This window comes from Hoplias malabaricus, chromosome 5, assembly GCF_029633855.1.
Source record: "Hoplias malabaricus isolate fHopMal1 chromosome 5, fHopMal1.hap1, whole genome shotgun sequence".
NCBI lineage: Eukaryota > Metazoa > Chordata > Actinopteri > Characiformes > Erythrinidae > Hoplias > Hoplias malabaricus.
The window spans coordinates 4027886-4099974 of record NC_089804.1 but is presented as its reverse complement, the minus strand read 5'-3'; the positions used below and the strand labels follow the sequence as shown (position 1 = coordinate 4099974).

Sequence of the window (72089 nt, the reverse complement as noted above, 5' to 3'; positions counted from 1 at the left end):
GTTTGGTGATCTCAGGATTCCATGTCTGCTTTTTGCAGATGATGTGGTCTTGTTGGCTTCATCGAGCCGTGACCTCCAGTTTGCAGCCGAGTGTGAAGCGGTAGGAATGAGGATCAGCATGTCCGAGTCCATGGTACTCAGTCAGAAAAGGGTGGAGTGCTCTCTCCAGGTTGGAAGTGAGATCCTGCCTCAAGTGGAGGAGTTTAAATACCTCGGGATCTTGTTCACAATTGAGGGAAAGATGGAGCGTGAGATTGACAGGCGGATCGGTGCAGCGTCAGCAGTAATGCGGGCTCTGTACCGGTCTGTTGTGGTGAAGAGAGAGCTGAGCAGAAAAGCAAAGCTCTCGATTTACCGTTCAATCTACGTCCCAACCCTCACCTATGGTCACGAGCTTTGGGTAGTGACCGAAAGAACGAGATCGCGGGTACAAGAGGCTGAAATGAGTTTTCTCTGCAGGATGTCTGGACTCCCTCTTAGAGACAGGGTTAGGAGCTCGGACATCCAGGAGAGACTCGGAGTGGAGCCGCTGCTCCTCCACATCAAGAGGAGCCAGTTGAGGTGGTTCAGGCATCTGGTTCGGATGCCTCCTGGACGCCTTCCTGGTGAGGTGTTCCGGGCATGTCCAACGGGGAGGAGGCCCCGGGGCAGACCAAGAACACGCTGGAGAGACTACATGTCTCGACGGGCCTGGGAATGCCTCGGTATACCCCCGGAGGAGCTGGAGGCGGTGGCTGGGGAGAGGGAGGTCTGGGTTTCTTTGCTCCGACTGCTTCCCCCGCGATCCAGACCCGGATAAGCGGTGGATAATGGATGGATGGATGGACATTGAGCATATGACCACCTCCACTTTCTCTGCAGAGAGTCATCTGATCGTTGACTTCACAGGGCTCACTTTCACACTGTCTTGCACTACTGCAATATTTTGTTGCGTTCAAACATTATGGTTTCGACCAGGCGATTTTCTGGTTGCAACTGACCCAGATTCTTAGAATTTCTGTACCAACCTCGAAACTGTTGTCACGGTAGGGGCATTGACACTTCCAAAAATCGTGCGAAGTTTATGGACAGTCTCTGCATAGCACTCCCTGTTTTTGTAATGAGTTTTCACAATAAGAATGTGTTGCTTGATATTGAACCGCTCCATGGCTACAAAATGGAAAAACGACAAATGATCTTCTAATCTGAGTGATAATAGATGACGAAAATGGTGGGAACACTGTTGACAAACTTCAAACAAAAAAAAATACTGCATACTTTATGAAACACCCTTTACAAACAGGACAATAAGAAAAAACTAGGTGAACGTAAGCATACACAAGAACATGATCCACAGAATAATAAATACAGAAAACAAGATAAGAGGAAAAAAAATATTATAAACAAAAGTCCAAAAGCTAAATTTGTAGTCCGTGTAGTTGTGGTGAGAACCTGACATAGATACTGACCAAGTGGCCATACAGGGGAACAATCAGGAAATCTCACTAAAATCGTCTGCTGCAACGTCCTCAACAGTTCATGATAAAGTGTGAGAAGCTGACCATGGGAAGTAGACCCAGTTGAAGCTTGAGCACAGAATTCTGGGACAGGTGCTGCAGATGCATGGGGTATTAGCACTGACGGAGAAGAAGCTTGGCACTGGTAGCTCGGGTACATGGGGTGCTGGCACTGGCAGAACAGAGTCTCTGGGCACTGACACTGGTGACTGGGGTGCAAGAGGCACTGGCATAGCAGGGCCCTGAAGCACACAGAACTGACTTCTACAAAGGCACAGGGAGCTCCATTGACAGGAATGGACACTGACTTTCATGATAGAAGCTTGGGGCACTGGCACTGCTAGTTCAGGTGGGATGTGGTGCTGACACTGGCAGACCAGAGGCTCTGAGCACTGGCACTGGTGGACCGGGTGCACTAAGCGTTGCCACTCACAAAAGCTTGGAACATTGACCCAGACAGAGCAGATGTGCTGACCTCTATGAAGAGAAAGAGGGCACTGCATTGATGTCCACAGGAACAGGTGCTGACTTTCTGGTGCTCTTTGGAACACTGGTAGATGATCTGGGGCCAGGTGTGGACAGAGGTGCCATCTTGTGCAGTGGATGATGTTCTTTGACTCTGTACTGGGCTTTGAGTCTTACAGAGGTGAGACTCAATGCATGTGTATAGAAGATACAAGACAGGAGACAAAGTCATGATTAGACTAGGGTAGAAACCGAGAACAAAACAAAAGACAACACAGGGGACAACACTGGTCATGGGAATTGCCCTTGTTTAGGCTTTGCCTTCCCCTTTTGTCTTGATTTTTAACAGGAACCAGGAGTCGACTCCAAGGAACAATCAGAAAATGATTTACAGTTGTGTTCTCTTCTAGCTCCTGTGCACAGAATCTCCACAGCTCTCTGTCAGCTCAGGCATTGCTTCTTGTTGACTGCCTGTAGTCTGTAGTGAAAGTAACCCTAACCTAATAGACAAGGTCAAAAAAGAAAAGAAAAAAACATGAAGGCAAGGAAGAAAATGAAGGCAAGGAAGAAAGAAACACTTGTGATTTCTGAAAATACTTTTTTTGCAAAACAGAAATACAAAAGTAGTAAATGAAGAATAAGTTGTAATACTCTATAATACAACGGACTGTGCAAACATACTCTACAGAACAAAGTAAACAGGATTGTGGTAGCTGTGTTTAATATGTGTTTAAAACTCTTACTTCAGTACAGGGCTGGGGGTCAGTGTAGTTTGTATAGGCCATGTGTCTGTTGCACTTGTATATTCTGTAGCCATCCAATTGAAGGCAGTCTGGAACAGCAGAACCAGTCAGATGAGTCTCAGTTAAGCAAAAAACATCAGATAGGAGAAGTTCATGGTGACTTTTTATATCTTCAGTGTGACTTAGAAGGCCTTCTGTATTGTGATGTATGATCTTTAGAGCTGAGCTCAGATTTACTTGTCTTACTGTGTGAAGAAGCATCTGGTGAATATGCAGGTCAGCTTTGGGCATATTCTGTAATGCAGCACTGATCTCAGGGTCACAGAAAATCTTCTTTTCATTAAAGTCAATGATGTGTAATCCACTGAGCGAGGAGGTTCTGCTAAGTGCAACATAAGCCATACCCGGTTCAAAGATCTTTAGTGACACTACAGCACAGTGCATGGTCATTGCCTGTACTTTATGTGCAGTACATGCAAAGGCTAGCTTTAAAGGAAATTGCCTTCGAACTGCTCCCTTTTTTCTCAGACTTTCCTCTTTTCTCTCAGTGTAAACAATATTGTCTGATCCTCCAGACCCTTTGTTGTGGTATTTCTTTCCAGCATTAGCAGTATCCAACTCAAGCCCAATCATCTGAACCACAGGAACACTGTTACGGGTCTGTGTGATTATTTTAGCCACTTTACCAAAAGAGCCATTGACCAGTCCATCCTCCACATCAATGTTTCGGGTGAGCATCACTCGAGCACCAACTGCCACCTGTTGTGTGTCAATAAGATCACCTTTCTCTCCTTTAAATGGAACACCTTGTCTCTGCATCTGTTCTGATCTGGGGTCTTTCTTATAATCCTCTGCGTCTATATTAGTGATGTCTGAAATACGTGAGGTTATGGCTGCTGAGTTATAATCATCAACTTCTTTATTAGTAGGAAATATGCATAATGCATCAGGAGGACAGTCTTCAGGTGATTTAATGACCTTTTCAAGCATAGACTGGTCAGCCTCAGAGAGAACTTCATGTTTATGTTTCACTCTCAGTCTGTTCAGCAGTTCAGCAAAGGCAAGGTCATCTTTCTGACGCATGATTTCAGTCAATGTGATCATCTTAAAATGATCTCTCCAAAGGTCCAGCACATGATCCTCATACACACAAAGTGGCTTTGCTTTTCCAAGTGGAGGTAATTGCTGAAAGTCACCAAGGGCCATAATAGAAATGTTACCAAAGGGTTTATTGTTACCTTTAATTTGCTGCAGTCTCCACTTTACATAGGCAAACAAAGGTTTTGACACCATGGAAATCTCATCAATAATCATAATCTGTACATTACAAAAGTTTGCTCTCATCTAGTCTAAAGTGTTTCCCAGTCCCTGATATGGAGGCTTCAGGCTTCCTGGGAGTTTCAGAAGTGCATGAAGTGTTTTACCATTAATGTTGTGACTGGCACAGCCGGTAAATGCAGTGAGAAGCACTGTGGGTTTAGAAATATCAGCTTCCTCTCGTACACATGGCAGTTTCTGTAAGATTTTTGTAGCCTCTGCATAAACAGGTTTAATAAGGTGACTCTGTCCTGTCCCTGCTGTTCCTGCTATATAGTAAAGAAACGGTTCTGGATTTATATTCAGTGTTTTTTTCTTACACCAATCCCATGTCATGTAAAACACAGCAGCTTGTGTTTCATTCAGCCTCTGATACATTTTTCTCATCTCTGCAGAACTCAGCTGTGGAGCCTCCATCAGAGGCATGGCCGTTCTGTTTTCAGAAGGAGATGTTATGAAATCTGGCACATCATCTTGTTCCTTTAAATCATTGGGATCTGTGGGTTCTCTCTCTATAATACTTTCCAAACGGATCAGTTCATTTGTTGGAGCCAACTTAGTCCAGGCATCTTCAATGGGACCATTTTGTTCAAAGTTTTCAATGGCTTGTTCAATAGCTTCACTGTGCTTTTCATACTTTTGTCTGTTTTCATTCACAATGGTGTAAACATGCTGAAGTGTGTCCTTTCCTGGAAGTTTAACTGAGGCAAAGGCAAAGAAAGATCCATAAGTGTTACACTGGGCAGTTTTAAGTTGTGCGCTGCTTCTGTGTGGCAGGTACAGTTTCAACAGGGTTCCATAGAATTTTTCTGGATGTTTTAGCTGTGAGAAACGAGGAAAACGATTACAGGGTTACAGCAGGTTTCCCTCTGGTGCGCTTCTTTATGTGTCCCATGTTATTTTGCAATAGATAAATATTTTTACCCTCTCTTTGCTCTGCATAAACAACCCAATATTCACTGGCAAATTCAGCCATGCACATGTTCTCAAATTCTGGTGTGTTTGGGCTGGGCATGTATTTTTCTGTTAATCCAGTCTTCCACACATTCTCATCATTAGGGTCTTTGTCCTGTAAGCAGCTCAAAGGCAGACTCATCCGTACAGCATTGTCATCTGTGGGTATGAAAATCACAGCACAGATTTCAGTTTTAAACTGCAGGTACAGGCTACAACTTCCTGAGCACTGACCTCTCTGTTTTTGGAATATGACCTGTTTCATGGTTTCAGCTTCAGAAGAGTTGGGACATGTGTCTTTCATCACTTGTTTCAGGTAGTCACTCATTTCATGCTCATCTTTTGAAATGTATGACAAAATGTACATGATACAGCTGTATGGATTCAGGATGAACTGTATATCCATGTTGGCGTTCCAGGCTCTTAGAAGCAGTGGATTGTAGCCATTCACCCAGCAGTCTTTTGGCTCACGTTCCATTAAAATCAGACTCGATGTGGTCGAGTTTATAATACTGGTATGTCATACCCACTGTTTCAAGCAGTTGTGTGATGCTTTCAAAGTTCTGCATCCTATCATTCAACAGATCCCACAGGGCTTGAAGTTTTGATTTTGCTTGTGTCACAGTTTCATCATTTTCTGCACCTTCCTCATCTGAGTCAGGGGGTGGTCTGGGTCGTGTGATTATTGTTTTTGCCATGGGGGGTTTAGGAAATCCAAACCTACAGTGTTTATTGTTCTTTCTACATGATTTAGAGTGGTTCCTGCTGTGTGTTTGCACTTCTGTCACTATTGTGTGCAGTTCAGGGTCTGTGTTTGGGTTTGGCAGTTTGCATGAGATATATCTGTCAATAAAATCACATACATCTTGGTCTAGGTCATTTTCAAATTCTGGAGCATTTTTCACCCAGAATAAACAGTGAATGTGTGGAGAGCCTCGTTGTTGGAATTCCACACGGTAGAAGTAGTCGATGATCTCACCAATGGGCTGTGCAGGAGACTGAATGAAGTTCATGAGAGCTTCTACACGTTTCTCAAACATGCGCATAGCTGTCACAGGATTATTTCGCAGTATCTCACCTTTCTCTCACCAGTCCAGGGCTGAGAAGTCCACAGTTTCACCTTGCTATGCTTTAATTGCTGTGATTACTTCAGGCCATCTCATCTCAGCAGCACTGAATGTACAGAAGAAGGTGGGGGTACCCAGCCGTCTGAGCATGGCAAACAGATCTCTCAGAGTTTTTTCCCAGTAAGCAGGAGTTCCTCTCAGGGGCTGCATGAATCTGGTGCCCTCGTTATTACGAATGATTCACTTTGTCCTGTAACAGTGCACTGTTGATTCTGCGTCCATCACGTGTCATGGATTTTGATTTTTGCAGCTGAATGGACATACTTGAAGAGGCTAAATGCATTTCAGTCACAAACTGGGCAAAGAAAATGTAGTTTGTGTCCTTTGCAAAGCAATAATCAGCAGAAAAGAGTCTAGCGTTGAAATATCTGCTGGGTGAGAGAACTGTGTGTCTGTCAGGTTCATCAAATGTATTTTCACCAGTAGGAAACTGGACAGGAAAAGCCATTGCTTCCAGTTTAGGAACTTTGAATATGCTCACTGGAATATTTCTCTCAGCAGGAGCGATACAAAACACCCCATCGTTAAATGACAACAAATGCTGACCGAGATCTGGTGGCTGAAGACATGTATCTAAGACGAGGCCTGTCTGCTGTTCAGAGTTTACATAATCATTATCTGAATCATGTTGATCACATTCAGGATTCTGCTGTGGCATGTCTTCACTACCTGTGTTGTGTTCAACATCCATTGGAACGCTTTCATTATTATCATCATTTATAGGGTCTGGGAAATCATCAAATAGTTCATTGGACTCCACATTGTTTACCTCAATGTCTTTGTATTCTGAATGGATTTCTTTTAGTTTATTTAAAGCAGAAAGGACTTTGTGCATGGATACTGTCTGGAACTGATAATGGCCTTTGTAGCATACTCTGTAACATACTGTCTCTGTTTCTCTCTGTAATGAGGGTTATTTTTGTAGCTGACTGTAACGTACTGTCTCTGTTTCTCTCTGTAATGAGGGTCATTTTTGTAGCTGTCTGTAACATACTGTCTCTGTTTCTCTCTGTAAGGAGGGTTATTTTTGTAGCTGTTTGTAATGTACTGTCTCTGTTTCTCTCTGTAATGAGGGTTATTTTTGTAGCTGTCTGTAACGTACTGTCTCTGTTTCTCTCTGTAATGAGGGTCATTTTTGTAACTGTTTGTAACGTACTGTTTCTTCTTCTCTCTGTTGTCCAAGTTATTTTTGTAAATGTTGGTAACATACTGTCTCTTCTTCTCTCTGTATTCTGGGTTATTTTTGTAGGAATTGGTAGCACGCTGTCTGTGTTTCTCTCTGTAACGAGGGTTATTTTTGTAGCTGTTTGTAACGTAGTTTCTTCTTCTTTCTGTAGTCCAAGTTATTTTTGCAAATATTGGTTACATACTGTCTCTTATTCTCTCTGTATTCTGGGTTATTTTTGTAGGAATTGGTAGCGCAATGTGTATGTTACTCTCTGTAATGAGGGTTATTTTTGTAGTTGCCGATAACATATTGTCTTTGCTTAATTCTGTAGTGTGCATTATTTTTGTAGCTGTTGTTAACATACAATTTTTGCTTCACTCTATATGATGTGTTAACCATGTAATTATGTTTTAAGCAGCAGCGCGCAATATATTGTTATCCAATTTTTTTTTTTTTTTAATTATTCCATGTTTCCTTGTCTGCTTAACTAGTCCCGCAGTTTTCGAGCTATCGTCTCGTTCCACCTGGAAATCGTGTAATCCTATAGTGAAGATGTGGGCTTGTATACAGCTTTCCGATACCCGCACTCGTTCGTCCGCTACACTCGTTTTTTGCTCCGTTTTTCCCCAGTCATTTCAATATAATTAATTTTCAAAGCGCTCTAACTCTGTCATTTTTCAAGCTACGGACACGGGATTTCAGACCGTCGGACCTGGGCGTACCGGGTCCCATCACGTCCATTTTCGGAACTCTTGCACTCATCCTTCTCTTTCTATCCCTCCTTCAAAATTAAATGGTAGAGAAACTTGTCCTTTCTAGCACCTGTAAATTTGAACATTATTGAAAATACGGTTTTTGAGTTATGATTTTTTTTTCGGCACTAGGGACGGTTTCGGCTCCCATAGAGTTCAATGTATTTTTAGAGCGGCTCAGAGTGTGGATTCTAAATTTTCTCCTGTTTTTAACTCGTCATAACATGTTCAATTCTCACTTAATCTGCATATTTTTATACCACATCGATCCTCCCACTCTCCTTGTCGCAACGGTATATACGGTTAAGCGGTGTGGGGAAGTCTTTCCGACCTATAAGCATTTGTTCGGAGGGTGGGTACGCTCCCATTGAAATTATTTTTTTTCTTTTTCAATTTTCTGCCGAACATTTCACCATAACTTCCTTATAGTTTCACCTACAGACTTCATTTAAATTTTAAATGCTAGAGTAATTTCCCCTTACTTACTCAGACTTGTAAATTTCAGACCGTTTGAGAATACCGTTTTTGAGTTATGAATTTCTTTTTTGACACTTGGGAGGGTTTTCCTCCCCTAGAGCTCAATGTATTTTAAGAGCGGGTCGGCACGCAGATTTTCAAAACTTTGCCTGTTTTTAACTCGTCATTACACCATAAATTCTCGCTCAAAGTGCAAAATTTTTTACACCATCTCGAGCGCCAGACTCTCCTTGTCGCTACGGTATGTTTCGTTAATTTTTGGACCAGGAAAAGTTTTTGAGATATTTGAGGTTTTTTGGAGGGTCCCCCCTGGGTCGAAATTCATTGAATGCAGAGACTGAGGGGGAGAGGTGTGAGGGACACAGAAATACACACGCAGTCTCTAACACTTTAAAGGTCTTTTTTAAAGTTGACGTCTTAATTATCCAGGGTTTTTTAAGGTGGAATTTTTTAGAATACGCCTTCAAAATATACTGGCTGTCCTTTCTACATTTTAACCTTTATTTCGAGTGGTCATTTTTAAAGGTAGATGTCTCAATACAATTGTGGCTTTCTTAAGGTGAAATTTTTCTTAAGGTGGTATTTAAAATTTATGGGCCCTCTTTTTTTGCTTTTAAGACTCTTTTGGCCTACGATGTGGACATCTCAATACAATTCTGGGTTTCTTAAGGTGGAATTGTTTTTAACCCTTGTGCGATCTTAACATTCTGTTTACTCCCCTTGTCCTATGGGTCAAAAATGACCCGCCCTACCAAAGCTTATTACACAATACAAGAAGATCACCAGTGAAAAAGATTACACTGTCACAACAGTTTTCTTTTACACAGTAGAGGTTTATTATTGCTATAATATAAATGTGAAGTTATTACTTCTGAATTAATTATATTGAAAGGGAAAAGACAGTCAACAATCTGGAACTTTTTTGTCAACAGTTTTTATTTTATATTTTTTAGGAAGTGAATTATAAAAATATTTCTCTCATAACACTAACAAAACAGCAAAATGTTGCTTGATTTTGTGAACAATATTCAACATAAACTCTATTTAGCACATGTAGGACAGTATGTGCGAACATGAGAATGGGCTTTGCAGATGTATTTCTCACATGTGCAGCATACAGCTTTTGTCTTGCAGTCCTTCTTCCAGGGGCAGAACTGGCACCTTTTTCTTTGAGTGACCCAGCTGCAGACTCAGGTGGATCAGGACAAGATGCTACTCCCTGAACAGCTTCCACAATGGCTGCAGAGGCTTCTGTGCGGGGCAGGCGCTCCCTTCTCTCAATACACGGGGTGACAAGAGCATTTCCCAACTGCTCAAGGAACATCCTTCTCTTGTTTTTCTTCCCTGACATCCAGGTTGGGTTGATCTCCTGCCATCAAAAGCCCTTTTTAGCCCTGCAGGTCAATCTCATCCATTTTTTTCCAGTTTTCTCCATATTTCCGGAAACCCTCCAAATTTGTGTTTTCCAGGATGATTTTTTCGATGGCTGGTGTGATGAACAGGAGAAAGGTGGATAAAATGTCCTGGACATGGGCAGCCGAATACCTTGTTGGCCCTGGAGTCATCCTTATGATGTTTGATGCTGCTGTTCTTCCCTGGTTGCTGTCTGAATTTCATGAGGACCATGCAATTTTGCCGTCCTTTGACAAAAAAGTCTCTCTGTCAGCGTGAGGGATTTCCTCTTCATCTGAAGATGCATCATCCTCTGGGTTGCATTCCTCCCCATCTTCCTCTTCAGATACATCTTCATCCTCTTGTTCCTCCAGAGCTCCTGAAAATATCTCATCCAGGACCTGCTGGGCACTGAAATGTCTATTCATGGCTTCAGCAAGCAACCAACTGGGGTACTTTGATTCAGGGTCCCATCAAAGAAACTCCGACCTAAGAACTGATCACGTGTTATTAGGCCGGAGTTTATTTTATGTGTGTGTGTGTGTGTGTATTAGAGAGAGTTTGTGTGGGGCCTTTGAACTTTTTTCTGGTGTTTAAATGCTTTTATAATTCACGGGTCAAAAATGACCCATAAGACAATCTTTGAACCCTAGTGGTGTACAGCTCACATGGAAACATAAACAAAAACAAAGTATCATTTTTTCTAATGAAGGGGTCTCTTTAGGAAAAGTCATAAAATTTCAAGTTGGAAAAAGATAGTTTAAGATATTTTTTCAACAGCTAAACATGGTAGTGGGTCACTTTTGACCTGCAAGACAACACAAGGGTTAAAGGTGGAATTCAAAATGTGTCGTTTTCCATTCATGGCCTACGGAGCTCCATAGAGTCCAATGTAAACTGCTGTGGGACGCGGATCGGGGGACGGGGGTTTCGGCGGTGCAACATCTCGCGTTTCCTCCTGGAAATGCAGACCTCTAGTTTTATTGTTTGTGTGCTTTTACCCTGCCATAACATCAACAATTCTTGCTCAGTCTACACAGTTCCTGCACCAATTCCATTGCTAAATGGTTATTTCATACAGTGCGATTAGTTTTTCAATGTGGGGTACGGTACAGTGCTTGTTCAAATAGGACATGGTTCTCTCCTAGGACACCTATGGCAGAACTTTCCGGAACACTGACCTTTAACTGCCACTCTCACACAGACACTCATACACAATATACACAGAGCCTAATACATAGGAATAACAGCATATACCACTGACTTAAGGAAGTCACGGATAAATGTGGCTGGATTCTTAAGGTGGAATTTAAAATTCCAGCAGCAGTTTATTGAACAAAGTAGTCTAATGAAAGTCTTTTTTAAAATGGTAGGGTCTTTATAAGGTGACCATTTATTTGCCAAAGTCATCTACTTAATGTGGAAGCCTAAATATAATGGCTGTTTTTTTAAGGTGGAATTTTTCAAGGTGTTCTGCAAAATATAAGGTCTTTTTAATGTGGTATTTATTCTTATGTGACAGTTTCTATACATTTTAACATCATAGCCATTAAGCAGCATATAAGCTAATGTGGCAATGAAACTAGTAATACATGACAAGCCAAATTAAAAGTTCATTCATGAACTTTCCCCCTCTACTTTTATTCTAATGATATGTCTAAAGCTCAATAGGAATAACTGGAATTAAAAATTGATATTGTATAAAAACCCATTTTAATTTCCCTTACAGAGATTTAACTGTGATGTTAGTTGTAAAATATCAAATAAAATATTTTGTTAGTTTTCTTTATTATTAACTTGTAATCGTAGGTTTCACTTGTTTTTTGCCTCTTTATTATTATATTCCATTAAACCGCTGGTGGTTTCAGACTGTAACTTTCACATTCTCCACTTCACAACATTCATACTGTATACGATATAAACCAGATGAAGGTGCCATGTGAAAGTTGGAGCTGTCCTCTTTCCACTGGAGTGGTGTAATTATTAATGTAAATATTAAGACACACAATGAGGAATCTGCCTCAAGCAAAACATGTGCCCAAAATAAATAAAATTAAAGTAATATGAATATTGTTCATTTCTGAAAATATAATGAATTAATGATGTATCTAATGAAGGGGCTGGTTCTCAGGATTATTATGAATTAGTGAAGTGTTAAAGAGTTGAGTTTTCAGATTTCTATTTATTACATGGAATTTTTATTTCAAAATCAAAATATATATTTTTACTTGTACTAAAATATCTCTGTGTTTATATAAGACCTTATTGTTTGCCTACAAGCATCCTATCAAATATAATTCAAAATATTTATCAGTGCCCTGTGAAGGACTGGTGCCCCCTCCAGGGTGTCTCTCCAGGTGCCCAATGATTCTGGGTAGACTCTGGACCCACCGTGACCTTGAACTGGATAAGGGTTACAGACAATGAATGAATGAATGAATATTTATCAGTAATAAAATAAACCTGTAAATGGGGACACTGTATTTACAGAGGCTTTAACCCAGATAAATGACATAATCATGCGAAACTGACATCAGCCACAAGAGGGAACTATAAGCTTTCATTTAAGTATTGGTGCAGTTTGACACAATTTTCTGACACTTTAGGGATTTATTACTCCAATGTTTCAAAAAGGACATATAGTTACACACCTAATGAGTCCATTATTGCTTTTCTGAACCAAATATTGCCAAATACGGCTTGCATTAACACAGGTTTACATAGATATCCACATTGGAGCCACAGACTGGATCCCAGGTGATGTCTGGACTGTAGTCTGTACAGTGATATGAAGTGTAAAAAATTACTTGAAGGAAAAAGAAAAAGTGTGTCTAAATTTTGTGGCGTTCAGGGGTAAATTGTAAGCATATGGAAACATTCTTATGGCCAAAACCCACATACCTTTCTACTTTAAAAATATACAAATTATCTTCATTTATTCCAAGCAGTTAGAAAGTAATACACATTCAAAATAGGCCACATCATTTGAGTTGATAAGGAATTAAGAATATTACTCTATTACTCTAACTGATAAATTGGTTCCTGAATATGATCAAATACAGTGTCAACACTTTTACAAGACACAGCTGTGTTCATCATTTCAGTTCTAACCTGAATCTAGCAAAAGAAAGGGAACTAAACTAAATAACACACCCATTTTCATCCTGTTAATGTCCCTCCAGTCTGAGTTGAGAGAATAAGAATACATTATTACTAACTAGACGCTAATAAACAAAGCATGCAGAATAACTGTTAAATATCTGGGAGTCAATATTCTGATAAATATCTCCCAAGGTAAAGTCTTCTCCAGTGTGAAGTCCTGTGTGAATCATAATTTAAGCTCTTTATAGCTTCTTCCTTTGTAATTCTCCTCCAGTCATAAGGAATATGCCCTTCTCCCTGGAATGTTCCACCATAGTGTTTCTCCAAGTCTTTCTGAAACCTACACACAACCCATTTCCAGTAGGGCTGTTTTGACTCATCAGGGGTGATGCTCCAACGAGCGTATTCTGGGCCAGCTTCTCTGTAGTTCTTGTAAGGCACATGTTTTTCATCTGGTAAGACAAAGGAGCAGTTACTGGCCACTAAACTGGTGCAGAACTCTATACAGAAATGATCTGCTTTATACCACCAACCCCCATCGACTCCTCGAGGTCTGTGGAAAGGAACACTGTGATCTCCATCATGATTCTCCATTGTATTGGTGCAGATAGCTGCACAGAAGGGGCACTGCACCCAACATCCACACAACTGTTCCTTCAGAATGTCTTCTGGGCTTTTCTTAAACAGGTCCATCCTGACTGACTGAACACTGTTAAAGTCGTTAGTTAGATCATTAACAATAGTCTGAAGACCTTCATTTATCAATTTACCAAAAAACTCTGTGTCCATGTTTTCTTCTGAATTAGTTGCTGAAAGATCCTTCACAGTAAATGTCATATTTTCTGTGAGTTCCTCTTCAAACCTCTTCAGCCACTCATTCACATCTCCTTTCTTCTCTTTAGTCTCCTCTGTGGCTTTATGAATGGCAGCAACCACACATTTCTCCTTCATGTTCACAGCATTCTTCAGTATCTGCAGTATTCTGGGGTTCTGTCCCCTAAACATTTCCTCTCTACATTTGTTTTCTATAAAATGTAAAAAGTGCTCCTTTGGACGTCTGATGTATGTAATGAACTGTTGAAAGTCTTCAGTTTCTGCCAGATCCTGCAGGATGTGTTTCTCCAGGTTTGACCTGTTCCCACTGAATGCTGGGTAATTTGCCTTCATTTCTCCAGCTGCATCAATGACAGTTTGATCATAGACAGCCTGAAGGATTGATGCTTTGAGTTTGTTACACACTGAGTCCGCAAACACACTGGTGGCTGAGGCACCTCCATAGAGCTTCTTGAAGACAGAGAAAAACTCTTCTTTCTTGTTTTCCAGATAAATCACAGGGTCATTAGTCTCTCTGAAGAGTCTGTGAAGCTTAGTGAACTCTCTAACTGCAGTGTCACACACAAACAGAGACAGATCTACTGTGAATTCATTCTTTAATAGAAATCCCTCAGCTTTAAACTCTGACACTCGCTTCTTTACACAGTCCACAATCTCCTGTGTGTATGCGTCACTGTAGCCTGTTCTGGACATTGGTTTAGACCTGATGATCTCAGTAACATTTCTCACCGTCTGCTGCACTAGATCTCTGACTGAATCATGGGGTTTGGAATAAAAAATATAATTCCAAACACCTTTAAAACTTTTCTTCACTGTAACATATTCAGAAAAGTCTTCCTTTCTGCAAATCTCTCTGTAATTACCACTATCCTTTCTGGAATTAAGAAGTCCAGGCTCATAAGATGAATTTAGTAACCTCATCACTTCCTGCTCTATGTTCAGATCTTTAACTGGTGGAACACCTGCAGTCAGATCTGAAATCCATTTCTTCCACATTTTATTAAACTCTTGTTCAAGGTCCAGTTTCTCAGTCTTGTTTTTCAGTTCAGTCGCCAGAGCTTTACTCCTGTTAAACAACTCATTCATGTACTGAGCTTTCCTTTCATCTAGCATTTTACATGCTGCCTTCAGTTTAATAAGTTCATTCATTTCTCTTTCAGTCGTTTGAGTGAGTCTGTCAAGTACATCGTTAATGTTAATTTCTGTTTTTGTTTTCCACTGGGATAGAATCACAGCTTCTTTATCTTCAGTAAAGAATTTTTCCATCTCTTTCTTCACTGTGCAGTACATGCTCTCAATTTCTTCATGAATCAGTTCTCGATCGACAGATTTTAGAGCTCCGTTTTCAATCCTGTTCTGCAGTTTGTCCTGAATGATGAGCATATCTTTCCGAAGGGTCCAGGTCCAAATCCAGTACTCAGTCTCCAACTTCCTGTATGCAGCGATCTCCAGAGAGTTCTTGAAGCTGAACACAAACTTCTCATTCACCACTGCATCCCACAGGTCTTTAATGCGGACTTTAAGCTCTGAGAATCGTAGAGGTTCCTTCTGTGCTGCAGCTGTAAGAATGGCCTGTTTCAGAGTCTCTATATTTTCACTGTAACGTGGGTTGGGGGGAGCCATGGGGGTGTTACCTTCCCACAGCTGAGGCATGTAATACACATCTTTCTCAATGTCAAATCTGATGACATCAGTAAAACACTCAGCATTGCACCGTTCTTCTTCTGCTGCCAACTCAGTCATTTTGTCCAACAATTCCTGCAGTCGCCTTCTTCCTTCCACATTCTTCTCTGCAGCAGAGATATCTGTAACATTCTGATGGACAAACTTACAGCTGGGAGTCAGATTTACTTTCTTCATTCTGAGAAAAGCCTGAACTACAACTTGAATGATGTCCTTCATTTCTGCAAGACTTTCCCCAAAAATGTTTATCAGAGTCAGATCTGCAAGCCCAGTGACGAATGTGGCCAGTTCATTGTCATGAGAGCGATCAGAGTGTTTACTCACCAGCTCTAAAGCCTGAAGTCCTTCTGTGTCCAGAAGAAGGATGTAGTCAAACTTCAGCTCTTCTTTAACCTCTTCTTTGACTCTGACCAGCTGCATAAACGCTCCTTTAGTGCACCGTCCAGCACTCACAGCAAACTGCACCCCAAACATGGTGTTCAGCATTGTAGACTTTCCTGAACTCTGCAGACCCAGAACAGACAGCACAAAGACTCTCTGGTCTCCCAGTTTCTCAGTGACCTTGTCCAGAACAGACTCTATCCAGGTCAGAGGAACATGAGCAGCATCTCCATCCATCAGCTCCAGTGAATGTCCAGAGTTCAGGAGATCTGCAGCCAGAGCAGGGAGAGTCTGGATCTCTGCCATCATTTCTGTAGGACATTCAGCCCAGGCCTCGTAGATCTGGCCCATTTCTCTGACTATGTGCTCCAGGCCAAGTGTCAGTGCATCCACATTCTCTGATAATCTCATAAGATCTTCCATCTCATCTTTCAACAGACTTTCATCTCTTTCATGTTTTTGTTTTATAGAATGCACAAGTGACAACAGACTGGAATATTGGTGAGTGACTTCTGAAAGTTTCTCTGAAAAGATTGTGTCAAGGTTGACTCCAAGCCATTTCACAAAGTACACTTTCACCATAGTTTCAGAGTTAAAATTTTTAAACACAGCTTTTATAAAGTTATTAAATGAAGAGTTCCTTTGTTGTTTCCGTATTTCCCTCATTTCCTCCTTTGTCTTGCTTTTGTTCTGTTCAACATTTTCATAAAAGCGATAAAGCTGTTTGTTTTTCCTTGTCCAGTCGTGCCACAGTGTCCCCTGACAGGGCAGGAACTTGGTTTTCATTTGACACAGGTCTTCTCCCTTCAGCAGGTTTATGACCTCCAGAGCTCCAGTTTTTCCTTTCTGACAGTCCTCTCTGTCTTCATCGACTCTGAACCCAGATTGTTTTGCTGCTTCTGAGATTTCCTCAAGACTGAAAGTGTGATCTGGACATTTTTTCAAACACACTTCAGTCACCTGTCTTAGGTTTTGTTGTAGTTCTGCCGGTCTTATACCGCTGACTCCTATTTTTATGTTGTTTCCACTTCCCATTTTAACACCATTCTGCAGATCACTGACAACACAGATCAAGGGCTTTGGAGATTTTTGGAGCTCCAGTAACAGCTCTTTGTCTTTGTCATTGAGATCCATGTTCTGCATCAGGACAACATTGACTGCAGATTGTTGAGTCAAAAACTCAGTTTGCTCCCTGTGCTCTACAGCATCACCGTGGAGGTTGCAGAAGGCTGTAATGTCACTGAAAAGATCATCATTGTTTCCTGAAGGACAGTACCAGGCGATCTCCACCAGCCCCTCCTTAAAGAAGGAAGTTCTGCTGCTGCTGGGACTGTCTCTGTGGAAGAAGATGTCATGGCTCGGGTTAATCACAGAGTTCAGCAGCTGGGATTTGGAAGTTGATACAGAGCCCAGTCTGCAGAAGAACACCATTGGAGCTCTGACCTGACAGACTGGCTCAGTCCTGCTGTAACCATCAGCTGTCCTCCAAGTCTTTCTCACCTGTCTGAACGTCCAGAGAGGGAGCTCAGTTTCTGCAGATGTAGGGTTAGGTACCAGCAGTGGGAGAGCGTACTGACAGGAGGAGAGTTTAGTAACTATGTACTGCTTTAGGAAACTGTCCGCACAGTGGAACACTGCCATCTGGACGTCCATTGGGTGAATGTGTGTATTTCCATCATTATTAATATCACTACAATCATCAACATCACTCCAAAAAAAATCATTTTTACCAGGTGTTGTATTTTCTTCACAGATGGTTACTTCTTTATGTACGGACACAAATCTCGCTCTGTAATCCAGTGTCAGCAATTTATGAAGGTACAAAAAGGCCAGGTTTTCCTCTTTCAGAGACTCGTTTTCTGACCCATTTCTCAGAATTGAAGTCATACTGATACTTAATATTTCCTCCGCTGTCAGTTTATGGGGATAGAAGTTGTTCAGATTAAGTCGACAGATGAGGCTTTGAATACTGATACTTGAATCTTTTTTCTTTTTCCAGTCTTCTGTCTTCTTATTTTTACCATCCTGATAAAGAAATATAAACACCTTTTTGAAACATTAAATAAAAAAAAGTGTTTTAACATTTAATTATTATTAAACTTATATTTCACCTTTTCAGATTCATGAAATCTACAGATAAATATGCATTTCTGGTTTATTGCAGTGAACAAAAATCAGACATAACAGGTACATTCCTTCACATGTTGCTTCACAGATACAAGTACGCTGCTTCAATATGCTTCAAAATTACATTGCTATAAATGTACACAGAGGCTTCCTGCCATATGCTACACAAACTGAACTGACTACAGCATATAAAGGTTTAAATTAAAAAAAAAGTTTAAATAAACATTTTAAAATATTATTATTGATTTGTTTGTATGTTTATCATTAGGGATGATCCATATTTTTAAGAAATAATTTCAGATTTTAAAACTTAATTAAATTCAAACTTCTCAGTCTCAAATTTCAAATATCAGACTCTGTGTCAGTTTTGACAAATTGACCCAAGTGTCCTAGGAAAATGTGAACACTGCTAAAAAAAAGTGCAAACTCAGCAATTTGCAGTGTGTTACGTCCATCAACAACTCTTAAAATATGCTACGTTTATTAACTTATCATTGCGATTCATGTCCTATATTTTCTTTCACAAATTTCACTCAACTACACTTCGTGGTCACAGAACTTTCTGAGATGTCTTTGGAATTGGAAGTTGTGGTGAGACTCTGATTGGTGGTTGTGAATTCAGATACATATCCTTAAATCATGTTATAAGCTCCATACATTAAACAGTATTCTGTAAAATTATTATTATCTCAGTGTTGGCAACACACTATGATATAATTCTCATAACAGCATGTTTTACCTTTATGAATATATTCTACTTTAAGAACATGAATAAACTGCACTGATTATTACAGTCTGATGTAGATTTGTTAGAGAACTTATAATTCACTGGCTGTAGTTTATATCAGTATAAACCCCATAGTAAGTGTCAAGATTATGTACTATATCATGTAAAATGTATGTATTTTATCTTTGCCTGTTCTTAAACATGAATCCCAGCTAGCCACCAATGTCACCTGATTTTGGTACTTGACTGAATGTATGTCAGCTCCACTGTGCACAAAGTAGTTCTATAAGTGTAGAGCATTTGCTGCTCTGCATATTTTTTGCCCCCTTTGTCCCTGTTTTTCAATGGTAAGGACCTCCACTTAGCATGTACAATTTGGGTGGTGGATTCTCAGTGCTGCAGTGACACTCATGTGGTGGTGGTGTGTTAGTGTGTGTTTCGCTGATGTGAGTGGACCAACAATGTCCTGTGGGCTGTGTCCTCTGCTGAAGGACAAAAGGATGACCAACGCAAACTGTGCAGCACAAATGAGCTACTCTCTCTGATTTACATGTACAAGGGGAACAGAATGGATGTTTTTGGTTGGTCGGGATTGGTGATCCTATGTGTAACTCAGTTCCTAAACATTTAGCAGATGTTGTTAAAAGAAGAGGTGATGTAACACACTGGTATATATGCCCCTGTCCCAAATGTTTTGGAAACGTTGTTGCCATGAAAATAAAATTGGGAAAATATGTATTAAAAAAATAAATGGTCTGCTATAACATTCATAGTGATGTATCTGTACTATCAGCACAGGGTTTAAATTATATGCACATCATTGCATTTTGTTTTTATTTGAATTTTGCACAGTACTTCCAGCTGTTTTGCTCACGTTACAGTGATGTGTGTAAATGTATGTTTTAAATTGTGCCATATATAGGTTGGGGCGGCACGGTGGCGCAGCAGGTAGTGTCGCAGTCACACAGCTCCAGGGGCCTGGAGGTTGTGGGTTCGATTCCAGCTCCGGGTGACTGTCTGTGAGGAGTTGGTGTGTTCTCCCTGTGTCCGCGTGGGTTTCCTCCGGGTGCTCCGGTTTCCTCCCACGGTCCAAAAACACACGTTGCAGGTGGATTGGCGACTCAAAAGTGTCCATAGGTGTGAATGTGTGTGTCTGTGTTGCCCTGTGAAGGACTGGCGTCCCCTCCAGGGTGTATTCCCGCCTTGCGCCCGATGATTCCAGGTAGGCTCTGGACCCCCCCGCGACCCTAAAATTGGATAAGCGGTTACAGATAATGGATGGATATATAGGTTGCCAATTAATCATCTAGGAGTTTATATAATGAGTAATAATGTTGCCTCTGTCTTACATATCTATTGAGGTTGGGACTGATAGATGGCTGTCGAATTTGCCAAACACTATATGGAGAAATTATTTCTAATATGGAAAATTATGTATGGAATTTGTATGGAGAAATAACCTTAGATCTGGATGGAATTTGGACAGAAGAATAATCTTAGATTCTGTAAGGAACAAAGGACTCAGATCTGTAAATGTCCCATACAGTAGTATGATCTCATATCTGGAGAGATAAACAGAACTATGTCCTCAGAACTGGAGAGAATCTGTACAGTACAACAATCTCAGATCTCAGGAGATTCTGTACGGAAAAATCGTCTCTGATCTAAAGACATTCCGTAGAGAAGATTGGTCTAAGGTCAGAAGAGATTTCATAGAGAAGACCGATCTAAGATCAGGAGAGATTTCATAGAGAAGACCGGTCTAAGATCAGGAGAGGTGTCATAGAGAAGACCAGTCTAAGATCAGGAGAGATTTCATAGAGAAGACCAGTCTAAGATCAGGAGAGATTTCATAGAGAAGACCGGTCTAAGATCAGGAGAGATTTAAAAGAGAAGACGGGTCTAAGATCAGGCGAGGTATCATAGAGAAGACCAGTCTAAGATCAGGAGAGATTTCATAGAGAAGACCAGTCTAAGATCAGGAGAGATTTCATAGAGAAGACCGGTCTAAGATCAGGAGAGATTTCATAGAGAAGACCAGTCTAAGATCAGGAGAGATTTCATAGAGAAGACCAGTCTAAGATCAGGAGAGATTTCAAAGAGAAGACCGGTCTAAGATCACGAGAGATTTCATAGAGAAGACCGGTCTAAGATCACGAGAGATTTCATAGAGAAGACCGGTCTAAGATCAGGAGAGATTTAAAAGAGAAGACTGGTCTAAGATCAGGAGAGATTTCATAGAGAAGACTGATCTAAGATCAGGAGAGATTTAAAAGTGAAGACCAGTCTAAGATCAGGAGAGGTGTCATAGAGAAGACCAGTCTAAGATCAGGAGAGATTTCAAAGAGAAGACCGGTCTAAGATCAGGAGAGATTTAAAAGAGAAGACCGGTCTAAGATCAGGAGAGATTTCAAAGAGAAGACCGGTCTAAGATCAGGAGAGATTTCATAGAGAAGACCGATCTAAGATCAGGAGAGATTTAAAAGAGAAGACCAGTCTAAGATCAGGAGAGGTATCATAGAGAAGACCAGTCTAAGATCAGGAGAGATTTCATAGAGAAGACCGGTCTAAGATCAGGAGAGATTTCAAAGAGAAGACCAGTCTAAGATCAGGAGAGATTTCATAGAGAAGACCGATCTAAGATCACGAGAGATTTCATAGAGAAGACCAGTCTAAGATCAGGAGAGGTGTCATAGAGAAGACTGGTCTAAGATCAGGAGAGATTTTATAGAGGAGACCAGTCTAAAATGAGGAGAGATTCTGAACATTACAACAGTCTAAGATCTGGAGAGATTCTGTGTAGAGAAGATGGTCTAACCTCTACTGTAGCATCTGTACTTCCGTTTCCTGAATCATCAGCTGCTGCAAAAGAAAAACAATACAAATAGCAGTTTTGTTTTGTTATTTAATCAAAATGTATAATAATGCACCAATGTCAGGCAACACATCACTATAAAATAAGCAAACTTGTAAATAAATAATTTGACATTATAGTAATTACTTATTTTTGCCATAATTACAATTTAACGTTTGGTGTCCAAAACATCTTTCTTTAATTTTTCCTTAGAACTAGAAGACTCCACCAATTTACACTATGATGCATATTTGAATTATCATATAACTGCCTCAAACCCTATTCAAGAATATTTTATTGACAATCCTAGGGCTGCACATCATTGGAAATACATAGAGAGTGCAAATATATATTTAAACTAAATACGTGTTGTGATATGCAAAAATACAAAATCTTTCATTTAATGACTTCTAGATTTAGGGTGATTTGTAGTGAGTGTATCTACATAGAATTTAAATGAAGTTTAATCAGAGAGACTTGTATCAAAAAGCAAATCACGTCTTAGCATTACATTTGATTTAATTAGACTTAAGGTACATGTACACATTACAGTGATGATGCTGAAATGATACTTTTAAAAAACACCTTTTCTTTGTGAGGTTTCTAAGTCGTTCATCTAAGTTTTTCATCCTTTCACCTCGACTGATCCAACAGACTGTACTTACTGTTCCTAGACATGTTCTTCTGTAGGAGCTGATTTATCAGATCATTCACCGCTGTGTTTCTCTGTCTGTGCTCTGTGGGAAATGAGCTGAACCCAAACCTTGCTCAATTTTCTATTTATGTGTGTTGTGGGGAGGCGGTGTAGTCACAAGCCAAACCCGACATTTGCATCTATTCAGTCAATGAAGGGACGGGTTTTCGAACAAGGCAAAGCGAGCGGCAAATTGTTTTAGACTTCTCCAACATTATGCAAATGAGAAGCGAGTTTCACTGGGCTGTGGCCAATCAGTGCCGCGTGCAACAGGCTGCGTCACGACACAAGCCCCAAGCTCAAACTCAGTGTGAGAAAATGCCGGAGACCGATGTTTCATCCTCCTCTGTCCTTTACAGGCCTCTGTGCGATTACAGACATGTATTAAAACCAAACAAAGCATGGAGGAAGGGGTCTGGACTTGTCTGTACTACTCCCGGGGCTATCAGAACCTGTTTAATGAAGTGGGAAGTGTTGACATTGGTTTAATCCTTTAATCTTTTTGATTGATCCTTTTTTAAAACACTTAACTTGATTTATTTAATAAGTGAATATTATCCTCAATTCTATGGACTTGTCTGTACTACTACTGTTTTTAAGTGACACGCCCCAAAGCGGCCAGCAGATGAAGTTTCGCTGTGGGTCACGCGCGCGGACACGACGTTGGCCAAAGCCGGAACCGGAGCTCGAGGCACATGAGCGCGTAAAGCCCCGCCCACTCCGCCCCATCTTCGACAAAGTGAAAGCATGTGTTTGTGTGTAAACCGAAAACCCAGCAATAACTTCAACCTGCTGTAAATGAACACATTTGCACATGTTGTTTTTCTCAGTATTTAGTGATGTAGAGTCTCCACTTACCAGAATTGTACATATTTTATTAATATTTTATTTATTATATATTTGTAAATTGCCAGACTGTAAATATTTCACAGTTAAACTTCTGGGATGCTTGGGGCCTTCAAGACTGTTTGTGTTTACAGTTCAGTTATTTTTCAGAAACAAGGTTCATTTTAATATTTCATAAAGAACACTAATTATTAGAAAATTATTTTTTCTTTTATAAAGTACTAATACAAGATTTTGACTGGAATTATCATTGATAATTTTTTTTTCCAGTTTATTTATTAAAGTGAGTCCCTCTAATGTCTGAGTAATGACTGATCTTGAAATAAAAATCCATTTTTGTAATGTATTGCTTAAAGTAGATGTTTCTCTGAAACAGCTGGTAGAATTTCTGTTGTGGCCCTGATTGGGGCTGGAGCACCTAGAGCCACAAGGGTGAGGCAGAAGATTGCTCCGCCCTGATCAGGGTGAAAGGTTGGTTTTACCGTCAAAGAACAGGGAAACACAGGCCGCAATACTCTGCACCAACTTGGAGGATCATCTTGGAGGATGTTCTTTCTCTAAGGTCTCCTTGGATTGACCCCTTTTTAAAACACTTCACTTGGTTTATTTAATAAGTGAATGTTATCCTCAATTCCACGTGTTATTGTTTCACATTTCTGAGGTTACACTATAAAGGATGATTTGTTTGAGACAGAAAGCTGATCTCTCTCAGCTGGTATTTCTGTCTGTGTCTAAAGAAATGCATATTTGGTCAGTAATGCAGAGTGCATCAGAAAAGCTCTGTAACGGTGGCAAATAATGCTCTTCTTTTTAAATTTATTTCAGTGTTTTACAGCAGCATTTTCAAACTCAGCGGTAGAATGTAGTCGCTAAACTATAAAGTGATTGTAATAAGCAATTATTATTGTGTGTGTGTGTGTGTGTTAGCGTGTGTGGTGTGTGCTTGTGTGTGCATGTGTGTTAGCGTGTGTGTATGTGCATGTTTGTGTGTGCATGTGTGAGTGTGTGTCTGTGTATGGTGTGTGCGTGTGCATATGTGTGTGCTTGTGTGTGTGTGTCTGTGCATATGTGAGAGATTGAGGTTGAATTGGCCCTTTTTTACACCAGAGGGCATCTAAACCCCAAAACTGTGTCCAGCTGGTTCTACAGGTTGGAATCCATCTTTGAGACAGATCCCAGTGTTGCCATAGACCAGAACATAGCCCTTCAGAATCCAATAACATTGGATTTGTGTGTGTCTGTGTGTGTGTGTGTGTTTATGTGTGTGTATATATGCGTGTGTGTGTGCATGTGCATGTGTGTGCGTGTGATCTTTTTGAGTCACCAATCCACCTACCAACGTGTGTATTTGGACTGTGGGAGGAAACCGGAGCACCCGGAGGAAACCCACGCGGACACGGGGAGAACACCAACTCCTCACAGACAGTCACCCGGAGCGGGAATCGAACCCACAACCTCCAGGCCCCTGGAGCTGTGTGACTGCGACACTACCTGCTACCTATATATATATATACACACATACATACATACATACAAAACTGGATTGGGGAAAGTGGAAACAAAATTCACTTTGAGCAGTAAGGGAGTGTGAACAGCCGACAAATGATCTGTTGTGGTTATGGTTGAAAGAAGTTTACGATCAATTAAAAAATAATCTACACGTGAGAAAGTGTGGTGGACCATGGAGTAAAAGGAAAAATTCCTTGTGTTGGGATAATAGCGACTCCAAGGATCAGTCACGCCTTTTCTGTTTAAAAATAAAGGGAAGACCTTAGACATAACTGAAGGTATTAGAGAACTGGGGTTTGAGCAGTCTAAATGAGGATCAGTAACACAACTGCGGTCTCCTGAGGGTATCCATATCAGGTAATGAGGATATTCATTTATTTACAAAAACAGCATTGTCATAATTAGGTGCATAAAGGTTCACCAGGAGTACTGCAGTTTGGAACAAAATTCCAGAAACAAAAACATATCTGCTTTTGGGAGTAAAAATGACCTGTATGTATTAACAATTTATTTTCTGTTTATTAGAGTGGAAATACCCCCTAGCTGAAATTTGAGAAATATGATTGGTCTATTTAAGAGCTGTAGTAGAGGAAGGCCGAGGCATGCTGAACCTTTTTAAGACTATGGATCCAGATCAAGTGATGAAAAATTTTAAGATTCAGCCTTCAAATTTCCATTTTTATAATAAAAGAAAAAAAGGGGAAATACCACATTTCACAGCACTGTGTGTAGAGACTCCACGAAACCACCCCTACACACACATGCACACACACATAGTCTGTTGGAGATTTAGAAGGTCACGAGAACCCTTTCCAGTTTGACCCTAGGAGGTCCACAAAAAGGTTCATATCTGCACTAAGTGATCTTGATCCAACTTTATGATGACCAGAAACACCATTAGACCACAAGATAACTCAACAGAGCCTGAGAACTCATAAAACTCACCACGTGAGGAGACCCAAGCCTCCCGGAGCATTTATCACCCTCAGCTTCGGACTTAGTCTCACCGGAGATCGGCAGATGGCCCAAGGAATGCAGCTAATTTTCTCTAAAAGGTCATAGTTTAATCCAGCTGGAACAGCATGGACCAACAGTGCCTCCAAGTGGACATTTGGGAAATCATATTTCACCAAAAGCACCCCGTTTTCTCTTTCTCTCTCTCTCTCTCTCTCTCTCTCTCTCTCTCTCATTTATCTTGGTTCCCAAAAGAGTTATCTTGGACACTATGCTTTTCTAAATCCAGTTATGTATTATGTAATATTTTATTATTGTTTATCATATGTTATTCTCAGGTGAATGTATACTAACATTAATTGATTTGATGAATTAATGTTAATTTCGAGTCACGAAGAAGACCAATTCCCTTTTCAGTTTAAAAGAATGTTAATTAATCTATAATAACTAGAGTAGTTTGTGTACCTACATCATTATATTCAATGTATTAACACTCAAATATATATGACGTATTAACTCAATTGTGTTTTATCCGGAGCAGAGTTAAAGATTTGGTCTCTGGGGAACTTGAGGTGGTCACTTATTTTTGGCCAGAATAAGACTCCATGACTCAAAAGTGTCCATAGGTGTGTGTGTGTCTGTGTCTTTGTTGCCCTGTGAAGGACTGGCGCCCCCTCCAGGGTGTATTCCCGCCTTGCGCCCAATGATTCCAGGTAGGCTCTGGACCCACCGCGACCCTGAACTGGATAAGGGTTACAGATAATGAATGAATGAATGAATAAGACTCCACCTCCGAGATTAATAAATATTTAGTATATTAACTTTATATATGGACTTCAAGACGTCGCCTCTGAATTTGGAAAAAAACAGAGAGCTTTTCTTTCGACGGCCCCTCGTTTCGGGGAATTCTCAACCAGACCAGTGACCATCCTCTCCAAAAGGCAATCCCGAGCGTCACTCCGGCTCAGGGAAGCCCAACGGCCCTCTTCATCGCGGAAGTCACCACTTCCGCCTCTAGAGGCACCATCACCCGCTGTGACATCCCGACAGCCAAGGCCTCGGAGAGAGGAGATTGATTCGCTGGATCCATCGGTTGAATAGACTTGCGTCAACAGTAATGTCTAATGTCTAAACAGCTGATGTCTAATTTAGTCTCTTGATAAATTTACATATAAATCATTAGTTATATTTCATTTAGGGCAAACCATATTATTCACACAAGCCCGATTGCCTAGACACTTATTAGACTCATAAGGGTTTCATCTGCGTTGATCCCTTTGTGAGATTATAATAACTGTGCTATGTTTATTACTTGCTCACTTGAGGGTTTTACATTTGTTTTTACATCTCATGTCAAATCTTTGTCTTACTGGAATTCTGTGAAGCTGCTTTGTGACAACATCAGTTGTGAAAAGCGCTATATAAATAAATTTGATTTGATTTGATTTATTAAATGATGATTATTCCTTTCCAGTAAAGTGTTCTTTGATTTGAAATAATACTGTGTAGAGAGTTTGTCCATAAATTCTGAAGATCCTGAAAACTCACATTCTAGTGAATAGTTTCCAAACTTCTGATAAATTATTAACATTGTTATTATCTAAAATTAATGATAGTAATAATAATTTATAATTAATAACCACAATTAAGCAGAAATAATTCAAATACTGTTACCACGCTACAGAGCTTTAAGCCTGGCTTGGTCTTTGGGGAGTAAGTGTGTTTCTTGTAAATACACAATATCTGTTTGTAAGTGTTTAAAGTGAGAAATTATTTCTTACCTTTTAATTGGACCGTTCACACTTTTCATGTTCCAAGAAGTAAAATTAATCTCAGCCTCCAACATTAATAATTATATTAGCCCTTTATTAAATAAGCAAATAAACAAGTGAGTGAAATGTAGCCAGGTGAAATAGGGTCTCCAACCCATAGTAGAAAAGTAAGTAAGAACAAAGGAAGAGAAGGAAAAAAAAGTGTTTGTGGGGGTGTCTCCCTAGTAAACACATGTGTACAAATTTCCAATTAAGGAGTAATACGTATACCATAAGCCCCCTTCCCCACACAAAGATGGCAGGGGGCGAGCACAACTTTGTGGTTCCCATTCTAACACTATCACTAACACTGTCATTAATACAGAAACGGACAGTATATCAAAGGGGCTCTAAACTAAATGTGGAGAAAAGAAAGGGAGTAACAAAGTGATAATTCTATAAATAGTACAACATTCATAAAACTGAAGGTGGATATTTGGAGCTGCTAAACAGTTCATGTGTAACTTATGGCACAAATAACCACTTGGCTCAGGGTATTCTCACTCTGCTTTATTCAGGCGATCTAGCCCAGTCTGACCATCCTGGGGGTTGTCAAAAAAAGTGTTTTTTGTTATCAAGCAGCACCCACAATTGGGCAGGGTACTGAACACCAAACCTCAGCCCTCTTTCAAGCAGCCGTTCTCCTCTGAATGACACTGGCACTGAAGTCTGGGGAAAAAGCTGATTTTCCTGCCTTTAAATGTGGTTTGATCCATGAATTCTCGACTCTTAAAAAGCACTTTATCATTGTTTTTAAAGTAATGTAAATGTAGGATCATTGCTCTGGATTTTGGATGTGTAGAGTTGGCACTCTACCAACTCTGTGAGCCTGATCTCGGATCGGCGGAGCTGACAGATATTCCAGGCCTAGCGTTTATGAAAACAGCCCATTATTGCAAATTATTCCTCTGCTGACAATATGATTTTGTTGAAATGGTGTGATATGATGTAGGTAGGTACCTTCAGAGACACAGTTAATATGAACTAAAGTGTCACATATCGCTAAAATGAACTGAAAATGTCAAATTTCTTAGGAGCCTAGGCATGGTGTGTCCTCTCTCTCACATAGCCAAACTCATTTTTGACTGACAATTCTAGGGCTGCACAATATTGGTAATACATTAACAGTGAAAAAAATATTATTACTATTAATAAATAAATGTTTATTGCAATATATAAATATACAATAACACTGATTAAATTAATAGAATAGCTCTATTTGGAAAGAATTTTAATTATTTGGTGTGATTTTGTAGGGAGTACAACTACATTAACTTTTACACACTGCTTGACTCTCTATGACAACACTGTATTAATACTACACTGTCAGGAGGCTGAAGTCCAGATTAAAGTCAGCTGGTCAACAAATACTGATTGGTTGTTGAGTGTGTATGGCTAGTGGTCATCACTCAATGTATCCAAGGACCTTTCAAATTGGAGTAAGTTCTTTTGTAATTAGATAGACAACTCTGGAAGATCAAAAATAACTGCAGGCTTTTGTCTTGTATCAAGAAGCAAAACATGTTTAACATGAAAACTGTGAAAAATGTCCTGCTGCTTTTCCCTATTTTAACTCCTCCTTCTAACACTCTGTGACCATTTCTTTAACTATGAAGCAATTCCAAAAACGGTTTACTTACTGCTTTTGGCTCCTAAACATAGAGGATCTGGTCCTACTGCAAGTCCTTCCATATCCTCAGTCTCCTGGATATATTCTCTACCACCATTGATTCCATCTACCAGGTCGTCTATCTTCAGTAAGAGTGCTTTCACTTGGTCTTCTTCACTAGAATTCTTGTTGTCGAAGGCATGGTACCTGTCGCCACACTCCTGTACCAGCTGTTGGAGTTCCTTCCCAGCAGAGCTGATGTGCTTCTCAATGGAGTCACTCTCCAAGTTGTCTTTAAAAGTGAAGAGGATGATAGAGAACCTGTAAAGCTTCTTCCCAAACATTTTCACTGCCTTCTCCATGGTTTCTATTTCCTCTTGAGTGAATCTGCCCAGGGGGATCACTAACAGGAAGATGTGGGGTCCAGGGGCTGAGAAGTGTAGGCACTTTTTAACTGTATTCCAGTCTACTTTTGGTGTCAGTCCTGGAGTGTCCACCACCATGATCAGTCTGTCCCCCAGCGTCTTAATATGAGCTTCACATTGCAGTGTAACCGGAGAGGCACTGAGCTTTGACAAAAAGACTGATGAGCCAAGCAGAGTATTTCCTGCTGCACTCTTTCCTGAGCCCACGTTCCCCAGAAGAACCACCCTGAGGTCCTTCTTTCCTGCAACAAAACAGTCACAAATTAAAAATATGTAAACAAAGGGTTGTGTCCCTGTACAATTTTACCATACACCCACTGCACTGAGAAATTAACCCAAAGTAGCCACCTGATGATCTGTTTAATTATTTTAAATGTAACTAAATGTTTTTGCTCCTGACTTAGCTCACTGCATTAGAGCCAGTTCATGGACTTGATTTAATTTAATAAGGAATTCATTATATGAACGCAGGATTGGATGTGTTGGTAAAGTTTGTATTTATTCTAATGGTATATCTTTTAATACATTTTGTGCGTAGGAAAAACTCAATGTTGTTTTCTCATGCTGTGGAAAATTGTGAGGAAGTGGACAAACAGACAGAGTGTGTTTGTAAGCCCTTTTAGCGTTTGAATTGCAAGAAAGTATTAAATATACAAAATAATACAAACATATGTGTCAATGATACAAGGGAAGATTACACTACCTGCTAATTTAGAGATTAGACAGTTAAATATTACACTTGTGGTTAAGGACATGCACAATTGAGAAGCACTTATTTTCTAAGTATTCGGTATTCCAACACCAAAAATACTGTACTCAGCTGTTCATTCTCTTGTACTCGTGGACAGTTTTATCAGACTTATTAACCTCTGTTGTTGGGCTACAGTCGCTGTGTCATTTCATTAATGGGCCTCTGTGACAGTGTCATTTTTACTTTTACTGCATGAGATTAGACATGAGACACTATAAAATCACTGTAAAATTCCTGACAGTATTTAAGTTTCAAATGTAAATTTTCTCCTTTAAAACCGTGGTTGTAAATACTGTACAGCATCAGTCAAAATTAGCAGCAGTCTTCAGGTGCAGCTATGTAATGTGGGTTTGTTTCTTGTCAGGGGAATTATGACGCTGTGACAGAGCTCCTGAAAACTCAGGAGAAATGTATGGTAACTATAGGCTAGCAAATGTTGACATTCTTGTAAACACATGCTTTTAGCCTAGCTGTGCAACTGTAAAAATGTAGAATAAACAAGATAGCTCATGCTTAAAAAAAGAGCGCATTCTAACCAGAAAATACTGCACTGTTCCACCTTAAAATGGTGCTGTAATTAAATATGAATTCCCTGTTTAAAATATGAAAAATTTCTGAAATTCTTTACAACTTAAATATGCTTGGTAACATTCTGCCACTCCTCAGTTCCACTTTAAATAGTTTATTTTCAAATTCATCCCCTTTGTGCTCTAGAGGCTATTTGAAATTATACAACAGTTAGTTCTGGTTGCACACTCTGATTGGTTGAGAAGCGTTCTAAAGCGTGCTTTATTTCACAATAACAGCACGTTTTTTTTTCACAACCACCGTATCAGTCCGCTGAATGCTGTTGCTAACAACTCTCTACACTGCAGCTGTCCTTATCACATTTTTCACCACTAAATTAACTTCAGTTCATGTTTTACACCAATAAACAGTTTACTTCGATAATACTGATAAAAATGTTAAGTTTAACATGAAATAAATGGAGACTGAGAAGCTGTCGTCACATGATTCTGCTCCTCTCTGGAAGCAGACAGGAAGCAACCTAAATGCAGAGGACGACCAAGCAACTCAAGCAGTTACTACCAAAGAAAGACACAGCGTCTGTGGTTTGGAAGTGCTGTATTTTGACTATAATGATGATGACACTGAACAAAAAAGTCAAATGTAAATGCTGAGAAAAACAGTTTCAACCAAAACTGGAGCATATTTACAGCACAAGCCTCGTCACAAAACTACAAGGGTCACAAAAACAAAATCGTTCATTAATCACAATCATGGTCAAATTTACAATTAATGTTGATATTGATTTTGCACTCATATCACCCAGCACTACCAGGGACTGATCGGAGCAGGCTCTGGGACCGATGAGGACACAGCAGAAGTTGTGTATGGAGTGAGATCACTGTCTTTTTTGCGAGAGCGCAAAATGACATTAAATCGAGCAAGTCAGACTCAATAAGCACACAGAACTAAAACTGAGCAAAAGATAGCAACAGCCTCCTGTAGCTTATTTCAGTGTAATTCTTTTCAGGGTGCGTTCCAGTTTTTTTCTCGCTTCTCAAGGTCTGCTCACTTCTCAGTTTTAACAGGACATGCATCACAGATTCAAAACCTGGAAGCCGATCACCTGAATTATCAATTGAAAGGCTCCTCGGTTTGTTCCGCTATGGGGGAGTCAGAAGAAAGCGTTAGTAACAACTTAATTTACTTTTGTGTTATCACTTAAATGCAGTTACCACAAATTTGAAAGTTGCTGTGATATAGTAGTGATGGCAAACCAAAGCTTCCCTCCTGTGTCCAAAAATGGTTCATTACTTGAAGCTTCAGGACACAGTGCACATTACTGCTAACTGGTGGCCAAAACATCAACTTACTTCGTGTATCTGGCGAGCATCCTTTTTACAACTTTTAAAACTGTGTTCAAGTGTATACCATTTGCATGGTCTTTGTTGTTTAAATAAAATAAACCAATACAACTAAATTATTGAATGCTTTGATATATTTGACCTGTAATGCCTCTATAAAAAGACAATAAAAACTAAATTGTTGTGCACTTCAATATCTCATTGTTGATTTTGCAGAAAACTTCAATGGATGAATAATGTATTCTGTTACAATACAGAGAACAGTAATATATTAAAAAATAAGTTTAGAATACACTCATAACACATCTTGATGAGGCACACTGGAGAACCTATTGTTATAGGGTGGCACTTTTTGTGATGTAGTAATTCTGTTGATATCTAAAATTCTAATATTCTTGCAGACTCAATTGAGCAGTGCTTGTGATAAAACATTCACATTTATCACAGCCCTAGTCCATTGCCTGTTTTTCCATAGGCAAGGCTCTTGTGGGTGTGCTTTATAAGGTATTTAACATGACAGAATTGTGCATGGATGTGAAAGCTGAGAGAGTGCTTGTGAAACTGCTTTTATAGTGGGCAGTGATCGAAGCGCTCCCCGGGCTTTGCTGCTTTTGAATCTTTTCCTACAGCAGTTACGTGGTTGTGTACTGAAATGAATCTTTGGATGTCCTTGGTCACATGATCATTGTAGAACGAATCAAGCACTGACAGTAATTCGAAGCTTCAGATTGAAGATCTTGAATCTGTTAAAACTGAGAAGCAAGCACAAATTCGAGGAGGGTCTAATTGCAGCACCAACTGAGGGCGTTTCTGTGATGCAAACACACCCCACCGGGAACGCCCAGTGCGTGATGTTAGTTGTGGGTGGGTAAATAGGTTCTGGAAATACATGCACTACAAATTTGAGAGGATCCTGGATCTTGTTTTGGCAGGATCCAGTTCAAATTAAGCACTGGCTCTGGTTTCATATTTAAGTTGTCTCTGCCAATGAGAAAGCACTTTCCGACATATCTGCCAATGAAAGATGAATTGTCTCCACCAGTGAGAAGCCATTTTCTGACATATCTGTTAATAACAGATAAGTGGGTGTCCTTGATTTACAGAAACACCTTTCCTCCTTGCAGTTGGACTCTATTGTGCAAATTACAGAAGCGAGGAAAAACTGGGCCGCGCACTGAAAACAGTGAAATGAGCGCAAAGCTACAGGAAGTGAGCACATGTGCTGCACAGTGGTTCTGCTCTGTCACTGTTTTCGCTCAGTTTTCTTGATTCTGTGCTTGTTGAGTACAGCTGGCTCAATTGAATGTCATGTTTGTGCTCTTGCATAAAAGACAATGATCTCACTCCATAGTTGTGTGTCCTGGAGTACAAGGTGCTGTTTACCGGCTTGTAACCAAAACAAGATCCAAAGTGTAGTGTTTTTCAAGTGTGAGCTTAATTAAGAACATGTAATTTAAGTGTGTTATCAGGAAAGGATGTTTTACTCTCACTAAGAAAATCAAGTGTTTAATTTCAGCATAAACTTGTTTTAAAATCAAATATTACAGGTATATTTTATTATTAAATATAAAATCATACACTATTTGTATATAGGGCTGGACGATATGGGCAAAATTTATATCACAATATATTTTTTAATTTCAGTCAATACAATCATTGATACAGTATCGATGTAAACAGTATAAAATCCACTCAAAAACCTCCAAGAACAAACAAGAAACATGACATCACTATCAAACAAACCTGTTGGCTTTGTCAATATTAATATTTTTAAATTAAGTTTTAAATTGAGTGCTGAACTAATGACAGCGCCCTCTAATGTCAGTCAGTGACAAATGCTGCAAATAATGAATATTAAAATTTTGAAAATGTTTAAAAATCATCATTGTTATTGGAACATTTTATATTGCAATATATATAGTTATTAAATTATTGTCCAGCCCTAGGGATGGGCGGTATCCACATTTTTCATACCGTAATACCCTCTCAAAATAATATATCGGTATACGGTATTACCGTGAGGAGGGGGTGCTCTGTCAGGCACTGAGCCTTATATCTTTTGAGTACAAAGTCAAGTGAATTTAGCTAAACACTGACAGTGCACACCGACACACGTGTTGACGATAAAAACTTGTTTCTGGGAGAGAGCAAATTTCAGCAATTCCTGCTGAAGGAACAAACAAAAATAAGCGAAATAAGACGGGGTACTGTTTAGAAGCACAGCTGGCGCTAACGGGCACTTGTGGTTTAGCACACAACAGCAGTTTTTCAGCAAATTGAGGCTCAAAAACACAATTTGGAAAAAGCCATATACATGTGAGCACAAAGTCGAGTGAAGGATTTTCTGAGAATTTAGTTTAATTATTTTCTCTTTTAACACAAACTCAGCGCTACACTTATAACGGCGGTGGGCTACTGGGCTTGTGTTTTTCTCCACCCGTTTTCGGACCGTGACATCAGCAGTCATTGAGCTCCCACAGCGCCCCCTCCTTGTGGCTCTCTTAAATGCACATTAACATTTTAGCCAACTTTTAAAGACACAGAACCGAAATTTGACACACCACACACGTAATAAACACCGCCCTCATTTTAAGATACTGTCCACAGCTTAAAATACAGTGGTATGTGATATTATCGTTATACCTCCCAGCCCTACCCAGTTAGGAAAATTGTATCAGCCCACACTCAGCCCAATGCCGGCACGCAGAGTCGGCATAGTTCTGGCCCGAGTCTGGGAAACTCTCGGCACAGGTTCGGCCGAGTGTTGTGGCTGAGGCGCGGCTCAACACACACACACACACACACCACCCTCCCTTCCCTCAGATCATTTGTTGGTTTTAATTTATGATGTTGTGTAACCAAAATCTAACGTCTTCCAAACGCCACATCCTGATGTCAAACTGATATAAAATACCAACATTTAGTTGTAAGTTATGGTGACCAAATGCCAATGCCTGATAAATGTCGGAATTTTAATGTCAGCTCAATGTGCCATCCTAGCATCAATAGATGTTGATAATTTGTTGGTTTTAAGTTGTGTCACTCCCTCGTCCTCTCATGTCTGTTCTTCCTGCCATGTGGTCTCTCAGCACATAGCTCTGTTTGTTGTTGCCCTTGTTCCGCCTCCTCGTCTGTGTCTCATTTGTTACCCTGCCCCCTTGTTATCTGTCTCGGGTGCATCTCGTTTGTGTTTTGTATTTAAGTCCCCTTCTTTCACTTCCTCTTGTCGGACATTTCACCTTGGTTGTGTCTCATATCCAGTTGTTTCATTTCTAAGTCGTATTGCTCCCGTCAGTTTGTCTGTTCCTCATTTTGTCTCGTTCGTGCCTCGCTTCGTTTCCTGTCATTGTTTTGTTTCTCCGTCGTCATTGAGTCTCACGTCTGTCTGTTTCTACTTTCCCTCGTTTTGGTTTTTGCCCTAGTCCCAGTCTCTGTTTCATTATTCTTTTTTGCAAATAAAGTTCATCTGTGTTTTAGCGTATGCATAACATCAATAGACATTGAAAATTTATTGATTTTAAGTCATGACGATATGTAACCAAAATCCAACATTTCCCAAATGTAACATCCTGATATCAAGTTGATATAAAAAAAAATGCCAACCTTAAGTTATATTATAGGGTGACCAAAACCCAACGCCTGGTAAAGATTAGACTAACATCAATAGACATGATATTTTGTTGGTTTTAGGTCATGGGGTGTAGTACTTCAAATTTAACGTCATCTTGATGTAAAATACCTACATTTTGTGAAGTATTGGTAAACAAAACCCAGTGTCTCATAATGTAAATGTCAACTCAATGTGACATTCTAACAATATTGGATATACTAAGTTATTTTAAGATGCAACATTCATTCATTCATTCATTCACTTATTGAATGTAACTGCTTATCCACTTCAGGGTTGCAGTGGGTCCGAAGCCTGCCTGGAATCACAGGGGCACTTGTCCTTCACAGGGTGACACACACTCACACACTCATTCACACACTTATACCTATGGACAGTTTTGAGTAGCCAATTGAGCTACCAACATGTGTTTTTGGACCATGGGAGCAAATAGGAGCACCCGGAGAAAACCCACATGAACAGAGGGAAAACACACTCAACTAATCACTAAGCACCCTAGATTTGTGTGACAGCGACACTACCTGTTGCAGTCCCAAGTTGAATGTTATAAAACCAAAATCCAGTGTCTTCCAAACATCATTCTGATGTCATACTGAGATTAATTAATTTATTCATTTATTGTCTGTAACCGCTTATCCATTTCAGGGTCACAGTGGGTCCTGAGCCTACCCGGAATCACTGGGAGCAAGGCAGGAAAATACCCTGGAGGGGTCGCCAGTCCTTCGCAGGGTGACACATATTCATACATTCACACCTAAAGACACTTGAGTCACCAATCCGCCTAACGTGTGTTTTTGGACCTTGGAAGGAAACCGGAACACCCGGAGGATACCCCCGTGGACACAGGAAGAACACACCAAACTACTCAGTCACCTGGCACTCCAGGACCCTAGAGTTGTGTCACAGCGACAGTACCTGCAGCATCATCGTGCTGCCCCAAGCTGCAATGTTAAGAAACCAAAATGCAGGGTCTTCAAAACATCATTCTGATGCCATATTGACATAACATAACATAATTCAGTTGTGAGATACCATGACCAAAATCCAAATCTTCCAAATGTCACATCCAACTTAAAGTTAGAGTAAGTATTATTATAATATAATGGGTGTATTTTAATGTAAAATTATAGAATAAAAAAATCATTAAAATCATTTAAAATTAGTTTGAGGAGATCCAAAACTACTGAGATGTTCTTCAGTGGGCAATAATCTGAGTGGTCCAATGGTGGACCAGCAGTGTCCTACCATCAGTGGGTTACCTACATTTTCAAGGCGTTGGACAGGTATATGCTTGCCGCCTTAAGAATACAAAACACTGTTGAAAAATTGCTGGAGCGATTTTGCTACTGTATTGTACTGTATTTTTAAATACAGTATTTTACTGTGTATTGCAATGCATCCTGGGTAACGGACTGGAAGCAGCAATGAAGCAACTAGCTTTACAGTATTTCACTGTATTGTGTAACTTTACCATTTATTTAACCATTAATACCACTTATCCACTTATTTATCACTTATTTTATTATTTTGGCAACGAAAATAAGGCTTAGATTGTTCCAAAATTACATTTGTGTTTTTCCCCTCCTTTAGGCAATGGTACAATATATTTTTTTTTTTTTACGTCAGCTGTAGGCCTCACTACAAAACAAAACCAGAACAGTACAAGAGAATACTTTTCATCAAAATAAAAAAAAGAGAGAGAGAGTTGTGTTAGCAAGAACGGGGCTAACGGTTCTCTGGGGACGGGGTGGCGAGAACGGAGATGGAGTAAGAGAGACAAAAAGGAAGAGACTAAATGTATACAGAGGCTGCAAGCGTCATCGTACTTTGATTTTGGAACAACATTAATGAGTAAATATGTTTTAATCATAAAGCTCTAAGCTTTTCCAACCACATTGTCTTGGTACTGCTTTTTAGCAAGATAGATGGTGCTAGTTATGATAGCCGCGAACATTTAACCAGATAACTCCTGTGGAATTTGCACGTTTGTTTGCTCCCAAAAAATGTTAATGTTTTATCGTCGCAGATATCGTCAACTGGTATTTCCCCCCCTCAAATTAGTCCGTTGGAGGGGATTGAAGCCGGAGATATCACCAGTTTTGTGACGGGTTACAAGCAGGAGGCTGAGGGAAAGGTAGGAGAGAAGAGGCGGGAAGAAAACAAAGAGAGGGTTCTGCTCCATTGAAACAGGCTGCCGGTGAAAGGCCGGGTCAGTCGTAGCATTATTTATTTATATTTAGCGTAGTAGAGACCACCAGGTAGAGAACGATAATTTAACTGTACAAACAATTGTAAACTCAAAGTCCAGTTTTGGGCTTCTTGCGGGTACTATTCGAGTTTTAGTTAGCTAGCAGAGTAATGCTTTTAAGAAGAGAATGGAGGGAAATATAAACATAGAGATGGACAGGGATTCTGGTCATTGATATTGGTCAGTTTGGTAAAATTAGCTACGTTCATTATAACACGTATAAACGTAGAAAATGTAATGTTAGCTACAGACAAACTCCATTCCAGATTATTAGCTAATGTATATTTGGAGTGTCAGGTGTGAATGAGGTGCAAGGTGGGGGGAGATTTTGCTGTGAAATAATTTTACTTTGTGCTGTATTGAGAATTATAGGCTACTGTATTTTGCTGCAGAATTTTGAGCTCCTACAGGGACTGGGGGGGAAAATAAAAAAGGACCATTGATTTTGCGTTCCCTCGCAAAAGACATAGCATCTCTTCTGAGCAGAAAACATGGATGTGTTATTGGGGAGTGCCAACTGAAACGTTTGTTGCTGTGTTGTTAACTGCTATGAAATGAGGATGAGAGAATTTAAAGTGCAAGCGCATGGACAAAGGTTACGTGAACAGTACAGAGACAATGAACAGAGTTTCCAATCAGTGGGAGAGAATGGAGAGTGAACAGCTAAATAAATGTGTAGCTATTGGTAGTGTATTGGAGTAATGTGTGTAAAAGTCAGTTCTTGCAGAAAATGGTATCCTGTTTTTACTGCAGCTTTAAAAAAAAACAGAATTCCCAGATAAAACGAAATGCATGGTGTAGCGACCGGCTCGTGAGCTTCACAGCCGTGTCTGGAGTCAGCGTGCTGAGCCACGTCTCCGTAAAAATAAGTCTGCAGCGTGCCCTGAGATCTGTGTGTTGTATCACTGCCTTACACCCTCCATCTTGTTATTGAATGACCGGATTTTTGCGAGAGACTTTGCTTGGTAAAGGTTTTTTGTTAAGATTCTTAGCTTGACCCCTACCCCTGTCAATAACAAAAAAAAAAAAAACAGCTGTTTGCATATTTACTTTCTTTCACAGGCCGCCTACATCTCATACGCCTGTTACTATGGAGATACGTGGACCTACAGCGTTCAGACTAGCACTTTCAGGATGCTACCGAACGTATATAAACTTGTTGTTCACAACTTCCTCTGATGTTAGGCAGTTCCTTACAGATGTATGAACGATTCGCACTGGCAACGAAACTGTGTGTTAGTAGAGATAAATAAATACATATATAATATCTGTTTCAAGTGGCTGGATTTCCCTGGAAACTGCAGTGTCTTGATGTGTTGACTGAGCCACAAAGACAGTTGTGCATCATAAAACATTTGCAAAGGAGCGCAATGTATTTGTGAGGGAATGCAAAATGTTTTATGAGGAAACACAAAACTATTTGCTAAGGAACACAATTATGTTTGCGAGGGAACGCAAAATCAATCAATAGTCTTTTTTTATTTTCCCCCCAGTCCTTTTAGAGGCTCCGTAACATTCCAAATCTGATTTGAGACTCAAATTTTTGTTATTTAGTTTATAGTCCAAATTTAGTTTATATAGATTTTGAAGAGAAGAACCTATTTGCTAGCCAGGTATACAAAACTAGTAAATTAATTAGCTTGGCTAAGTGTTTGTGTGTACATTTCATTGTTTATCAGAGTTTAGTTAAGAGTATTGCATTTAAAGTGTCTAAATACTAAATGTTGGCTACCAGTTCTGTGATCACAAATGTAGTGTGTTGGTTTATGTAATGCATATGAAATGACATCTTATTTCTCTGTACTATATGTTTTAAATGTGGAGAGTCTCGTCGTGCAATGACTTTCAGGAAGTTGGCTGCATTTAAGGCTCACATTTACAGGTATCATTAAAACAGCAAAACTGAAACTAGACCTAGGCTATATCATATAGGTTTGAAAACTGCAATGGTAAATGTTGAAGACTTAAAAGAATTTATATTCTCATCATTTAGGCAAGTGCCACAGCTGCTGATTTTGGGAACCTTAACCTGCCTCTGAGTCCTCAGATGTTTATTCAGGGTATATATACATAATTGCAGGATTTGTCAAAATACTCCAGAATAACAAAAGTTTAAGAAACATTTGAATTATAATTACAGTGGAATTTTGGACCAATGCAAGATATTTGCTGACAGTGGAAGGACAAGTGACCTATGTTTGCTCAAGCCTTCATTAATTTCTGGAAAGGCAGCCCTATTCTCCTTGTACTAAAATTTCAATCTCCAATATAGACAGGAAATTTAATGTATAATTGAGTTAATCCAGAAGTCAATTTTATTCTTTGTAGTTTTTTCTTTCTTTCTCTCTCTACTTGTTTACTTCCTTCTCTGAATTAAACTAGCCTCTATTTCATGTTATCTTACCTGTAATTAAAAGTATTAATAAATATAAAAACCTTGAAATAACATAAATTTACTGATGCAGAAACCCCATGTATTAAAATGTATTAAAAAATCTAAAATTATCTGAAGGTAACTGCTTATTAAAATTTTGACCCGTTTCTGTTGGATAATTCTTTATGAAATTATTATGAAGAGCAGTTACTGTTCATTCATTAATTCATCTGCTGCAACCATTTAATTCTAATCAGGCTCATTGTGGGAATCATTTGATGCAGTTGAATATTGTGCTTTTGATATGTGAAATTAAAGGTCAAATACAGGATTTTCTGATTACTATTATACATTGAAATATTGCATAGCATATCAGTCTACATGGCTTTTAGATCAGGTATCAAATTGAAATCGCAGTACTTTTGGAAAAAAATGTATTTGTTGAGTTTGTATTAATATCTATCCTCAGCCTTCACTGCAAAAGTGTGAGCAAGCGACAACTAGGGCTGGGCAATATGACCAAAAATTCATATCTCAATGTGCCTAAAAGAAATGGAGATATATGATACGATATGACATTATGAAAGCCATAACAAAATACAGTGTCAAAGTATTAGTGTTTATTTTTAGCACCAAATAGGAAATGCTGCATTATCTAACTGTAATTATTAATGTAATTCACCCTTTACCTCACTCATTTCCTCTGATTACGTACAGAAAAATAAACGTAGCACAAAAAGTAAGGAAATTTGTGTCTGGTAGATTATTTCTTTGTTGTAACAGTGTTTCTTGCAAATAAATATATCATCCCACAAATGCATGTTCCTTACAAATGTGGCACCATTTCAAAGGGAAATTAACAGGATTCCAATATTATAAGATTTATTGCCAAGAAGCATTGTTACAACAAAGATATAATCTACCAAACAAAAATATCCTTATTTTTGTGCTATGTTTAGTTTTAAAAATTGTCTTGCCCATGATGACATTTGATCTTCCCCTTACTGTATCCCCTAAGCTTTGTGTACACAAATTTTATTGCAACTTTTTGTGCCTTTATTTCCACAAGCTATGTTACTAATTATGGAATTTTTATTTTTATAGATTCCTCAGTGGTACAAATCCTCAGGGGTGGTCAAAGTCAAGAGCAACCAAGAAGTCCTGAAGCATGCATCCATGTGTATCACTCTCTTTTAAAGAAACTGATAACCCTTTAAATAAAATTATATTCAAAGTCTATGTTCAACGTAAAACTGACTCTAAGTGTTTCTTGGCTGATCAGTAACATGTTGGGTTCACTGATGATATTTGAAATACAAAGTTTATTAATCCAGATTACATATTTTTTTATTAAATGTTTCATGTTTTACGGTCACTATTTGTGTGATCTGGTAAGATCATAGGTCATGTGATATAATGCAATGTTTTACTATAAAAATTTGGGCACCTTTCTTGTAATTCATCAAGGGCAATAATGTAATTTGATATTGTGAAGTATATTTGGTTAGAAAAAAAATCTACTCAAATATCATAAGGGGCAAAAATATAAAGTTCAAGTAAAAATATAAATGATTTGAACATGTTATGTAGTACTTAATTTGTCCACATTTTGCATATATTCAGTTTTAATAAAGTGTTTTACTGATTTTAATTCTAAATGTAGATTTGGACTACTGTGTATGTAATGGTTATAGTATTTTTACAGTATTCATGCTTGGCAGAATTTGGATTGTTTTTGTTATTTAATAGTAACACTATAATCTTATTACAAAAATATTACATGCTGGTATTGTTCAGTACACATAAAGAATTGAATGTAATTTAGATACTGTTTCTAATTAGTGTTCCTCTTTAGAAACGTATCATTTCTGGAAAAAGGTAGTAAATGGCTGGGAACTCTGTTGCCATGTGTTTACTGTAAATCCCAATATTTACAGTAAAGTTTTGTTATTCATTTACAGTAGTATTTTGTAATGTTGAAATACATTAGTGTTCCTGTAAAAATACAGTAACTGTCTGGGAACTCTGCTGCAAGTTATTTACTGTAAATCAAATTTTACAGTAAAGTATTGTATTATTCAATTACAGTAGTATGCTGTAAATTTGAAATACAGTAGTGTTCCTGTAAAAATACAGCAAATAGCTGGGAACTCTGCAGCCAGTATTTTACTGTAAAATTTACAAGATTTTTTTTTTACAGTGTAAAGTTGGAGCTTGATTTCATCATGTTAAATTTTAAGTGTTGATTGACTTCATTCATTCAATCATTCATTATCTGTAACTGCTTATCCAATTCAGGGTCGCGGTGGGTCCAGAGCCTACCTGGAATCATTGGGCGCAAGGCAGGAATACACCCTGGAGGGGGCGCCAGTCCTTCACAGGGCAACACACACACTCACACATTCACTCACACACTCACGGACACTTTTGAGTCGCCAATCCACCTACAATGTGTGTTTTTGGACTGTGGGAGGAAACCCACGCGGACACGGGGAGAACACACCAACTCCTCACAGACAGTCACCCGGAGCAGGAATCGAACCCACAACCTCCAGGTCCCTGGAGCTGTGTGACTGCAACACTACCTGCTGCACCAAGTGTTCATTGCCAAAAACAAATCATCATCTCTACAACATTGGAGCTTTATATAATCCTAATGTTAATTTTGAGTTAAATCTGATTTTAACCATAATTCAGCATCTTACTAATGTTGGGTTTTGATGTCAACCCAACTTTTATTTCCAACATCATATCAATGTCTATAAATCATTGGAGCTTGACGTCATCATATTGTTAATTTTTGGTAATATCTGATTACTAACCATATTTCAACGTCTAACCAACGTTGAGTCTTGATGTCATACCAGTGTTGGGTTCAATTTTGGGTTTAGATGTCGACCCAATTTTCATTTCACCCAATTTATTCAACCAGAAAAGAAATCAACACTAAAAAATAAAAGTGGTCTTATCCACTACAATCATCCTAAGCAAAATGAGTAAATTAAATTCATGAGGAACTCAAGACCCAAACCACATGACAGTTACATATTAACATTAAGAGCCCTTTCATTGTTTTTACAATTCTCTATGTCTTGAGCTCCTTCTCAGTAGGGCGAGCTACATATGACCTTTAATATCTCAGAGCGCCAACTCAGGAAAAAAAAAGAAGAAAAAGAACAAAGGGAAGAAGAAAATAAGAACACACAGAACAAAAAGAAACCAAAAAAAGGTAAATAACAGAATAGAGAAGGTAGAATGAAAGGCACAGAAAATGCACAGAAGAAGAACAAGAACCCATCTGAGAACTGTGTAAAGGGGATGCTCTTAAAAGTTCTGAAACTTAAGCTTAACCATATATTTGTGCCTTTTAAGAAATAAACTAAATAATAGTTTAATTAGAAAACACAACATTAAATAGTAACAGGAATTTGGGATTAGACCTGAAGTAGACTGGACAAAGCCAGTGGATGACCCTGGAAAATTAATGCAGTTGTGGGGTTTTTATGTAAAGTGTATTAAACTATTTTAAGTTACTTTCACTGTTTTTTTTAAGCAGCTGTCTTGTCTATGTAGAGAGCAAATCTTTATAAAAATGAGGGTAAAACAATTGTTGGCAATGAAGTTCAATCCCTAATCCTCTTTCTACTACTCCATGATAATTTGATTTCATCTGTAAGTTCTGACCTTCTGCAAATACCTATCATAATATGCACAAAATCTGAGAGGCCATTTTTTTGTTATTGTGTTTCTAGAGTTTGGAACTCTTTCATATTTTATTTGGCAATCAATCTCTGTGGGATAAAATAATACTTGATAAACAGAATTTTTAGATCTAGTCTGTTTAAAATTTCTAGAAATTCTAGTGATAGAGATACATATAATAGTGCTGTGTAAAGTTATTTGATAACGATGACGTGGAAAATGATAATAACCAGAGAGACTTCATGATTGCTGAACCGGATTGTGAGGGTGGGAAGGGAATATGTACTTCCTCGTTCTTTGTCCTGTGTGTGTGTGTGTGTGTGTGTGTGTGTGTGTGTTTACCCAATACATACACATTAAAACAATAAATACTTAAACATTCATAACATTAATCACATACTCCCACAAAAGAGAATGCCTTCACAAAAAAAAATGAAAAAAAGAAAAAGAAAAAAAATATATAGTTTTTTGTCCATTAATACAGTGAACCCGAATATCAGCTTGTTTAACTTGTCATATGTTTAGCAGACTATTCTAGATAGTGCTTGCTAGAGACCAATGTAAAAATGTTTTTAAAATGTTACAGTTCCACTTGAGCTACCCCTGTTATATAATCCACCATTTATATGAGCAAGAGTACAGTTAATCAATCAATCAATCAATCAATGAGTGTACACATCATTATACAGTCAGGGGTTCAATGAAGTGGGTTTTACATTATTAACTTGATTGCAACGAGTCAGAATAAAATATATATATATATATTTTTTTTTTTTTCTGTAGAAGATATGTGAGCTGTGTCTCTGTAGGTTACATATAATATAGAACATAAACAGCGGGTTCAACAACTTTCATTTTGAATATGACCTAGCTGGTTGACCAGCATATTTTCCAAATCTAAAGGTTGTATTTGTCAGATGTGTCTCTGAACACAAATGATTTTAGATCTGTATGTCATATGGATGTTTAGCTGCAGCAATTTATTACTTAAAAAATCACTACAATTAAATTGAGGCATATTTTACTAAACCAAATGTTGTACTATGTTAGTTAGATGTGTCTCTGTACACAACAACAGATATTAGATCTATGTTACATGGATGTGTCACAGTAGCAGTTGGTTACATTAAAAAATTATATGAAATTTTAAAGTATGCATATTTCACCAAACTAAAGTTTGTAGTGTGTTAAAAAATTAAACAGGGTTTCATACTCTAGAAGCAGAATAAAAAAAGTGGCCTCTCCAATTTTTTTGCGTTTTAGAGAAGGTATTTGCAGACAGTCAGAATCTACAGATTAAATCAAATTGTCACTGTGTTGATAAGGATTATAAAACTTATAAAATAATTAATGGTTTTAGCCTAATTTTACCGACCTTCGACACTCAAATTACCCCCAAAACAGTCTACTTACACACGGTCAAAAATACGGACACACGATCACCCTTCAAGTCCTATCTATGCCCGAAATAATGCTTTTATTTCTGTTAACTCACTTTTCCCGCCTCCAACTTCTGCCATTGCAGTGGACCCTGGATTTAAGTCTGCGGTCACCTGAGATTCATTCTTTCAGTTTTCTGCCCAGAATGTCTTAAAGCGAGGCGATATTCTTACAAAGAGTCACCGTATCAAGGAAACCTGAATCTGCCACAACGCTGTGGCTCAATCCCAAGTAACACTCTACTCCCTATTTAGTGCCCTAAGTAGGGCATTCCATAATGTATTATACATCAAAATAACGCATTAAACTCGGAATTTATATTATGCTTTCAGGCTGGAGGACAGGAACCTTGGCGTTTAGCCGCACTTTAACCGTTGACACCATATTATAACCTGTAATGTATTTTTACGTAGTAGGGAACCTATACAGTGCACTAAAGACTGCGGTTGAGCCAGCCGCCGCTTGAGAAAATCCGGTTAAACTAGCCGCACGTCAGATTTGAGAGCGCGTATACTAGTGACAAAGCGGTAATACTCAATGCGCGTGAAGACCTGAAAGTAAGCCCTTCATTTTAAAGGAAAAGTAACGGCATTTAACCGGTTTATATATTGGTCATTTCTAGTAAGTGCTCCATACAACCAACAGATCTCAGTTCAGGGTTTACTACACTATGTATCTATGAAATATGAAGTGATTTTACTTTATATTTTTGAGTAAATGATATTCAAAATAATTCCCCATAATTGTCCATTGTTTTTAATGAATACTCAAGTTTACTGGTTTATAAAATGGTTATTTTGAATAAGTAGTCCACACAACCAACAGATATGGGTTCAGTGTTTGCCAGACTATATATTTATGAAATATGAAGTGTATTTAATGTATAGTGTTTGAGTAAACAGCATCCAAATTCTCCATATTTCAAAATGGTTTGCTGCTTCCACACATCCTTACTGTGGATCAGGTTGGAGGTGAGCTGAGGAGACTCCACACTAGGAAAGCAGCTGGACCAGACAAAGTGTGTCCTAAACTACTGAAGTCCTTTGTTGCTGAGGTGGGGGAATCTTTACAGCACACTTTTAACCTGAGTCTGAAATTTGCCCAAGAAGGTGTGCATCAGTGTGCCCAATGACTTCAGGCTTGTCACATTAACATTGCATAATTACATAATTAAGAAGTTGGGAGTTGAGGATGCCATCCTCTATCTTCTCCATCAGGCTCACTCTCATCTAGACGGGTGGTAGCGCAGTGAAAGTAATGTTTTCTACATTTCCAGTGCCTTTAAAACCATACAGCCCTTTCCTGCTAAGAGATAAGTTAGCGAGGATGCGAGTGGACTCACACATGGTCACTTGGATCACTGACTACCTCACTGGCAGACCTCAGTATGTCAGGCTGAAAGACTGTGCATCAGAGACTGCAGTCAGCAGCACAGGAGCACCAGGGACTGTACTCTCAACATTTCTCTTGACACTCTACACCTCGGACTTTATGTACAACTCGGAGATATGCCACATGCAGACATTTTAAGATGGCACTGCCATTGTGGTGTGTGTAAAAGAAGGACAGGAGTGGAGGACTTTGTGTCATGGTGTCATAGAAACAACTTAGAGCTAAACACTTCCAAGGCCAAGTAGATGGTGATGGACGTCCACAGGCCTGGCCCAACCCTGCAACCAGTCTCTATTGAGGGAGTTTAAGTGGAAGTGGTTACGTCTTACAAGTATCTTGGGCTGCAGCTTGATGACAAACTGGACTGGTCTGAGAACAGAAACATACTGTACAGGAAAGAGGAGGCTGAGGTCAACATCTGTAGGAAGTTACTAGTCAGTCTGTGGTTGCCAGCTGTATTTTTTATGCTGTTGTGTACTGGGAGAGGCAGTATGAAGAAAAGAGATGAGATGTGGGGTCCGGGGTCGGAGTGGAGCTGGACATTGATTATGGTACATATGGTTATGGTAGGACATTGCACAAGCTGCTCTCTCCATCATGGAAGATGAAGTTCTATAGAGGTATATTTGGGGCAAAACACATCAATATCTGTGACAGTGAAATTTGTAGTTCTAGAAAATAGTAACGTGTAATATCAGTAAATGAATGTGTGTGTGTGTGTCTGTGTTGCCCTGTGAAGGACTGGCGCCCCCTCCAGGGTGTATTCCCGCCTTGCGCCCGATGATTCCAGGTAGACTCTGGACCCCCGCGACCCTAAATTGGATAAGCGGTTACAGATAATGGATGGATGGATGGAATATCAGTAAATTTGAAGTCACCGGGGAAATAGCTTTAGGAGTTGCAAACTTGTAGAAATTATTTCCCCTCCCACAACTTTACAGTTATACCTTCACAAATTATTTATTGCAGGTGCACAAATACAATTCCATACACACAAGTACAAAAATATCATACACAGTCTTGCTACAATTGCAGTGGTGAATATGGTGCAAAACACCTTCACATACTTGTATAAACATGCACATAAGTTGCACATTCAGAAACCAACATTTGAATCTGTGTGATGTGAGTTACATACATGTATTTTTTATTTTAGGTTTTTTGTGGGATAATTGTCTAGCACAAACACTAGTCAATGAATACACCTGCTTGAATCTGAGGATCAAATACTTTTTCGTTCACACATGACAAATTCTGCATGATTATTTGCCCTTGCTACAATAGTTTCCTAACTATTTATATATTATTCTCTGCCCTTGCATCATTTTATTTAACTATTTATTTGATATTTTGTGTGTTCTTATATTGTTGATCTGTTTACCATGTCCTGTAAATGTAACATCCCCTCTATAGTGAAGTCTACTATGATGTGTTGGTTGCTACTGGCGGGTTAATTTTCTTTCTGGTTCTTTCTTTCTTTCTTTCTTTCTTTCTTTCTTTCTATCTATCTATCTATCTATCTATCTATCTATCTATCTATCTATCTATCTATCTATCTACTTGATTAATATTTAAGAGAAATGGTCAATTATATGGATTGTGCATGTCATTTACTCAAAACCTGTACAGTACAATGACTTCATATTTCATTGGTACATATTAGGGTAAAGACTGAAATGATATCTGTTGCTTTTATGGACTACTTATTAGAAATAACAATTTGATTGAGCATGGAACTTGAATAAACCTTTTAAAATATGGGGAATTTGGATGCAATTTACTCAAAAACTATACAGTAAAATCACTTCATATTTCAAGGGTACATAGTATGTTAAACACTGTACTGATATCTGTTGGTTGTGTGGACTACTTACTAAAAATAACCATATTATAAAGCAGTGAACTTGACTCATGTTAAAAACAATGTACAATTATGAGGATTTTGAATGTCATTTACTTAAAAACTATACAGTAAAATCACTTCATATTTCATAGATACATAGCATAGTAAACCCTGAACTGATATTTGTTGATTGTATGGACTACTTACTAAAAATAACCATGTTATAAAGCAGTGAACTTGACTTATGTTACAAAACAATGGACAATTATGAGGATTTTGATTGTCATTTACTAAAAAACTGTACAGTAAAATCATATCATAATTTATAGGTATAAGTATGGAAAACACTGAACTTATATTTGTTATTTGTATGAAATACTTATTAGAAATGACCAATATATAAACCGCTTCAATGCTGTTACTTTTTTTAAATGAGCCGAAAAATGCGTCTTCAAGCGCGTTGAGTATTACCGCTTTGTCACTAGTATACGCGCTTTAAAATCTGACGTGCGGCTAGTTTAACCGTGTTTTCTCAAACGGCGTCTGGCTTAACCGCAGTCACTAAAGGTAATTTGATGCTGGTAATAAACAAAAACGAAACCAAAAAGCAACACTGTACAAAAGCAGAAAGAAGAAGCAGTCTGGACACCGTCCTCGAAATGGCTGAAAAAACAGATCTGGGTGAGCCTCTCATTTTATTTATGCTATTTGGCTTTAGAAATGGAATCCATTCTTTAATCCATGCGAGTGATGACTCGACGACCGCCCAGAAGCCCCCAACATGTGCATTGATTTTAAATGTTTTTGTGAAAGCTACTATTTCCTGAGAATATAGTGTAACTTTGACGGAATTATGTTTTTTTCTTCCGTGCGAGTATTTGGTTAATATTATATAGTTGTTTATTTTAATATTATATTAATGTGTGTTGAGCCTAAAGAAATAAAACACAGACAAACAAATGACAAAGAAGTACATCTTCTCTTCCCACGTTCACAATCCGGTTTAGCCATGAATACGTTCTGTTATTATCATTTTCAACATCGTCATTATCATTTTATATTATTATAATTTTTCACAGCACTATTTTACATATCTTTGAATTTTCTACAAACCAGCTGTAACATGTTTCTGTTTATCCGAGGCGAAAATATATGTCACAAAAAATAATAATAATAATTGTAAGCTTAGTTAAGGTTTTTTCCGTTGCAACTTCCTTTAGGATCTACAGTGCTATTTTATCCCAGAGATTGATTGCCAAATAAAAGATGAAACCGTTCCAAACTCTACAAATTTATCCTCTGCAGTTTTTTGTGCATTTTACAAAATTTATTTGCAAAAGGTCAGAATCTACATTAATTTGTAAGGTTAAATCAAGCAGCTTAAAAGCAGCTTCAGTGCAGTGCAGCTTTAGGCAATTGGTTTTACGCCAGTTTTCATAAAGACCTGCACTTTGTCCTTAGACACCATAGTATTATGACCTGTAATGTAGTTTTAACAGTATGGAACCGAGTACACCAAAGGCAATTTGCGAATACACAGAAAAAAAAACCTAAAAGCCACAATGTACAAAAACAGAAAGAAGAAGAAGAAGCCCACGGCCTCCTGGATGAGCGTTCATTTTATTTTTTATTTGGTGTTAGAAATGTCTTCCATTTGTTAATCCATACGAGATATGACCCCAGCTCTTAACAACGAACACCCAGCGTGTCCAAAACGTATCTGATTTTAAATGTTTTTGTAAAGGCTAACGTTTCCTGAAAAAAAACAGTGTAACTTGTTCTGAATAATGTTTTCTCTTTCGTGGGAGTATGTGATTAATGTTATGAATGTTTAAGTATTTCTTATTTTAATGTGTATTTATTGGGTAAACACACACACACACTGACAGAATGAGGAAGTACATATTCCCTTCCCACCCTCACAATCCGGTTCAGCAATCATGAAGACTCTGGTTATTATCATTTTCCACGTCATTGTGGAAATATATTTATACAGCGCTATTTTACGTAGAATCTCTATCGCTAGAATTTCTAGAAATTTTAAAGAGACTAGATCTAAAAATAGAGTTTATCAAGTGTTATTTTATCCCACAGAGATTGATTGCCAAATAAAATATGGAACAGAGTTCCAAACACTAGAAGCACAATAACAAAAAATGGCCTCTCGGAGTTTGTGCATTTTATGATAGGTATTTGCAGAAGATCAGAACTTACAGATGAAATCAAATTATCATGGAACACTAACGTTTCCTAAAAACAAACAACCAGTGAAACTTGGTCTGAACAATGTTTTCTCTTTCGTGTGAATATGTGGTTAATGTTATAAATGTTTATATATTTATTATTTTCATGTGTATTTATTGGGTATACACACACACACACACACACACACTGACAAAGAACGAGGAAGTACGTCTTTCATTCCCATCCTCACAATCCGGTTCAGCAACCACACTTTAAAAAGTCATTCTGGTGGCCTTTAGCCAAATATATGCACTGCTTTAAGATAAAAAATGTAATTGAATGATTTTTGTAGTGTTTTTATATTTATAAGTACAATGACTTCATATTTCATTGGTACATATCAGGGTAAAGACTGAAATGATATCTGTTGCTTGTATGGACTACTTATTAGAAATAACAATTTTATTGAGCATGGAACTTGAATAAACATTTTAAAATATGGGGAATTTGGATGCAATTTACTCAAAAACTATACAGTAAAATCACTTCATATTTCAACAGTACATAGTATGTTAAACACTGTACTGATATCTGACAGCTGTATGGACTACTTATTAAAAGTGATCACTTTATGCAGCATGAAATCTGACAAATCATTAAAAACAATTGATAACTATGGGGAGTTTAAATGCTATTTACTCAAAAAACTACACAGTAAAATCACTTCATATTTCATAGGTACATAGTATAGTAAACACTGAACTAATATCTGTTGGTTGTGTGGACTACTTACTAAAAATAACCATATTATAAAACAGTGAACTTGACTCATGTTAAAAACAATGTACAATGATGGGGATTTGGACAATGCGGTTCAGCAACCACACTCTAAAAAGTTATTCTGGTGGCCTTTAGCCAATACTTAAATATATGCACTGCTTTAAGACAAAAAAATGTAATTGAATGATTTTTGTAGTGTTTTTATATTCATGTGGTGTTTTATTGAGTTTTGGTAACATAAATAATATAAGCGTTGTTTCAACACAATTTCCTGACTAACCTGAACTCAATATATTCCATTAAATACTAAAAACCAAAAATCATTTTCTGGCAACTCAAATATTTGTATTGGACAACGCCATTTTCTCATTCATTTGCTTTCTCCTGCCCACTCGGACAAGATGGATTTTACCCGAGGAGGCTGCTTCAGTTTGCTCCAGGCACACCTTATTGTAGATAAGGCACAAAAAAAGCTACCATAACCATTTTCATGACCCAAAGTGGGGCGGCACGATGGCGCAGCAGGTAGTGTCGCAGTCACACAGCTCCAGGGGCCTGGATTCGATTACCGCTCCAGGTGACTGTCTGTGAGGAGTTGGTGTGTTTCCCCGTGTCCCCGTGGGTTTCCTCCGGGTGCTCCGGTTTCCTCCCACAGTCCAAAAACACACGTTGGTAGGTCGATTGGCAACGCAAAAGTGTGTGTGTGTGTGTGTGTGTGTGTGTGTAGCCCTGTGAAGGACTGGCGCCCCCTCCAGGGTGTATTCCCGCCTTGCGCCCAATGATTCCAGGTAGGCTCTGGACCCACCGCGACCCTGAATTGGATAAGGGTTACAGACAATGGATGAAGTTAAACAGAGGGAGAATGACCCAGAGGAGAGAGAGGTTAAGTTTTTATGAATGTTCTCACGTTCTTGCATCATTGTTTAAATTGTCTCACACTCAATTGACTGAAATCAAGCCTTATAACTCTGACATTTATACAGTAAACATAATACATATTTTTTACTGTTTCATGTATGTGAAAGATGTGAGATATGATCACAGTACGGAATAAAAGTAATCATACTGATGAATATCTTTTGATGGTGACATTTATTAAGTTAATGTTATATAAAAGTGCTTTTTACTATCTGTCAAAGTAACTCACAGAACTCGAAACACATTGTTGGATCACTGTAATTTTACCAGAAGTTGACACAACTCAAAAAGACTGTCGCAAAACGTTGCGTTCATTTTTCACGTTGACCCAATGCTCTGAAAAACGAATTCACCATACTCAAAATACTATGTTGGATCAATGTGATTTTACCAGAAGTCTAAACAACTCAAAAAGACTGTCACAAAACTTTGTGTTGATTTTTTTTTACATTGACACGATGCTCTGAAAAACAAATTCACATACTCAAAATACTATGTTTGATCAACGTAATTTTTACAAGAAGTTGACACGACTCAAAAAGACTGTCGCAAAACGTTGCGTTGATTTTTTTTTGTTGACCCAATCTTTTATTTTTCAGAGTGCATGAAGACTCTCTGGTTATTGTCATTTTCTACGTTGTCATTATCAAATAACTTAATACAGCACTATTATACGTAGAATTGCTAGAATTTCTAGAAACTTTAAACATAATATATCTAAAATAAAATTATTCTGTTTATCAAGTGTTACCCAGTAAACAAGGAACGTCCCTGGACGTTCAAAATAGGTCTAAAAGTAGTCTGTCCGTCAAGGACATATTTTAAACGTCAATTGACGTTCAAAATCCATCTTAATAAGTCAGTGAAGTGGTGACCAATTTATAACATCAGGGGAAAATTAATGACGTCAATTGACGTCTGAAATGCATTTTATACAAGTCAGTTATTTCGGGACCAATTAATAACGTCGGTGAACCTCCAAAATGCAGTTTAAATAAGTCAGTTATTTCAGGCCCAATTAATAACGTCAATGGACCTCCAAAATGCGGTTTAAGTAAGTCAGTTATTTTGGGACCAATTCATAACGTCAATGGACCTCCAAAAGAAATTTTAAGTCATTAAATGTACCAAACAGAAAGAAGAAGAAGCCCACTGCCTCCATTACATGGCTCCGCCCTTCAAATCGTTGTAAACACAGATCGGATGAGCGTTCATTTTATTTTTTTATTTTTGCCTTAAGAAATGTCATTCATTTGTTAATCCATAAAAGTATTGACCCCAGCTCTTAACAACAAACACCCAGCATGTCCAAAATGTATCTCTGATTTTAAAAGTTATTTTTTTCTTTTTTTTTTGTGAAGTCTAAAGTTTTCTGAAAACAAACAAACAAACAGTGAATCTAGGTCTGAACAATGTTTTCTCTTGAGTATGTGGTTAATGTTATAAATGTCTATTTATTTATTATTTTCATATGTATTTATTAAGTATACACACACACACACACACACACACACACACAAACACACACACACACAAACACACAGGACAAAGAACGAGGAAGTACATCTTCCCTTCTCATCCTAACAATCCGGTTCAGCAATCATGAAGACTCTCTGGTTATTGTCATTTTCCATGTCATCGTTATCAAATAACTTTATACAGCACTATTATACGTAGAATCTCTATCGCTAGAATTTCTAGAAACTTTTAAACAGACTAGATCTAAAATTATTCTGTTTATCAAGTGTTACCCAGTAAAACAAGGAACGTCCCTGGACATTAAAATAGGTCTAAAAGTAGTCTGTCCATCAAGAACATATTTTAAATGTCAATGGACGTTCAAAATCCATCTTAATAAGTCAGTTATGTGGTGACCAATTTATAACGTCAGTGGACGTCCGAAATGAGTTTTAAACAAGTCAGTTATTTCGGGACAAATTAATGACGTCAATGGACGTCAGAAGTGCGGTTTAAATAAGTCAGTTATTTTGGGAAAAATTAATAACGTCAATGGACATCCAAAATGCGTTTTAAACAACTCAGTTATTTTGGGACCAATCACTGGACGTCTGAAATTCATTTAAAAAAATTCAGTTATTTTGGGACAAACTGATAACATCAATGGACGTCCAAAATACATCTTAAACAAGTCAGTTATTTCGCGACCAAACTTTGGATGTCCGAAATGCGTTTAAAACAAGTCAATGTTGAAATAACGGATTTAAAAGGACGTCTTTAATGTGACTCTTTTAGTTGTATTTTAACCTCTGTGTTTGGATGTCTTTTCAACTTTCATTTTCAACCATAGGAAAACGTTGATTAGACGGCAGTCAAGTACTTTATTTCAACGTTGAATCAATGTCTAAATGTTTACAGTGTATTTTATCCCACAGAGATTGATTGCCAAATAAAATATGAAACAGAGTTCCAAACACTAGAAACACAATAACAAAAAAATGCCTCTCAGATTTTGTGCATTTTATGATAGGTATTTGCAGAAGGTCAGAACTTACAGATGAAATCAAATTATCAGGGAGTGGTAGAAAGAGAATTAGGGATTGAACTTCATTGCCAACAATTGTTTTACCCTCATTTTTATAAAGATTTGCTCTCTACATAGACAAGACAGCTGCTTAAAAACAGTGAAAGTAACTTAAAATAGTTTAATACACTTTACATAAAAACCCCACAACTGCATTCATTTTCCAGGGTCATCCACTGGCTTTGTCCAGTCTACTTCAGGTCTAATCCCAAATTCCTGTTACTATTTAATGTTGTGTTTTCTAATTAAACTATTATTTTTGTTTATTTTCAGTGTCCACTGTTCATAGAGATGCAGCAGATACCATCAGCATGGATGAACCTATTAGATGTAAGTTCCCAGCTGGAAAAGTAAAAACTAAATATAGCATTTAAGATGAAGTTATCCACAGCCTGCTTTTGTTCAGTCTGTTAGTAAATACATGAATTGCCAGGTCTCTGCATTTTATGGACAGCATTCTTACATTCAGTTCCCTGCAGCACTGTGGTATCCTCTAGGTCTACAATCAGAACATGACGAACAGGTGAACAGCTTTAATGTGTGCTCTTCGTTTGAATAAAGCACACATATTTAGATTGATTCACCATTAACATTAACACCACATTCTTTTTACTACACTCTATGTCCATTCTCTCAGCTCCACTGATCATACAGAGCACTGTGTAGTTCTACAATTACAGACTGTAGTCCATCAGTTTCTCTGAATACATTGTTAGGCCCCTTTAACCTTGTTCCTCAGTGCTCAGGACCCCCATCAGGCAGGTAGTGTATGATGTAGGTGGTGGAACATTATCAGTGCTTCAGTGACACGGTGGTGGTGTTGTAAATTTATACCGGCCAGCCATCATGTCTACTGTACCAGTATTGTTGTACATATAGAGCCCCAATGTTGTTCATGATGCCATAGTCGTTGGAAAGACTTTCCCTGGCAAAGTGATGAGTCAGGAGACTCTGGGCTGTAAGCAGAGGAGATGCTTAATTGGAGAAGAATGCACAGCAACTCCTAACCCATTGTTGCCTGTGCTATCCTGCCATAACCCAAAAGCAGTCTGTGTCTAAACCCAAGCAGTCTGAGCCTTCACCTAAAGCAGCATAAGGATCTCACAAATTTTGTGGATCAAATATTGTCCAAGTCCAGAAGATGTAAAGGCATTAAAATAAAAAACAGCTGTTGTTTATTAAACATCTAATCTATAATTTATATTAAACAAGATGAAAGGCTTTCTGAGAATTGCTTAACATTTTTGCCATCTCTGTCTTCAGTGTCTGAAGAAGTGAGGATTGTGCTGGTGGGGAAGACTGGTGTGGGGAAGAGCTCCACTGGAAACACCATCCTGGGGAAGAAGGCCTTGAAAGTGTCTTCTTCTGCTCAGTCAGTGACTAAGGAATGTGAAAAGGTCAGAGGGGAGGTGAATGGTGTGAAAGTGTCTGTGGTGGACACTCCAGGTTTGTTTGATACAGGGCTGACACAAGAAGCAGTCATTAACCGACTGGTGGAGTGTATCTCTCTTTCCTGCCCCGGACCGCACGTCTTCCTCCTGGTGCTCAGAGTGGGGCGCTTTAGTGATGAGGAAAAAAAGACTGTGGAGACAGTGCAGCGGATTTTTGGTGATGAGGCATCAAAATACACCATCGTTCTCTTCACTTGGGGAGACATGCTGACAGACCAGAGCATAGAGGAGTTTGTGGAAACTGCAGGACCAGACCTGAAGGAAGTGTTGGAAAAGTGCAGTGGGCGCTATGTCGTCTTCAACAACAAGAACAAGGGAGACCGGACTCAGGTCTCCAGCCTCATGGATAAGATCCGTCAGATCAAGGAAGCGTCAGAAAATGAATCTGGCTTCTACACCAACGACATGTACCAAAGTGTGGAACGAGCGATTCAGGAGAGAGAGGAGGAGCTCAGGAAGGAGATTCAGGAGAGACAGGAGGAGCTGAGGAGTGTGATGGATGATAATATAAAAAGAGCAGTTCAGGAGAATGTGGAAGTGCTGAGAAAACAAATGGATGAATTGGTTGTGTCTAAAAACAAGGAAATAGACAAGCTGCGATCACAGCTCCGAGACAAATTAGTGATCGATGTTAAGAAGAATAAATTCGCTTCAATCAAAAAGGTCACAGAGCAGTGTACACAACAGTGATAGTTTCTCTCCTCTTTCTGCTGTAAGCCTCGTCTATGCTCACATATTCATTACGTACTGCAGAGTAAAACAAGATGTACACTAAGATTTTTACAATGGAATATTTTTGTAAATATATATTTTTTCTGTATCCATTTATCCTGTAAAATATACTGTATATATGTGAAATCAGGGAAGGGTGCCACTCTTGTGATTGATATCTGTTGTCTGTAAATTTAAACAATATTTATTACTTTTTTTGACGAATAATGGATGATAATAAATGATGATGAATAAACCTAAACATAGTGGGGGAAAAATCCTGTGCCTTAAACGTGTGTTGTATTACTTAACAGACATATTTATACATTGGAAAATATCAAGTTTATTAGTAGTGTCACGCCCTGTGTCTGTTTTCGCCACCATGTGCTCATTTAGCACATGGCTCTGTTTATTGTTCTTGTCTCTGCCCTAGCTCCACCCTCTCGTCAGTGTCTCCTTTGTAGTCCTGCCTTCTCGTTATTGTCCCCAGGTGTTCCTTTTCAATGCTCTGTGTATATATAGTCCGTTTGTTTCAGTGCTCCTTTGTCGGTTCTTGTGTGTGTAGATGTGTGTTACTCTTTCTCTGCGTATCCTATGTCTACTCCTGTTCATGGTTGTCTGTCAAAGTCTTCCTGTTGGTTCCTGTTTCATTCTTGTGGTTAGTGTGTGAATCTACTTGCTCATGTTTGCTTTGTTTTTGGTCCTGTTTAAATAAAAGATTCCTTGCGTTTACGTCCGCCTCTCTTGTCTGTCCTGCCCAACAGTGACAGAAGAACCAACATTCAAAAGATGGACGTAGCGAGGACTTCGTTTGCTCGGTGTGCGATTAGGCACACTCCGTTCTGTTCGGGTTCTGGCACTCCTGTTCCCGTGATGGTGGTGACCTCCGCCTCTCCTGTTCCCATGAAGGTGGCGATCTTGGCCACTTCTGTTCCTGTGACTGTGGCTTCGGCCGATTCTGTTCCTGTGATGACGCCTGCTCCCTCAGCTGCTCCAGTTCCTGTGATGGCAGCGTCCCCCGCCACTCTTGTTCCCATGAAGGTGGCGATCTCTGCCACTTCTGCTCCCGCGACTGTGGCTTCGGCTGCTCCCGCGACTGTGGCTTCGGCTGCTCCCGCGACTGTGGCTTCGGCTGCTCCCGCGACTGTGGCTTCGGCTGCTCCCGCGACTGTGGCCCCGGCCGCTTCCGCTCCCGTGACTGTGGCTTCGGCCGATTCTGTTCCTGTGATGAGGGTGGCTCCCTCAGCTGCTCCAGTTCCTGTGATGGAAGCGTCCCCTGCCGCTCCTGTTCCCACAAAGGTGGCGATATCGGCCACTTCTGTTCCTGCAACTATGGCTTCGGCCATTCCCGCGACTGTGGCCCCGGCCGCTTCTGCTCCCGCGACTGTGACCCCGGCCGCTTCTACTCCTGTGATGAGGGTGGCTCCCTCAGCTGCTCCAGTTCCTGTGATGTCAGCGTCCCCCGCCGCTCCTGTTCCCACGAAGGTGGTGATCTTGGCCACTTCTGTTCCTGCAACTATGGCTTCGGCCGTTCCCATCTCATTCCCAGTCTGGTTCTGTCTTGTCCCATGTCCAGTCTCATGTTTCTGTTCATGTCTCAGTACCTGTGTCTGCTTTTGACTTTGTCCCTGTCACAGTGTTCTTGTCAGTCCCTGTGAATGTCCTGGTTCTAGTTCCCCTGCCTCGAGTCCAGTCCCAGTATGTCTCCTGTCCCCACTTCTGTCTTGTCTCTGTTTCCGTCCTCTGTCTTGCCCCAAGTCCAGTCCCCTGTCCATTCCCAGTATCCAGCCTCAGTCCCATCACCTGTCCAATCCCCATTCCAATACAGTGTCTTGCCTCCTTTTTCCGGTCCTGTTTTGTCTCCATTTCAGTCCAGTGTATCATCTCCTCTTGTCCCATCTCCTTCCCAGTCTGGTTCTGTCTTGTCCCATGTCCAGCCTCATGTCTCCGCTCCTATTCTGTCTCAGTCCCTGTCCAAATATCAAGTTCAGTCCAATGTCCATCACCCTGTCTTGTCCTTCATCCAGTCACATGTGCCTGTCTCCAGTCTAGTCTCCGGTTCTGTCCTCTGTCTTGTCCCAAGTCCCGTCTCCTGTTTCTAGTCCTATCCGGTGTCCGTTTCAGTCTAGTCTCTTGTCCCCAGTACTATCTCCCGTTTGGTGTTCAGTCTCCTGTTTCTGCCCCTGTCCTGTCCTGAATTCAGTCTCCATTTTAGTTGCATGTCTTGTCTCTTGTCTATTCCCCTTTTCTGTCCCGTCTGGTTTCAAGTTTCGTCTCCTGCCTTGTCCTCAGTCTAGTCTCCTGTTTCCGGTCCTGTCATGTCCCCAGCTCCATTTCTTGTGTCTGGTCCTGAGTCCTGTCACCTGCTGGTTCATTGTTTGGTCAGTCTTATCTTGTTTTGTTTTCCAGGCTCCTCTCCTGCACCAGCTCCTGGTGGGGTCTAGGTTTACGCGCCTTGGGAGTTGTGCGTTTTGGAGGGGCTTCTGTCACATCCTGCGTCTGTTTTCCCCACCATGTGCTTTTTAAGCACATGGCTCTGTTTGTTCTTGTCTCTACCTTAGTCCAGCCTTAGCTCCACCCTCTCATCAGTGTCTCCTTTGTAGTCCTGCCCTCTCGTTATCAGTCCCAGGTGTTTCTTGTCAATGCTCTGTGTATATATAGTCCCTTTATTTCAGTGCTACCTTGTCGGTTCTTGGCTGTGTAGATGTGTTTCTCTTTCTCTGCATCATCTATGTCTACCCCTGTTCACAATTGTCTGTCAGTCTTCCTGTATGTTCCTGTTTCATTCATGTGGTTAGTGCGTGAAGCTCCTTGCTCATGTTTTTGGTCCTGTTTAATTAAAAGTTTCCTTGCGTTTACGTTCGCCTCATTCGTCTGTCCTGCCCAACCATGACAAGTACTTTAATCTCAGTATCACACAGGTTTTGCTAAACCAGACAAACTGTCAGCTGATCTCAGGACCAGTCCAACTACATCAAAACAGAAAAATGAAAAAAAAAAAAAAATAAAATAAAAAAAAAATAATAATAATACTTCTACTACCATCAGTATATTGTGATTTAAAAACAATTGATCTTACAGATAACAACAAAGCCAGTTATTTCAAGTCTAACTAAGCAGTCAAATCTGTACAAGCTGTGTTCTGTAAATGACTGAAGAGAACAACATTGACTTTAATGAAAACGTATTTAGGTCCTCACATGACGCCTTGTGATGGACCGACGCTTTGTCATCTGTGTGTTCCTGACTGAGGTAGGCTCTGAATCCACTGCGACCATGAACTGGATAATAAATAATAAAGGGCTATGTGTATTTAGTAAGGACTTTGAAAAATGCATTTACTGTTTCCTTAAAATAATAAACACACCTCTGACACTGCATTTCTGGTTTAACTGGTTTATCTTACAAAAAACAACCTGCAGTCAGACAGAAACACCAACCATTAATTCACTGAACATCTATGTAACTGAGAAGGTGATGCATCACTTCCATTTTCGTACACACACACACACACACACACACGGCTCAGCCTGTGAAGATTGAAATCTGTGACAAGACACACCACACTATATACATCTAGCTTTGAGAATGAGATATCTAGCTTTAAACCTCAGTAAAACTGTCTTTATCAGGTTTTAAATAAACCTCAATTAAACCAGACGTACAGCGTGGTCTAGTGACACTGCAAGTGGATGTAGTTTATTCAAAAGAATAAATACAGACTATTAAAATATTACATTTTTGTGTAAATTGAAGTCACTTTGTAACAAAATGCACATATTCCTATTTTTTTCAAAATGCAAAAATCCTTTAGTGTGCCCCTTAAAATGTCCATTTCCCCTTTATTCCCACCTTCTTCTAATAAGATAAAAGATAAAAATGTATAAATCCCACAGGGAAACTATTACACACAGATAAACACAAACACAAGTATGTAAGCAAAATAGAATAAAATTCTAAACACAAAGTAGAATGTAGTTATAGGACAGTAATAGACCTCACAAACAGAGAATTACAGTAGTCCAGATGTCCAGTGCGTACAGAGGCAAGGATGAGATAGTTGAGGAATCTTGATGGTCAGATGGTGCATGGATGATAACTAAAGAAATAGTTGTACAGCCTGAACGTTGTGTGGAGGAATGCCTGATGATCATTTAAAAATTGTTTTACATCTCATTTTATGTGTGATTTGATTTTTATATGTGCCATTTAAGAGCAAATACATTGTTTTGTACTGTTAACCAATTTTAAATTATAATAATTACTCCATTAATCTGTGTCTGTGTAACCCTGTTACAACTTATTTGCACACAGCCAAAGTAAGAGGATCCAATATGTCTCAGGATAAACACTCAACCACAGAATACCAGATATCATACAATTTTTGCTTGACAGTTCATACATTTTTTACTTCTGAACGACAGGCACAGTATTTTTAAGATATAGCTGTGTTTCTGATAAAAGTAAACTATTTATCTACATTGCTACACCCTGCATCTCCTGCTCTGCTCTGCATAGACTGGAATGTCTGATCTGGTCTAGCCGGTAGAACAAGGCTCTGTTGGAAATGGTCACATGCTCCCTATAATGCTCATGTAATGTATTAAAATCTGGTTTCGCTCATGGCCCCATCGCCAGCAGGAGTTCCACATAGCTTCGTCAGCTGTTAAAGGCGAGGAAAAGTGATGTTCTTTTTGGTCCTGGCTGCTGCAGTGATGATGTCAGCAGTAAAATAATTTCAAAACAAGCTTGGACCTTTGGTGCCTGTAATCTCTCCCATTTCAGTACTTATCAGAGAGAGAAAGAACAGGGAGTTCAGGTCAGATACTGTGAATGAAGCCAATCTACAGCAAATAAAATGTGAGACAGATTCTGTGGCAAAGTGCACGAGTTACTAATTTAGCTCTAAATATCAGATCTCTCAAAAACAAATCACACTTAATTAATGATTTTATTACAGCACATGAGCTTGATTTTATACTTTTAACTGAGACTTGTCTAAATGAATGTAGTGCTGCAACTGTTTTATTGGAGTCTGCTCCTCCAGATTTGTTTATTTTTTAAATGTATCTCGTGCCAGTAGAAAAGGTGGAGGTCTAGCTGCTCTGTTCCATGGTTCTTTTCAGTGCAAGCAGTTATCATTTGGTGACTTCACAACATTTGAGAATCTCTGTGTAGTTCTGAAAGGGACACCACAGATATCACTAGTAACTGTGTACAGGCCTCTGAAGTACAGTGCTAATTTTATTAAGGAATTTACAGAGATGCTGTCTTTTATTTGTACTGACTTTGACCATTTTGTTATTGGTGGTGACTTTAACATATCGACAATCCCAAGGACTGTTTTGCCAAGGAACTGCACGCCATATTGGACTCTTTTGGCCTTTCACAGCATGTTACAGGGAGCACACATTGTCATGGTCACACACTGGATATTGTTATCTCAAAGAGTCTTAACATATCAGTGACTGTGATCTCGTTGTCAGATCACTACTGTGTGTTCTTTGATGTGGGCCTCACCGGCCATCACGGACAGAAGAGTTTGTGTCAAGAAAAGAATTATAAAGGACTGCACAGCTACACTTTTCATGAGTAAAATGTGCACTACACCATGTGAACGATCCAACTCTGTTGATGATCTGCTGAATAGTTTTAATTAAAACATCGTCTGTGTAACGGATAAGATTGCACCAGTTAAAGTAAAGGCTTTGTCTTGCAAACAGAAAGCACTATGGAGAAATGCTTCTGTTGTTCAAATCCAAAAGAGGGAGTGTCACAAGGTAGAACGAAGATGGTGTCAAACAAGTCTTCATATTCACAAAGAAATCTACAAAGATAGGCTACGTGAATACAACGCGACAATATGCAAAACACGACAATCCTATTTCTCTAGCATCATCAACAATAACATTAACAACAGCAAAATCCTCTTCCCCGTGGTCGACAGACTCACTAACTCACCCACACCAATGGCCCCTGAATTAGTATCAACTGAGAGATGTAATGAGTTTGCATTATTTTTTAACACTAAAATCCAGAATATCAGACGAGTGATTAGTACATCTATATCCAACAATGAGTCTGTACCCTCTCCATCACCTCATAAAGACTCCTTAGTTAAAATGTCAGAGTTCAGTATTGTTGATAATAAAATTTTAATTGACACAGTTAATCATCTCAAATCATCCACTTGAAGTCTTGACACACTACCAACCAAATTTTTAAAGAGTGTGTTTCACACTATAGCACCAGACATACTCCACATTGTAAACACCTCACACATGTCAGGGGTTTTTCCCGAGCTCACTAAAAACTCCAGTTGTAAAGCCACTTTTAAAAAAGAAACATTTAGAATCATCTCTGATAAGTAACTACAGACCAATTTCTGATTTACCGTTCATTGGCAAAATCATTGATAAAATAGTTTTGCAGGCAAATCACTAGTTTCTTGTCCATAAACAGTAGCCTAGACAAATTCCAGTCCGGGTTCCGGTCTAATCACAGCACTGAGACTGCTCTAATCAAGATAATTAATGACATCCGCTTAAATACAGAGGCTGGAAAGGTACCTCTTCTATTACTTCTTGACCTTAGTGCTGCCTTTGATACCAATGACCATAAGATTCTTATAGATAGACTCACAGACTGGGTTGGATTCTCAGGTACAGTCCTGAAGTGGTTCATTTCTTACCTGGAAGGCAGGAACTACTTTGTAGAAATAGAAAATAATATCTCAGAGAACATGCCAGTAACCTGTGGTGTCCCCCAGGGCTCTATTCTTGGTCCACTTTTATTTAATTTATATATGCTTCCTCTTGGCCAGATTCTACAGGACTATGGGCTGTTAATGTCACAGCTATGTAGATGATACTCAGATTTACATGGCCCTGTCCCCAAACGACTCTGGCCCAGTTGAATCATTAAGCAAGTGCCTTGAACACATCACAAACTGGATGGGACACAACTTTCTCCAGCTGAATAAAGATAAAACTGAGATTATACTATATGGGAACAGCAATGAGAGACAAAGATTGGCTACGTATCTGGACTCGAGGGCCCTAAAACCTTAAGAACTGGCTCGCAACCTTGGTGTATTAATGGACTCAGATCTCAGTTTTAGTCTCATATTAAAGCAGTTACTAGATCAGCATTTTACCATTTTAAGAACATCAGTAAGATTAGAGATTTTCTGACTAAACCAGAGCTGGAGAAACTTATCCATGCCTTTATTTCTAGCATTGATTGCTGTAATGGTCTCTCAGCTGGACTTCCAAAAAAAGACCATTAAACAGCTTCAGCTGATTCAAAATGCAGCTGCAAGAGTTCTCACTCGGAGCAAAAGAAGAGATCACATCACCCCCATCCTCAAATCCTTACACTGGATACCAGTCTGTTACAGAATACACTTTAAGGTGTTATTACTGCTCTATAAATGTCTAAATGGGGTAGGAGCAGTGTATTTATCAGATCTTCTATAGAGATATGAGCTGAGCAGAGCTCTCAGATCTTTAGGAACTAGTCAGTTAGTCCTGCCTCAGGTTAAAACTAAACATGGAGAGGCAGCGTTTAGCTCCGGCGCCGCTCTTAAATGGAACCAGCCGACTGAGAATATTAGAAGAGCCCCAACTTTAGACACTTTTAAATCAAGACTTAAAACACTCCTGTTTGAGCAGCTACAGCTCAGTTTAAAACACTCTGCACTTTTCTGTAACTGCATTTTATTTCTATTATTTCTTTTCTGTTATTGTCATTTTAAATTGTTTTAATCATTTTACTCTTTTTATGTAATTGTCCTATTGGACATTTATGATTATATTCTGGCTTTAATTTAATTGTTTCTTTTTCTGTAAAGCACTTTGAATTGCTTCTGTATGAAAGGTGCTCTATAAATAAACTGGCCTTGCCTTGCCTTTCATATTTCACCAAGCCTGGCACAGAGAAAGCATTACATTACCATCAAGTCATTGTTCTGAAAACAGCAGTATCCCAAATGTCCGTGGCTGCGTCCAGTCAGTGCAGTGATTTTCCTGTATGTAGGCTACAGGTTTAAAATTTGATAAAATAACTGTAATCCGTAATCTGTAATTTGTCATTAGTATGAGCTGAGAAATCATTCTTATTAGGGCTCAAGCACTCTATTGTATTTGTTACGGTTTTTCTTATTATTCTTTTTCTTTTTTCATTTTGTAAACCCAGTGATACTCCATTATTCCATTGTTGTTCAATGTTATTACTGAGTGTCCTAACGGCCCACAGAAAGAAACACACTCAGCAAATTCACCAGAGTTAAATCAACACTATTAGTGTAATAATTTAACACTCGCAGAGTTAACACTAATGGTGCTGGGCCTTTACCCCTGCTGCTGTGTTTACCGTCCAGGAAAGATCCTCTGAGATGTGACTCCCTAGGAATTTGTGCCTCCTGAAGTCTATGGTAAGTTCTTTGGGGATTTTTATGTTGTTTCTGTCACAGCACTCTATTAACCTCAGCACCTCGTACCTACAGTAGAAGCCTGACTCGTCTCCTTCAGATATGAGACTCTCCAGGGTGTGGTGTCATCTGCAAATTCACACTCAGCTGAGTTAAAGTAACATTAGCATAAACAAGTGAATAAAAAGTAGTTTACTCACTCCATGCCTCAAACATGTTGGCGCTAACAGTTTTAAAGGTCCATTTAACTCTGTATAAAAAACTCTACTAAAATCTCTCATGGCTGTGTGTTGTCTTTTACACACTTTAAAAACAGTGGTTTGTTTGACTTGTTTCTGCAGCTGCACTATGTTCTTGGCTAATGCTTCAGTGCCCATTACTAAGGTTTTTAATTGCTCCACCGTGACTGTGCCTTTAACCTTTCTTTGTTTTGTTGCTTGTTGGTGCCTCACATTGAGCCTGGACATTAAATTCAATGCTGACTTCAGCTTTAACTTCAGTGTGAAAGCCTTGTTCATCAGCTGTGTGGTAAACTCTGTGAATACAGGTTTTAAACGTCTCTCCTTTCTTGGAATATACCACACAACTGACCTGAATCGCTCTGTAGTTTAAATTATTTTGTAGCAATTTTTGTTGCAAAAACATTCCTCCATTTTCTCTGGGTGACTTGAGTGAGCTGCACATTTCCTCCCTCACATTCCTCTTCTCATTAGAGTTACACCAGCGCCCCTGTGTGGATACTTTGTTAAATTGCGGATTAGGGCTACAACCCATTTCACACATTCATTGACGTTATTCACCTGTTTTCTGGGCTCTAGCGCTCTTTAAAGCTCTTTAGTCTTTCCCTCTCAAACAAAAACGAATTATTTTTATAAGCCACTCCCATTTCACCAGACTAAAGCTGTTCCTCAGTATGTGTTCTTGTGTGTTCCCATGCTCTCATGTTCTTGGGAAACGTCAACAATCTCAGCCCACGTCCTGTTCTTTTTAAAAGTCATTTTACCCGAATGTGTTCTTGCTCATCTCACATATTATTGAGAGTGCACTGGGACGATTTGACAGAGTCAGATATCTCAGAATGTATTTTGTACCAACCTCAGTGCGATGGCTTTTTCCCTCTCACTAAAAGGGTGAGTAATTAGTTAGTTAGTTAGGCCTCTGCCTATTTACATAGACTTAATAATAATCACAGCCATCATAATAATAATAATATGATTACAGCAATTAAAGCTCTTGTCCTGCACTATATGAAGTTATATGAGAATGATACACTGGCCCTTGACTTTGTGATGTTGGTTGGATGTGGCCCTTGAAGAAAAGTAACCGAGGACCCCTGGAGCCTTAAACGATTAGAAGAAAAATGCTGTACTTAATCCTAGACTCAACAGGAAGCCATTGCAGTTGCTCAAGAAACAAGAGAGATGTGAGTTCAACACTTGGGGAGTGAGCCCAGAGCCCTGTCTGCTGAGTTTTGGATGTACTGGAGAAGTCTAGTTTAACTTGAAGACTGTATAATAGCATAATATATATATATATTACATATATACTACATTGCCTTGGCAAAGGACAATATTTCCTCATGATCTAATATTTTCATCATGTGGACAGCTGTGGTCTAATTGTTAGAAAAGAGGGCTTGGGACTGAAAGATTGTTGGTAAAATTCAGCACTGTCACCTGAGGCACCTGAGGTACCCTTTAGGAAGCCACCGAAAACACAATTGCTCCCTGGGCGCCGGGGATGGCTGCTCGCCTCTCTGGGTGTGTGTGCAGAGCCCCTAGTGGACAGCCCCTAGTACACTAGTATTCACTGCCACAGATGAGTTAAAATCGTACGTCGTACAATGACAAATAATTACACATTAAGGTTAGACAGTTTCTGAAGGCACCACACAGACCCAAGTCAGTTTTAAAGAGTCAGTGTTGATCAGTCCTGACTCTTTATGGGTTCATAGCCAATGAGGTTCATGAGGTTTAGAGCAAATCATTTGCACAAGTTACACAAGATAACTCATCTGCACTGTCAGTAAAATCATGATGGTACCTTTCGCTGTCACTGTGATGGAACTCTCAAGGGCACACATTCAGTTCCTTTAGTTAAGTAATACACTTGTACCTTACTCTAGTTTTTTATTGTAGATGTTAAAGTTGTGGTGGTTTCATTCGCCCCGTTTCAGCTCCAGGACTTTTATTGTGTTCTTTTATTCTCCACAGTTGATCCCCCTCTCCTTCTGGAGAAGAGAATGTAATGAACCTTTAGGGAACACACCTTTAGGGACTCTAACACCACTGTTGTACCTTTAAAGATACACTCCACTGTTTGTAGCTTTAGTGACAGTAATGTACTTGTACTGTACCTTTTTTTTCTGAGAGTGTAGTGACATAAGATAAAAGTTGAACCGTTTTGCTCACAGTTTTGAACCCTACCATCTCCCACTTTAACTCTCCTGCACCATTGGCTCTAGTTGTGATTCTAGAAGTAGACAAGTCCTGTGAAGCATGAAGATCACGAGAGAACTGTGAGAACAGTCTGTGAAAAAAGAACTTGGACACTGAGGTTAGCGCATGCCTCTGAAAGACACTGAATTCAAAGCCACATCCGGCCTCACTGTCCCAGTTTGTTCCACTGCAGAGTTATTCTCTGCGCTGAAACCCAAATGACTCTCCTGGACATCGGGCATACAGTAATACAGTGTAGAAAGTTACTGTGTTGTCAGTTAAAATACTGTGGAAGGAGTAGGGAGCTATTTGGGATTCAGGCTGGCAGTGGGTAAATGTGTTCATTCATTCATTCATTATCCAGTTCAGGGTCGCAGTGGGTCCAGAGCCTACCTGGAATCATTGGGCGCAAGGCAGGAATACACCATGGAGGGGGCGCCAGTCCTTCACAGGGCAACACAGACACACACACATTCACTCACACACTCACACCTACAGATACTTTTGAGTCGTCAATCCACCTACCAACATGTGTTTTTGGACTGTGGGAGGAAACCTGAGCACCCGGAGGAAACCCATGCAGACACAGAGAACACACCACACTCCTCACAGACAGTCACCCGGAGGAAACCCACGCTGACCCAGAGAGAACACACCACACTCCTCACAGACAGTCACCCGGAGGAAACCCACGCTGACACAGGGAGAACACACCAACTCCTCACAGACAGTCACCTGGAGGAAACCCACGCAGACCCAGAGAGAACACACCAACTCCTCACAGACAGTCACCCGGAGGAAACCCACGCAGACCCAGAGAGAACACACCAACTCCTCACAGACAGTCACCCAGAGCAGGAATTGAACCCACAACCTCCAGGCCCCTGGAGCTGTGTGACTGTGACACTACCTGCTGCTCCACTGTGCCGCCCTATATGTGTTCAGATTACTTTAATTTTCCCTCATAACCCATTAATGTGAAATGAAACTTACAGCTTTCGTTTCTGAGCAAAACCTTAAGTCTTGTGAAGTAAAGGAAACCAGGAAGCAGCAAAATGTGGGCACAGCACATATTTAAATACAAAACAAATGAACAAAAACCCTTAACAGTATTTTAATGAACTGAACAAATAGCAGTTTTGGACCAGTGAGATATATATAGAATATAATAAAAATACAAAAAATTAAAATGTGGTCTAATAATCTAAAGCTGTAATAATAATAAACAGTGAATTTTCTTGCAGTGGCATCTCAAAGTTCTTTACAAACAGATTTAATAGTAGAACAGATATTTCTAGCAACAAAAGTGAAGTGAAAGAAAGATTGACTCCTGAAAAGAGAAGTAAAACCTTAATTAATTCTGATGGGATAAAGAGGTTTATGATATAAGTGTCTAAGCAAACGTGTGAATTTAAAGCTTAAGGTGAGGTGATATCTGAAGGGTTCATGATAACCACATGTGTGTTCTGCATTTAACTCATCTGTGGTAGTGAACACACCCCCTCCGCTGTGTGCAGTTGTGGGTTTGGTGCCTTGTTCAAGGGCAACTCAGCCATGGACTGAGGGAGGAGGAGAGTGCTGTTCCTTCTCTCCCACAGCCCCCAATATTCTTGCCTCTCGTGGGAATCCAACCAATGACCTTTCAGTCCTAATCCTCGGCTGCCCACGTGTAGCATTACTACTACTGTTATATTATATTATTATAATAATAGTACTTTTGGAAAAAAATAACTAAATAAATCAGTTTCGGTTCATTAAGTCTGTTTCTGTTCTCTGCAGTTGTTTACACTTACCCATTCCAGATTTATTGTTCTCCAAGCCTTTAGCTCCTGTTCAAATTCAAATCAGTGCCAGGTCATTAAATGAAAATGAAAGTAATTTAAAGTTTTATAACACTTTATACTGCCCTGGGATCTAGGAGTTGTTTACGATGTGTTTAGTATTTGTGCAAAATGTAAAATATCTCTGTGATAAAACTTGGCAAGACTTGGGCAAGATAAAACCTGCTAACCTGCCAACCAAGGCCAACATTAATGTGCTACCAACCACACCCATATCAGGAACCAGAAGAGAATAAACTCTTTTGTAGATAGGCTTTATTGACTAAGCCTTTGTTCTGTGTTTGTATTGTACTGTGTTTGTAATTTCACTGCGTCACAGTTCCCTCTCAGAGGACAAGAGGTCAACAGAAATCTCCCCGCCCCCTCACTGTACGAATCACTCATTACACAGCTCTCTTCTGGAGGATATGTCCTGTGTTGGCTCTGAGACAACAGGAAATCACTGTTTGGGCATATGTTAATAATTAATGTTTAATTAATGTTTATTTTATAATTTATTCGGTATAAAAAAGATTATGTTGCAACAAACAATATAATAATAATGTCACTATTAATGCTAACACTAACACGACAAACTTCAACAACAAAAACTCAAAAATACAAACTTTAAAAATATTGTGTCACTGTTCAAAGACAAACATCTACAAACTTTCCAGGAGAGGGAAAAACCTTCTTAACTTTCCCTGGAAATCAATGTAAACATTTTATTCAGAGTAATTTTGGAGCGCTTCTATTGGTCCATTCATCATTAAATGTTCACACAGTGTGAAGGACAGTTGCTGTGTGTATGTTTTTAATTGAAAAGTGACAATATTTAAACTTTTTCAAATATAAAAGTTAGTCTGAGGCCAATGTCAATAGTTTCTTTTTTAAAACCTAGCAGATGTAAAATATATGTTTAGATTTAACAGATGAAAAAAAGTCTGAGTGGCCGATGGTGCACACAGCTCTAGGGTCTGGGGTCCCTAGTTAAATCAAATGATTCAGGTGAAGGCCACAGACAAAGTAAATTTAACATTCATACATTCATTCATGGTCTGTAAGTACTTATTCAGTTCAGGGTCACGGCCTACCCAGAATCACTGGGCGCAAAGTGAGGACACACTCTGGAGGGGGGAGCCAGTCCTTCACAGGGCGGCACAAACACACACACGGACACTTTTGAGTCACCAATCCACTAACCAACATTTTCAGACAAGAAGAACTACTTTATTAAAATAAGCCAAATCAGAGAATTAATTTAGATTTGCAGTATATATTATCTGTTAAGAGTGTGATCAGATTATGTACTAGGGAAAAAAATGAGACAAAAATAATAGATGGAGGGACAAACACAAGTGAAATAAGATTATTACTGAAGTTTGTAAATGATCTGTGTGTGAAAAACCTCGCTCAGATTCAGTCAAAATAGCAGTGAAATGCGCTGGAGTAATGTGCTAACTATTTTCTCATTAGATGCTATGATAAAAATGCTAATATGGCTAATAGTGGATAATGTTTTTTTTCTTCATTATGCAACACTGGGGGATTCTTTATACCCTGGCGCAAAGAAGTGCTGGGCTTCTGTGTTTCTGAGTTTTGTGAGACTCTCTCTGGTGCAGGGAGAGGAGCTGTGTATGAGATAAATATATCTTTCTTTCCCATCTGTTTAAATTAATGCTGCACACTAAAGCCAGAGAAAAACTTGAAAATACCCAACATAGATACCTATACAAAAAATAATAATAATATTTTCCTCATCCTCACATTTCTCAATTACTAATTTTTGTTTCAATACCACCATGCAATCAAATAAGAAAATGGATTAATGCATTTATTTTAATAAATTAATTTAATTAATTAATTTATTTATTGAATAGTGTAACAGGCAACAACATAGTTTTGTCTTGACTCTCTCAGAAATTAACACGCACTGCAGCCCTCAGTCTCAACACAGTTTATTAAAAAGTAATACATTCATACGTTCAGACTGAGTCACTGGGACACCTTTAATTACATGAGTCTGTGGCTCTGGAAATGTAGAACACAGAAATGTGAGATAATATCCTCTTCAGCAGAGATTTCAGAGGAAGAGGAAGGAGGAGAGCAGAGGGACCA

The 72089-nt window shown here is 39.1% G+C and overlaps 3 protein-coding genes across 3 annotated transcripts; 1 reads left to right on the top strand and 2 right to left on the bottom strand.

The window, feature by feature from the left end:
* Positions 1-11999: 11999 nt before the first annotated feature.
* On the bottom strand, positions 12000-36624 carry LOC136696441 (interferon-induced very large GTPase 1-like). The gene is made up of 5 exons (XM_066670856.1): positions 36613-36624; positions 31778-31868; positions 29091-29689; positions 16383-17916; positions 12000-16337 (listed from the first exon to the last, which is right to left on the bottom strand). The coding sequence occupies exons 1-5, from the start codon at positions 36622-36624 to the stop codon at positions 13159-13161; spliced, it is 5415 nt and encodes a 1804-aa protein (XP_066526953.1). The 3' UTR covers positions 12000-13158.
* Positions 36625-49262: 12638 nt separating this feature from the next.
* On the top strand, positions 49263-57704 carry LOC136697608 (GTPase IMAP family member 9-like). Its single transcript, XM_066672821.1, has 3 exons — positions 49263-49377; positions 55394-55450; positions 56384-57704. The coding sequence occupies exons 1-3, from the start codon at positions 49272-49274 to the stop codon at positions 57259-57261; spliced, it is 1041 nt and encodes a 346-aa protein (XP_066528918.1). The 5' UTR covers positions 49263-49271; the 3' UTR covers positions 57262-57704.
* A 360-nt stretch (positions 57705-58064) lies between these two features.
* Positions 58065-58820, bottom strand: LOC136696440 (putative per-hexamer repeat protein 5). Its single transcript, XM_066670854.1, has one exon. The coding sequence runs from the start codon at positions 58818-58820 to the stop codon at positions 58065-58067; it is 756 nt and encodes a 251-aa protein (XP_066526951.1).
* Between the last annotated feature and the right edge of the window lie 13269 nt (positions 58821-72089).

Coding starts and splice junctions, on each gene's coding strand:
- LOC136697608 (XM_066672821.1), top strand. CDS start 49,272: ATGCTGGTAATAAACAAAAACGAAACCAAAAAGCAACACTGTACAAAA. Junction 49,378..55,393: donor GGCTGAAAAAACAGATCTGG/GTGAGCCTCTCA, acceptor GTTTATTTTCAG/TGTCCACTGTTCATAGAGAT. Junction 55,451..56,383: donor CATGGATGAACCTATTAGAT/GTAAGTTCCCAG, acceptor CTCTGTCTTCAG/TGTCTGAAGAAGTGAGGATT.
- LOC136696441 (XM_066670856.1), bottom strand. Junction 29,690..31,777: donor TGTCCTGTTAAAACTGAGAA/GTGAGCAGACCT, acceptor GTTTTGTTGCAG/GAAAGAAGGACCTCAGGGTG. Junction 16,338..16,382: donor AGTCACTCACCAATATTCCA/GTCTGTTGTCAC, acceptor AACATGAAAGAG/ATGAAAGTCTGTTGAAAGAT.
- LOC136696440 (XM_066670854.1), bottom strand. CDS start 58,820: ATGGGAACGGCCGAAGCCATAGTTGCAGGAACAGAAGTGGCCAAGATC.